We start from the raw sequence: 72,089 nt of genomic DNA on the forward strand, positions 1-72,089 counted from the left end.
TCAATAGACAGTCTAATTAAGACCAGCACTGTCTGCTCAAATAGTAAAGACACTGGCTAGGATTGTATGAAAATTCCCTGTCAGTAAACCTAAACCTGGAGCTTCTGCAGATTAACTGTGACTCTCACTGTATTTGACTGTGGCCTCAGACTATGGTTGCCCTTGCCTGTGATAGGAGGGAGTTAGCTTGGCACTGAAGGAGGCCATCTGTTCAGCCTAGAGTGAAATGTATTGGATCGCTGTGAGGTTGCTTGCACAATAGTGAGACAGGATTGGGTTAGAACTCTTTAAAATTGGAGCTATCCATTGGACCATGGATCATCTGCCATTTAAAACAATTAGAGAGAGGATACATCTGTGTAGACTGGACTTAAGCCGATGGATGGGACAGGCAGCAAAACCTGCTCCCTCTCTCAGAGAGGCACAGCAAAGAAGGGCCAGCATTTCTCAAAGTCATGGGCCCCCTTGAGTCCGGCTACCCCCATGTTCAATGGTGATCAAGTCTGGCTGGAGGAGCTGATAGACCCTGCTTCTAACCAGTCCTCTCCCAGTCAGCCATCTAGCCCCAGCGATCCAAGCAGCAGTCCAGGAGGCAGTAGGAGTAGCAGTGACGGCACTGACAGCCTGCACAGCTGGAACTCTGGGGTGACCTGCATCCTGCACAAGTCTATCAAGAAGCAGAGCCAGGAAGCTTTTCAGACTCGGCTCAGAGGAGACAGAGATTGGGAGAAGCTTGCAGCAGTTCCTTCTAGCAGGCCTCATGGCAGAGGACATCCACAGGCAGAGCAGGGAGGAGACAGCCACAGCAGAAATCTGCATCAAGGGAGGGGCTCTGTACTTTCACACACCAGCTCTAAGAGCGGAAAACCACAGTGTGTACTGGAGGAAAAGATTGAAGCCAAACTGAAGTTTTCACAGTTCCTGGATGAGGTGACCTCTAATGTGCTTGACCCAAACAGCCTGCAGGCATTTGGAAAACCAGCATCTCCCTCTGGCTTCACCAATACAAATGCTGATCAGCCTCAAGCAGAGATCCACGTGGTGAGCCCCAGGCTACCCTGCTCAATGGCCCAGCAGCAAGGCCCTTTAGCCGAGCAGAAGACTCCGGAAGAGCGGACTTCTCCTGACCTGGTAGAAAAAAAGTATCTGGAGACGGACATCGACACTGTAAGGAAGGGCGATGAGCTGCACGACCTGGAGATAAAAGCAGACACACCAGAACAAATAGATGAGAAATATGTGATTCCACCTCCTCCAGAGTTCCGTCAAGGATTTAAGATGAAGAGTCACTTTCCTGAGTTTCACTATGACTTCCCCAGATACCCCTACAGATCTATTTCTCTGCCCAGGGGCATCAACATGGTGAGTGATGAAAGTCTTCCCAGTCTTTAATCAAAGCCAGGCCTCTGAACATATGTTGTGATTGGAACGGAAATTGTTCCTCTCAGTTTTTGAAGAGATGTCTGAGTAAATCAAGCCTTTGTATGATTTGAGTGAGCCATTCCTGATTTTTCTGCTCTATTATTAAGAGCGTAAAGAGCTCAAGTAAGCACGGGCATGTCAAAGAGTTACAATGTCTTTGTCTAGTGCAGTCTGTGGGGTTTTGTTTGAATAATCCAAGAAGCAGTTGCATATAAAATGAATGCTAGAAAAATAAATAAAACAATAAATTATTAAAGCCAGAGTTATGGGGAGAAAATTTAAAAAGAAACTTTTGTAGCCCCACTACAGATCTTTGTTATCGCTATCTGAACCAGAAAAACATTCATATACTTGACATTCCTGCCTTTATGCCATTTTACAGTCTGTATGTTATATAGAGGCCTACTTGCATACACATATAAGATAAAACGAAAGATACAAAACATAATAGTCATTCCAGCATTTTGCCCACTTGAGGGCAGTAGAAATGAACTGCAAACACCACACAGACACCTTAAATGTTGTTGAGTTTCTGACCTCCAACCTATGCGCTAATTTTAGCTCTGATTTGCTCTCCACCATCTGTTCAATGTGATGATTTGACTCATATGCAGTTTTTTTTTCGGGCTTTTTATTATTTTGCTGAAAAGAACACTGGGATAAAAGCAAAACATTTAAAGTTATGACCACTGAAACACCTCTAGGTCTAAAAGAAGTTCGAGCTTTGGGCGATGATTCTCTCAGAGTCTTACACAGAGTCATTCAGTTTACTGCTAATTATAAAAATATGGCTTGCAATTGACTTGGGTTCGCCCAAGTCAAGCTCTTTAAAGTTGTCACCTCTCTGGTGATTATTGAACCTAGAATATGTAGTCAGAAAGCAGACAAACCATGTCATCCTGGTGATGACATTATGAGTGTTCCATGCAGTTCTGCTGAGCTAAAGCTTCCAATTAATAGTAAATCATTTGGAGCAAGAATGAGCTGTGGGTGTACGATTTCTCCTGCTGACCCACATAGACATCCTCAGCTGATTCAATAGACTGGGTATACTGATGTGTCTGTAAGTTTGCACAGGAGCGCTGCTTCATGCTGACCAATAAGCAGACTTTTATGGGACTCCTCATTAGCATTCTACCCATTAGCAACTCCTCCACACAAACAATTTGAACTGAACAATGCTGTCATTTACTGACTCAGCCCACTCGCATTTATTTTGTGACATCCATCATTTACTCAGTTTGAAACATAACCTTGCTAAAATGGCTGTGAAAGCAGCGAACCTTGTTGCACAACTGTTTCCTTCTCGAGTAGCAACCAGTGTTTCCACTGGCTTACACCACTAGAGTGCATTACACGGGAGGACAAGCCTGAGGGCTCAATCAGCAATTACTACAACCAGCGAGGGTATTTTTGCAGTCTCAGCATGACATCCATGTCAGTGGTGGATGATGAGGATGATGAAGCACTTGGCTAAGGTTACCTAGTTGCTAAATGTGCACCGCTTTACTGACTAGGATGCGTGCAAGCTTATTGTTTTACATCTCCGGGTTTGGGGTCTGTTTTTTTTAGCATTTCTCACCCCCCAAAAAACAAAACATACTTGACAGATCTTCAAACTCTGTGTCGCTCCCATTTAATAATAAAGGAGAAGATCACATTGCCTTAATTTATTGTCTGATTAAAATTCAGCCTTTGCCGTCACCTTAGCAACTGCTTGAAAAAAGGTGGGTGGTGTGTGGGGGCTGAGAGGCAGGCATGTGAGCCTGTTGGCGTTCATCTCAGTGTGAGTGTCTGTGTGTCGCTGCAAAGTTTCATCTCCTCACACAAGTCCTTGTACTTGTAACGAAACATTCTTTGCACTTGACCTTCTGCTGTGCACACACACACACACACACACACACACACACACACACACACACACACTCACACACTGAACACGCATTCCCCCCACCCCCCGCTTTAAGATGCGTTTTGTTGGTAATCTGACTCAAATAATCTCTTCGCAACGACTGCTTCCTTCATTAATTACAGGAGATAAATATGGATGAACGTCTCCCCTAAGTGCAGATGGTAAAATCTGCTTTCTAGCATTCGTCAAATTATGAAACATGATAACATAACAGCGTGGATACCACCCTCGATCGGGCCTAAATTTGAATGGAGATGGGGGAATATTCTCAAATCGATGCATAATTCATCGCTTTCGGAAAAAAAGAAAAATGAAAAAAAAGCAGCCGATTCATATAAAACCTATTCTCCTTAACAGCCAAGGACTTGAGATGTAAGATTCAACAGATTGAACCACCTGTTCCCCCCACTCTCCACCCCCCCCCCACCTCCCCCTTGTTTCCCCTTCTTTCTATGTCTCTCTCCACATCCTCCTCCCTCTCTTTCCCTCTGTGCTCCTTCTCTCCGATTCAGCACCTCGACAGAGATACTGAGTCGCTGCCAGTATCCCTCATGGGGGGGCTTGCCATGTATCTGCAGTCTGGCTGCAATGGAGGTTTTCACTCTCCCTCCCTCCCTTTCTTCCCCCTTTCCTTCGCCTCGCTTTCTCACTCTCTCCCCTCGCACTCCTGGTATGGTACGATTGTTCTCTTCTCACCTCAAGTGAGCGCAGATGTACACATCCGGGCGCAGTTTGATGAGCGTTGCATGGGGTTTCTCACTAGTAAGGGAAAAAGGGAAGAGGAGCAGATGAGGGAGCACGGATGTGAGTGGGGGGGGGGAGTGTGGGGACATAAACAAACACATAGGGAAACACAGAGTGTGCTTGCTGAATATGTATGTTTCTTTTCTCGTTCTTTCTTTTTCTTTTCTTTTTTTTGTGGAGGGTGTTTGTGCTGCAACGGTGCTCCACTTGGAAGCTTCTGGGCCAGTTTGATGGGTCCGCTCCACTAACATGCTGTCATTTCCTTTAGATGCCTGACGAAGTGATGAACAACATAGACACCATCAGGTAAGCTTCACCCTCTCCCTCTCTCACTCTCCCTCCTTTTCTGCACATATCTTTCAGCACTCCATCATCACGCCCCCACGTTCTCCCTGTCTTCTTCCTTTAAGCTCCTTCCCTCCCACTCTTCCTGTCTCTCTCTCTCTGTCTTTCTACTCTTGCACAGTCTCTCCCTCACTCCCTCTTGTCTCTCCTCCTGGCTCAGCTGCTGCCGCTGCCGCTGCTGCTGCTGGAGTGGCGTGGTGCTAGTGGCGGCGACAGTTTTAGTGGTGGAGGAGGAGGTGGTGGGGTGGGTGCATGTGTTGGGGGTTTTCTCCGAGCTTTAAGGGAAAGCTGGGTAAACCAATCCAGATAGCATATAGAGAGGGGGTTTTCTCCATCCCCGGCGAGGCTCCGGCAGCAGGATTTTTATCTCTCGGTCTTCAGGATGAAGCTCTGCGCGAGTGGAAGGTACTGCTTCACTGTTTGCATCTTTGATTTGGATTACAAAGCTGCTTTTGGTTGCGTGTGAATATGTGTGTTTATGTGCTCATCTGTACATGATGTGGCTGCACTTGCCATGTCAGTTCGTGCTCTCTGTTTACTGATGCAGTGCTGTTAGGAATGATGTCTCTTCTCTGATACTTTGTCAAAGATAAAAGGGTGTATTTTGCAGAAGAAGGCTGACACGGTTCCATGCGGGGAACCTCTTGGCTGGAAATTCGCTGCAGTGACTATGGCGTTACTGTAAAAGCTTTTTTCCCAACAGATCAATCAGGAGGTTTTGTTTTTTTTTTAATTTGAAATAATCTCAAATCTTTTAAGGTTCCCAAAATGTCCATCCACGACTGTTACACATTGGTTTCTGTGTGATTTTTGGGCTGTCACCTGTCGGAATGCACCTGTAACACTGATTAATTACTCTGCATGATAACGCTGTTTTGCCACCACGAATACTTAAGCAAGAGCAGCTCTGATCTGTATGTGTTTAAACATGACAGTCAAAAAAACACAAACGTGAGCGTGTGCTGGTGTAGACAGATTTTAATGAGCTCATTACAAAATTGCAGGTGCTCGCCCACTTTTCTGATTTAAGTATTTCAGAGAAATTAGAGCAGCAGAGGAAACATGACGAGATGCAGCCCCCCCCCCCCCCCCCCCCCCCCCCCCCCCCCCCCCCCCCCCCCACCTCCCACTCTCTGTTTTGCACCTCACTGGCCTACAGTAGACATGTTTTAATTAATACCAGTACTAATGAACCATTATTAATCCGGCTCAGATGAAAACAGATCCCAAGCTTTCCCTTTTGTGTTAGATTACCGATGGTGTTATTACGATTTCAGGAAGATTACAGTTTAAAAGCCATTTAACCAGGCGACGAGGGGTAATTAATCTTGACGGGGTGTTTCTTTAATAGGAGGCATCAATTGTCCTCACCTCTGTGTCACAGCTTTAATTGAATTATAGCAGCTGTGCCGTAATAAGAGGGGGATAGCCCCGTGTCTATTCTGCTCGCTTTTTGGATAGGAAACCAGGTCACCTGTAGCCTATAAGCAAGCTGTGATGGGGTTAAAGAGAAATCAGGACCCACCTGAGAGTCTGACCCTACCTCTTCATCTCTCCTCCCCCCCCTCCACCATATCTGCGAGATGCCTTCGAGTCTAAATGATGAAATGTCCTGAAATCTCTCACACTCCGTTGCTCCTGCTCTCTCGCTCACTCTCTCTTCCTCTTTCGCAATCCCTGTCCCTCTCTTGTCCGGGCTCATGTGTCGGGGCCCTGGAGATGGAGATGTAAATTTTGCATAGCGACACATTGGAGCTCCAACGCAGAGGAGACCTCGGGTGGATTAAACAGATTTAAAGTTTCAAGGAGTTTAAAAAAATCGTTGTCAGAATACTCTAGCGGATGAATAACAGTGTGAAGGGTTTTATTTTAAATATAAGATTGATACCGCTTTTTAAAAAGCATGATTGACAGCCAAAGATTGAGCAAAATTATTATGCCGCTGTCTTGGTGAGTGGTGATGGAAGTGACGTCCTTGAGAGGCAGTAAAACAAAAGTCTGGGTTAGTTTTTAGATTTTTAGGACGCTGATTGATGACATTTTTTTTCTTCCATCAAACCCACTGCGACTGGATATAATTTCAGAATAATGTATGCACATTAAGTACCCTCATTATACAGGAAGAGAAGGCGATTAAAAGGTGCTTCACACTGTTAAGTTTCAGAATGTATCCTACACTTTATATCTTGGTCTTTTTAAGCCTGTTTTTAAGTAGATCGTTTTAGATATATACAGATTAAAGAAAGAACAACAAAGTGTCATGAAGAGGCCAGATAAGAGCGTAAATGCTCACTGGGATATGAGCTATAAATAGGCACTCACTCATTTGATGTGTTAATGATGGTGGTGGAGAGAGTTATCCAACACGTGACCTGCCAGGTGTTCACTTGGCTTGAGCTCTGGTGACTTTGAAGACCACAGATCTTTTTTTTTAAGTCATTAAGTCATTCAGTGACCCTTTATGCCTTAAAGGGAAGGATCTGTATTCATTATGTTTCTGCTTTTGTTTTTTTTTTCTTTTAAAAGAGCATTTTGGCATTATGGGGAAGCACCCTTAATCACTGCCTCAGTTAGTCCGCTATAATGTCTTGGCCTCGATCTGAAGGTAAACCAAATCTTCCTACTCCTCTGAAGCTCACTAATTAAAATGTCCCGTCTTGTTCGTTTAATATGTACAAAAGCCAAATGTGAAACAGCAGCTTGTAGTTTTTATAGCTTGGTTATTCCACAGCTCAAACAAACACGATACATGTCAATTATTGAGCTTCATTCGTGCTGCTTTGTGGATTTTGTTCCTTGCGACAGAGCCACGCTGCCTGTTTCCTAATCCAAACTGGCTGCCAGTGGTATGAGAGTGATATCAGTTTTCTCATCTAATTCTTGGCAAGAACACAAATAAAAGGCTCTCCCGAAGTCTTGAACTGCCGTTTAATTTTAACTTAAATTTGCCAACTGGAAGGTTTTTCTCTGCTCGTTCACGTGGTAGTCGCTGTTTGTGCTGTGTTTCAGTTAATATTGTTTCTATTTGATGCTAATAATACATATAGAATACTGGGCAGCTGCTCTATTGTAAATGAGTCAACCGGCCATGTTTATGTTATAGCAAAGGCACCTGTCAGCGTCTGGGATGTGGTCGCAGGTTAGTGAACAGTTTTCAAAGTCAACATGGTGGATAAATGGTGCAGAAATGGGGAAAGGTGAACACCAGAGTGACTCCGACAAGGGCGCGATTGTTTGCGTTGAAACATTTCCAGAACAGTGTGGCAGGTTGTGGGAGTCAGAGGAGTGACAAAAAGATCTGCTGCTTGTGGTCATATTCATATGTGTATTCATAATTTTCACACAGTATTACATCGCTATAGGAACGCCTACCTAGAGGACAAATAGGGGCGTTTGTTCTGCCAGCTGTTAACTTGGATGCACCATTTGTGAATGAATGGGTTTCATTTGTGAAAGAGCTCACTGAATTCTGTAATAGGATGCCACCACCATTGTGGCATATTCCATGATCAACTCTCAGTAGTATTAATGCAAAGTTGAACCACAAACCAGTAGACCACGATCATTATCAAACTCCTTAGGTAGCTCCTTTAGGTATAATGTGTATGTGTACTTTTTTCCATATAGTGTTCCTCCTCCCCCTCCAAACAGCAACATTATTGACCCATCCAGCTCCAAAATAAACAGAACTGTCTGTACTTTTGTGCACTTCCATCCTGTTGGCAGTCTGAGGAATTCTCCACAATAAACACATGTAAAATGCTGCCAAAATAAAGCTCTGGCTGGGACCTCACTGTGGTGGGTGCTGTTTATTGATTGCAGATACATAAAACTTGCAGTATATTTACATAACTTTGTTTTTCTCCTTCTGAGAAATGACTATTTGTGGCTTGAAACAGCTGGAAAATTAACAGGCTTTTGTTGCAATTCTATGGAGTGTCCCTTAAGTCAGAATGGTGAAAACTATGAAGACCTTAGGGCACCTTCAGATTCCCTGAGCTGTTCCGAAAGGGGAGTTTTGGCTGATCATTATAGATAGAGAGATGTTAGAGCAACAAAGAGGACGTGTTTGAAAGCGGCGTGGGAGAGAGGCTGCTCTGAAGAGGCGAGAACTTAGTTTTGACCTGCTGAAGTGGACAGTGTTGCTCTGACAGACTGATGCTCTCCACTGTCCTCTGTGGTCTGACCAGTCAGCCTCTCTCTCCCACACTGTCTGTAGGTCTCTCTATCCTGAAGCTCTGAGAGCTCCCCCGGGGGGCCATTAAGCCTATCTTATTATCTTAACCCCATTATTTCTCCTCCCCTTTGCCTTCTTCAGCACCAGCGGTCAGGTTGTGCTGGTCAGATTTATTCCTCATTGTGATGAAGCCTGCCTAATATGACAGCGGCTATAACTCAATTTTTTTGTAATTTGACTTGAATTGGACATTTACATAGTAATCTGCATTGTAGGTCAGTTTGTGGTCAATGGAAGTGACACCATTTTAATGAATTTTAAAGTGAGAGTTAGATTTTTTCTGAACAGAAGCCACTGTGAAAGCCAATGACAAAGAATGGTAATGCTAAAATATAGCTGGTAAGTGAGCTAAAATAGTGTTTAGCACAGAACTATAATGCTAAACTTGTGTATTATTAGTAAAAGTGAGGTAAAGCATCTATAAGCATATATATAAACATGGATATAGCCACTGTGGTAAAGCATACTCTACTTTATGGTAACTTGAACCCTTATTCTGAGCTTACTTGTATTCAGTAAAGTGTGGAACTGGAGATTAAGGGCACAAACCCATCAGTGAAGTGTTTACTGAGGTTATAGAGCAACAGAGCTGGAAATGTTTTTTGTAACTAGAGGGGTCGTGTCCTGCTGGCCATTAGAAAGAATGCTTCCTTAAGTTAATTTTCAGACCCAGAAATCTGTCTTTTATATACAGTCTATAAAAATACAGCAGTATTCACTAAATCAGCGGTCACCGACCTTTTTAGCGCCACAGACCGGTTTGTGCCCGACAATATTTTCACGGACTGGCCTTTAAGGTGTCGCGGATAAATACAACAAAATAAAACTAGTACCGGTACCGAAAAAAAGAAGATTTATTCATAACACATGTGAAAAGACCCACGAAAAAAACGATAACAAAATAACGCTAAAAACCGATAAAAACCCTGAAAACCATACATTTCACACCCGAGTCTCAACTCTCGTGGCCTGTTACCAAATGACTCACGCCCGGGAGTTGGGGACCGCTGCACTAAATGGTTGCTAACCTTTGCATAACCCCTGCATAAGAGTGGTTTGTAATGCTTTTTATTTGCAAGGGGAGGAGTTTTGGATAAAATTCTCAAACATGTGTTTTTAGAAGTTGCTGGTGTCACATAGATAAGTACAAGGTTTCTGCTCTTACTATAACAAAATTCAACAACACAAGCAGCTCTGAAGCTTAATATCAAATAGGCTAATTTGAAGGATTTCTAAAAAAGGTGCATGTAAAATGAATTGCCAGGCTAAAAATGACACCAGTCATCGGGACATTGCACTGGATCTTTTGGTTCCTCTGGGTTGTGATTTTGGGCTCTATGGCTTGTTCTGTCAGATGTTTCTGGCATCACAGAGATACGTGCAAGCTTACCTTTCTTTAAACTAGATGTAAGATGTAAAACCCGGCAGTGAGCACAAGTCATCAAGACGCTGAGGCAAAACAAATTATAAATCCCTTTTTTTTTTGTTTTTTACCCTTTCCATAAAAATAGGGCAAGCGTACTTTACACTACATGAATACGTGACACCACTCTGAGACCTGTAGGGGTTTTCTGTCATGCCGGGCATCAGGATATTGGACCAGACCTTTTGATTCCTGTGCGCTGAAAGGGTGGCTTGTTGGCTTGTTGGGTGATCAAATTGGATTAGGTTCTGGATCTGTTCCTGTCCCTTCTAGAGCAGTTTTTTGCAACTTGATGGGGTATCTTATCTGTCATCGTTCACTTAACCTCTCTGTGCTTAAAATGATGTTGCTGATTGGCATATAAAATGAACGCAACATATAAAAAATATGTTTTTGTACTAATTGTAGGAATCATGCAAGATTTTAAGATACACAGCTCAGTTCAGTGGCTGTGGGCTAAATATCTAGTTAGCATGCCTGTGAAAATAGCAGACGCCATGTAAAATCCCAATCTGTTAAAAGTCTGACACAAACTCATGCCTGCACAAGAGGTTACATTGCTGTTGGACAGATACAATTGTAGAACCCATCTTCTCAAATCAAATAAATGCATTTCTTAAAATGTTGAACTGTTATTCGAAACCAAAACAGTTCACCAAGCCATAAAGCACTTAAAAACCAAACTGCAGGGACCTTTGTAATAAAGAGTATCAACCTGTGAGAGTTTAGGAGAAAATTAAACAGATAAATTAAAGCTTTTCAAGCAAATGTCTGCAGCTTGTTTGCCTCGGTCAAGCCGGAGGTCACAGATTACCCTTGTTTTCTTTCCAAGCCACTACATTAATGGGGCTATGCTGGAAAGTTATTAGTGCTATATTGCGTCTTCCCAATATAGTGCCTCTCTGTTTTTTTTAAAGATCCATTCATGCATCCCTGAGTTGAGGCTTTTTAGGCAGCCTCTTGAGAGTTATGGATGGACCAGTAAGTACATCTGAGCCACTTTCTATATGTGTATAAGTGCACGAGGTAAATGCTGAGGAAACACACACACACACACACACACATACACGCACAGAAACACAGAGCACTACACTGCAGGCTAGATATGCAGAGGTTGTTCCTTTGTTGCATCTAATCACTACCTGTCCATTCGAGCTCCACTCGTAAACAGCATGCTGCGATGGTGGGTGGCGTGCTGTGCGTGCGAGTGTGTGTGTGTATATACACATGTGTGCACGTGCATCCATGTGTGTTTGTGTCTGTTCTATTTTTAATGAGCTGAACCCGTTTGAAAGCCGCTTGTGTTTTTCCATCCCGTCTGCTTTTGGTTGTGGTTGCAAACGTGGCAAACACTGGCCTTGTTTTTTGCACCACAACAGCATTTTCACAGCTGTATTTTTTTTCTCTTTCCAACCAGCAAAATAAATAAATAAATGGATAAAAATGAAAAGACTGTGGACAGAAATGCTTTTATTTATTTATTTATTTCCTGCTCTCATCCTTTCTGGGAAAATTTAAATTGTGAAAGTAATTCAGAACCACTGAGATGGAACAAAGTAATCAGCGGGAAAACTTTGGTTTCAACTTGTGAAAGAGTTCAAAAGTTGTTTTTTTGGTGAGAGGGTGTATTCTGGGTCGAGAAAGACGTGATCTCAGCGTCTTTGCTAGGACAGCTCTCGGTAGGATTCACTGGCGCTATGAATATCTTGTCTGAAGGATGAGCTCATTTTTTTTTGTAGAGCAGCATGTTTTTATGTTTTTAATGCGCTCAGTGTGTGGGTTTGTTTTTTAGGAACGTGCAGGTCATTGTTTTTGCCACTCTGAGGCTCCTAGCTCGAATTTTATCTTTGTTTTTTTTTTTATTTCTATTTGCAAATTTGAAAACTATTTCTGTAGTTCCTCAAGTGAAAAATGGCCGTGGCCAAGGATGTGGCTTCTGATTTTTTTTTAAAATTTATTTTACATTCAAATATCAAATTTTTGATTCGGACATGGAAAACAAATTTCTTCCAGGGACTGCCCAAATGCACTCAGTCAAAAGCACAATAAGCCTCCATAAACCCAACATACCTACCTGACCACTTCATTAGGTACACCATTCAACTGCTCATTAACAGCCAATCACATGGCAGCAGCTCAAAGCATTTTTACGTTTGCAGGAATGGGGTGAAGCTGAAGTTCAGAGGGTAAATGGCCTGTATTTGTATAGCGCTTTACTAGTCCCTAAGGACCCCAAAGCGCTTTACACATCCAGTCATTCATCCATTCACACACTGGTGATGGCAAGCTACATTGTAGCCACAGCCGCCCTGGGGCGCACTGACAGAGGCGAGGCTGCCGGCGCCACCAGGCCCTCTGACCACCACTAGTAGGCAATGGGTGAAGTGTCTTGCCCGAGGACACAACGACTGAGACTGTCTGAGCCGGGGCTCGAGCCGGCAACCTTCCGATTACAAGACGAACTGCCAACTCTTGAGCCACGATCGCCCATGTCAATGTGACATGGTTGTTCGTATCAGCTAGACTTATAGTATATCAGAAGCTGCTGATCTACTAGGATCTACTGAGAATGGTCCAAAAATGAGAAACACAATCACCATTCCACCACCAGCAGCCTAAACCTGTTGATACAAGGCAGGATGGATCCATGCTTTCATGGTGTTTACAACAAATTCTGACCCTACCATCATACAACAATTCCTAATCTTCTAATGGCCATGTCTACATGAATACATGCATTGAGTTTCTGCCAAATGAGTGGCTGACAAGATACTTGCATTAACAAACAGCTGAACAGGTATACATAATGAAGTGACAGCCGAGGGTATTATGTGTTTATATATTCCCTGAACAAAAATGCCGTGGGGAGGCTTGAATAATTAGGGAATCACAAATGAGTGGTATGCTGAAAACAATACTCTGGTAGGGAAAGTGTTAATGTATTAAGTGGTAGAGGAACTCTTGGAAGATAAATAAACAGATAACATTCAAACCAGTTCTCTAGCTTTGCATTTCATCATTATACCGGTGCCTGTATCAAACCCTCTTTTTAACGCGGTGCCATTTTCTACGTCTAAATGTCTGCCTGCAGCTTATTCTGTGGTTGATGTTGGACTCTGTTCTCTGTGTTCACTCCTTCAGTTTTGGCAGAACAGAACTGTTTGTATTTGGGATCGGCGAGCCTCCATCACCTCTTCCGCTCATTCTAAAATCCTCTCGGGATGTTGTCGTGATTTCACACTCCCCTGTGCCGGGTGCCATCAGCAGCACATGAAATCCGTTCAGCGGGTCATTATCCCCTGCTGCCGCTAATGATGTTGGTAGTTGCTGTGAAACTACTTAGGTGTCTGCTCCCGAGTTAATCAATGCAGGACCGAGAAACAGCTAAGACATAAACCCACACACACACTGACAGAATAGCACCCTAATTTGAAAGCTGATTTTTGTCTGTGAGGTGGTTGAGTCATACTGTACATGCCATTGGACTGAGTGACTACTGCAGGTTGTTAATCCGAAGGCACAGGGGCCAGAAAGAGCATCATCTCTTTCCCTGCTGCTGGATGAGTCAGCCACTCGGGTTCCCCCGCTCTAATGCTGAGGTCTGGGCCTGTGATAAGGGTTTTTCCTGAGAGCCAATCTTGCTGAAAGGTAGACGCAATCAGGAAGCCAGGAAGGAAGAAAGAGATCGACGGAAGAGGCAAGGAAAAGGAGAGGAAGGAGGTAAAGAAATGATGACTTTTCAGCAGAGACTTCACACCCGCTCTCTTTGCTTTTCCTTTGTAATTTGGCAAAGCTCACTTCCTCTTTAATGTCTTTGGCTTTATTGTAAATACTCTGGCTAGCAACCCCCCCCTACAAGCACACACACACACACACACACCCCTCTACTTTTCCATCTCCCTCATTCCACAACTTTAATGCCCTCCTCCTCTTTTACCACCTCCCTCTTCCTCTTCTTTTCAATGCTCTCGAATGTCAGCGTGGCACGAGTGGGTGGCAGGCACCGCCATCCGAACGAGCCCCTTGTAAGGTTTTGCTGCAGTGTGAGGATGGGCACAAGGAAGACGAAGAAGCAAGCAAGCGAGTGAATGAGCGAGGGTGTTGTGCGTTGGCGTTTTGACAGCGGACGCCTGATGGGGCCTGAGACGTGTCGCTAACAGCTGTCCTTTTTCACTTTTATGGCAGACAGTGTTGCTTTAATTCAAGCCTGGGAGAAGGAGGTTGAATAGGCAGAGCTTGTGCCGCAGAGTAAACACAGGCACGCACACATACGAACGCACAAGCAGGAACACACCTAGACTTATAGATGCAAACAAATGTGTACATATGCGTACGGACAATCAAGCGTACACCTGCATGGATAAACTCACACATTTCTGCCACTTTAATGCTCTCAAATACATGCCAAAATACCTGCCAAATCTTAAACACACACGCGCGCGCGCACACACATATTCGAAGCTGGTATGACTCAGAGGGGAGCAGCTGGAGTGAAGGCTCCAGTGGCGGTAGTGAGCTGTCACCATCTGGAGGAGTACATGTCTCCCTGCCTTCTCAGCCAGTAGCAGAAGTCACCTCCCAACAACTGGGCATTAGTAGATCAACATGTTTCTTTATTTCATAATACGTGCGTGTGTGTACACAGTATCAGTGGGTACAACACCCCAAACATTAGCTGTAACCCGCTGCAGTCCCAGCCACAGTCGGTCATTGCTTCCTTCCCGGATGGTCAGCCCACTGCTCGGATCAGAGGAGCTTTGATCAAGCTTTGACAGCCTGTCTCATTCAATAACATGCGCCATTTGTCTGTGTGCTGAAGGCTGCACCTGTGCTGCGGACGCCACCAAGACGCAGAGGACTGGAGGGATGGAGGAAATATTTATACAAAAGACTTTCAGTCTTTCAGGCTTGTCAAACTCCTTCATTCACACTGCCTGGATGTGTCAGCTCCTCTTCTTTGTGTTTGGACATATACGAGATGAAGACACTGAGTCTGCAAGGGATGTTTGTTTTTACTGATAAGTCTGATATCCGCCTGTCACAGGAGACTTTCCTCCACAACTAGTGACATGAAACAAGTCTATGTCTTGCCAGGACCCAGAAGCAGTTTTTTTTAACCTCCAGTAGATTTTGTCTAATGGCTCCTGACCACAAGCAAAGGGATTCAGCATTAAATACAATATTTAGGAATGTAGAAAAGGTTTGTGAATATTTATGTTTTTTAAATAGATATAGACAAATGTTTCAAATATTTCATTTTTTGTATGAAGGCAGTTGTGGGGGTTGTTTGCTTATGTTCCAGAGTGCTTTCAAAATTTCATCAAACCACACTCACACAGTATGTGAGTGATGAGGCAGCTTAGTGCTTCTTTGTGTGTTTTTCCATGTCAAACTGCTAACATTTTTTCTTTTAATATACAGCATTTGTGGTCACAAAAGAATACTTTTCATTCAAAATCAGGTTTTCAGTTCCCCAAATGTTCCCTAAACTGAGTGGGGGGAACCTAGATTTAAGAAGAAAATGCAGACAAGCTGTTTGTGGGAGCCTTTAATTTAAGAAATAAAAATATACACAGAATGTACTCACCAGACGCTTTATTAGGTACATCTTAATATTAATTGGTTGGACGCTCTTAAATCTTTGTGGCACAGATTCAACAAGGTGCTGGAAACATTCCTTCACTGGTTCTAAGGGGCCCAAAGTGTGCCAAGAAAACATTGTCTACACCATTACACCACCAGCCTGAATCATGCAAGGCGGGATGGTTCCATGCTGTACGCCAAAATCTGATCCTACCATCTGAATGTCACTTTAGTAATCGAGATTCATAGACCATGGAATGTTTTTCCAAGCTTCTGTTGTCCAGTTTTAATGAGCATGTATGAATTGTGAGCCTCAGTTTCCTGTTCTTAGTTGGCAGGAGTGGCACCCAGTATGGTCTTCTGCTACTGTAGCACATCTGTTTAAAGGTTTGATCAGTAGCTTGTTTAGAGATGCTCTTCTGCATACCTTTGTTTCATGAGTGATTGTTGCTTTTGTTTCACAGTCAACAAATGTTGTCAAATGCTTTCTCTTTAAACCCTCGAGATGGGTTTGTGGGAAAATCCCAGCAGATCAGCAGTTTCTGAAGTACTTTAACCCAGTATCCCGGCAAAGCGTGTAATAGACCCACTAGTCCATCCTATGAATGTCACGCTTTGCTTCTCCTAGGCATGAAATGGACAGGCATGCTTAAGTTGCAGTACTTTTCAGTGCCAGCAGAGTGCGATAATGTATTTAAAGGCAACATAAAACAGTCATGGACAAACTTTTAATGAAACACATTCACATGTAAACACATATCAGCCATGTAGCTTAATATTACGTGGAATAGAAGGAGCCTGGATTGTACTTCATACCTTCATTGGTCAGTTTAACTTGTTGGCTTTAAATAAACTATCGCCCTCTGCTGGTACTACAATTTAATTCCATTTCACACATAGGAGAGGCAAAGTGTGGCATCCACACGATGGTCCAGCCGGTCTATTACATGCTTTGCTGTGATATTGGGTTGATGACTCAGAAAACCCTGCCACGACAACAACTGTCTCATGTTCATAGTCCCTTAAATTACCTTTCTTCCTCATTCCGATGCTCAATTTGAACATCAGCAGGTCATCTTGACTGTGTCTACATGCGTAACTACAATGATCTGCTTCCATGTGATTGATTAGATATTTGAGTTAATGAGTGTTCAAACCAATGCAACTAACAAAGTGGCCGGTGAGCGTATATATTCCCTCTCCTTTAATGGATTCCCCTCATATGGTAGCTGAACTTTGCTGGAAAGCTGAAAGGAATCCCTTGCTCTTTATGTCTGAAGGACTGAGTCCAAAGCTTGACATTTACGGCTGATGTCTCAGACAGTTTTACTTCTCATTTTCGCTTCCGCTGTTTCTTTGCAGGAAACACTGTGCACCGTCAGTGGAAGAAGTAAGACAAAAATGGTCTTTACTCTGAATTTAGTGCCTTGAATTTAAGGAAACAGGACAAAACTCGTGGGATATTTGCCATTAAAGTGTCCATATTATGCTTAATGGGATTTCCATGTCATTTAGTCTTCTACACAGGGGTTTGCACAGTTAAAAAGACAAAAGTCAACACCAAATAGAGTAATTCTCACCCACAAAGAAAAGCTATTGAAGTCCTTCTTATGCCTCATTTGTAGTACAGACTTTTCCAGACTTTCTGTTACTCATCTACATAACAGTGGTATAAGAGTGGCTAGTTTTGGCACATATTCTCCAAAATATCTCAGCCATGAGCAAAGCACACCAAATGTTCTGGTGTCGGGTACAAAGAGTGAACGCATGAATCTTCACGGCATCTGAAGACCCAGTGAATTATTTTCATTTTGATGCAATATCCGGAGGGGAAAGTTGCAAACATTGCTATGTGTGCTCTGTGCTCAAAAGGGGTTTTATGTAGAATGAGAGAAAGTTGGATCATAGCAAATTCGGCTTTTCAGGGGGAGAGGCCTCAAATAGACTGGAGCTAAAGAGCATTTCAGACAGAAGGTGAGAAGAGGAGGTGCAGCATGTGAGAAAAATTATGAGAAAAGTAATGCATTTATTTTATTTGTTATTTTTAGCAGCAGATCCCCTATATACAACTACAGGCCCTTTAAAAAAGAATATGGGTTCTTTCATATGAATATGACCGACAGAATCTGTCCATGGATCTTAACATCAGTTTTGTCCTGCTTGACTTGTCCTTACTAAAAGTTGCCATCCTGTCTGTTTGCTTTGTTTGGCAGGGTCAACACAGATAGATCACTCACTAATTCCAGAGTTAGCTGGTCTCCTTTGGAAAACTAACATAAATGCTGTCTCCCTGTGGTCAAGCCCTTTAAACACATGAGAGGGAAGGAACACAGACAAACCATGAAAAAGATATACATTGGCAAAACTGCCTTAAAAGTCCCCCGAAATGGCGGCAAACATCCGAAAAAGAGGTAAGAGTGAACGTCTCAGACGCCATCTTTCCATCCATCCTCGTTTTTTATCTGTTTGTCCGTTCATCCGCCCACGAGGTGTCTCCTCTCGCCATCCAGAGGTGCTAAAGCAGCCTCATCCCGCCTCTCCAAGCCCAGAAGTCACGCTGCCTCGTCATCTCATCTTGCTGGAATGAAAACACTCATTATGTCTGACTCAGCTCCTGTTCACCGAGGAGGTCACTAATGGGGGATTTAACATCCCTGGAGCTACTTCACATTAACTCATCCTCTACCAAACAACAAACACCTGTTTTCCCCTGATGATTCCAACCAATCACAGGGAGGCATGAGGCGAGGAGGTGGGGGCTGCTTGGATAATGCGGCACTCAAATGTCACTCAGTCATTTGAGACATTCATTGAATCACTCTGTGGGCAGGTTTTCTCTACTCACTGACACAGTTCCATAAAACATAAACACTATCCCACATTCAGTCTGAAGTTAGACTGAAGCTAGAAGTTATTTAGTATTTAGCATTTTTGTATTTACAGTTGAGTAAATGGAGACTAGAGCTGTGCTTGAGGCAGGATAGTCAAAGGAGTTTGCAAAGAAAAGCGTCTGGATTTCTTTAAGTTGCTTGAAGACGTTTCACCTCTCATCCGAGAAGCTTCTTCAGTTCTAAGGTCAAATGGCCGAGAGTCCCAGATTTAAACCCAGTGGGAGTATCCCCCCAAAGAGGGACAAAGGACCCCCTGGGTCAAAACTCCAAAACACAGACTTAACAACGTGGTGTATGCTGTACAGTGGAACGAGGAATGCCCAGACCTCTACATTGGAGAGACCAAACAGCCACTTCACAAGCGCATGGCACAACATAGAAGAGCCACCTCCACAGGACAAGACTCAGCAGTCCACCTGCATGTTAAGGATAAAGGACACTCTTTCGAGGATGCCAGTGTTCACATTTTGGACAGAGAGGACAGATGGTTTGAAAGAGGAGTGAAAGAGGCCATCTATGTCCACTGTGAGCAACCATCTTTGAACAGAGACGGTGGTTTACGACACCAACTGTCTGCCATCTATAATCCAGTTTTGAGTTCCCTCCCCAGACGCCTTAATGCCCACTCACATCCTGGGCCATCTGACCTCAGGAATTCACATGACAAGGTGGGGCCAGGTTTCACAATGAGCTCACCCGAAACCCTGGCTGATTAGGTCCCACACCCGCTTTCACACCTTGGCTCATGTGATTAGAGGATCACCAGGGGGTCCTTTGTCCCTCTTTGGGGGGAAACTCCCACTGGGTTTAAATCTGGGACTCTCGGCCATTTGACCTTAGAACTGAAGAAGCTTCTCGGATGAGAGGTGAAACGTCTTCAAGCAACTTAAAGAAGTCCAGACGTTTTTCTTTGCAAACTCCTTTGACTACGATGACCTGGATGACTGAGAACCTTCACAGACATCTTGAGGCAGGATACTCAATCTGAGTGCATAAAAAAAGGCTTTAAAAGAGAACGTAAACTACTTTTACAGAAGCACAACTTACCTAACACGAGAAAAAATAAGTTCTAAATTTGATAAGATATTATGTTGCTTTGCTAAAAAAAAGTGGAAATGAATAATTCAGATGCTCAGTTTTTCATAAAATAAAACTTAATTGGTTTAAAAATAGAAGCAATCCATATCTGATACAGAGTCAGTCTGAGAGAATATGAGCACTGCATTATGTATCTTTTTGTTATTCTTTAAGAAAAACAAAACATTGCGAGTTTGTGCAAGGATCTAGCTGCATTTATTTGTGGCAGAGAAGACAAGAAAAGGTAGAAGTGAGGTGATATTTACAGAGCCACAAAGTCTACATGCAGAGAATATAGGGTGGATGGATGGGTTGACAAAACACTGGACTTTAAGACAGTAAACTGTATTCAGCTTTTATTATTGTAACATTGGACAGTGTTGGTATTTAGTTTTAATCCACCAATACTTCACTGACACAGGCCTTGAGCTCCTGGCAACCTCTGGTTACTAGGGCAAAGTTAATATTCTCCAGCCAGTTGCTGAGTGCTTGTTGACCAGATGAAAGCTGCACCAAAGAGAGTGCTGCACCACAAACCTTGCTGTGATTGCTGTGTTGACCACATGTAACATGCTGACTTGTCTGCAAACACCCTCCGAATACTCGCTAAGTGGTAGTGAAGCTAAAAAAATTATACACAAACCAGAAAAAGACACCATTCCCCATCAAAATAAAACCACCACCTTACTGCTCCAACCAACACATTTCAAAAAGTGCAACTTTGAGCAGCTTTTGAAAGCAAACGCAAGGAGGTTTTTGGTACAGCTGACTAAGAATTACACATTTTTTTCTAGCGACCTGTAGTTGCCAGGGGTTACCAACTGGTCTATAGTACTGTGTGTCTGGGTTCTTATTTAGCATCCTTATCCTTATTCCCCTAAACCGAACAGCTGTTGTAACACTTCTATCTAGGTCAGAGGACAGGAACACAATATGGTCATTCAACCCTTTGAAATGAGGTAGCTGCTAAAAAAAAAACCCCACTAATGCACAAATAATGGTCTTTAACCATAAAAAACACTTTTCAGTACACAAATAGTGGTCCATAATAACAGGTGTAATAATAGTGGTCTATAGTGGCCTATAATAGTGCGCATGAGTCACCTTTTTTAGTTCAGCTCAATTTTGTTTTTCTAAGCTTAGTGTGGATATACCAAACATAGCTACTTTAACCAAAGTCGTCCTCTGCGTCCATGTCTCCTGCACATATCTGGTGCATCTGTGTTGTAATTTGCCTTTAATGGGGAAATGAAAAGAGACATTTGGACAAAACCACTGAGAAATGATAGAGCGGAAATATTCATTTATACCCAATGAGGTTCTGTATGAAGTCTGGTTTGACCCGTTCTACTTTTCATCTTATCGATTGCAGAAAGATTATCATGCATGCTAATTAGATTAAACTGGGTGATACCTCTTTTTAGTGTCCTGAAAAAACAAAATCCCTCAAAGGAACCTGTTCCTGTTCATTTTTTTTTTGATGTCCCTCAGCCCTCGACTCCCTGAATCTATGATTTCGTTAAATAGTGAGAAAAAGAGACAAAGAGAGGAAGTGACAAGAACGTCGTGACCACATCTCCATCCACTCTGCTATCTGTTATCCGGTCTCAGATAGAGTCATTACCCTCCTTCCTCCATCTGTCCGTCAATATGAGGTCCATTAAGCCCCACCGTGCACATTCAGATCCATCAAGGCAACAGACATTTCCTCCTTTCCCACTCACACTTGCCCTTTTATTAGATTGTAGCTCAGGTAATGCACATACTCTAAAAATACTCATCATTGTGCTGTCTTCCTGTATTACATGTGGGGAATATTGTCGTTTTGTAAATCTGAGCCTTCGGGGTCTATTCGCATGACATATTAGATTTCATTGTCTCATGTTTCATCACTGATTAAAACCTCTTTTTTTCTCCATTGGGCCTGTATTACTTTCTGGTGAGGTTTCTGTGATGTGCTGCAGAGCTTTAATACTGAAAAAGATTGACTAATGCTCTAATGTCTTAAAAAGCTCTGTATCCTTACTTACCCCAGCCTGGATTCTTAATTAGAGATCTGTGTTTTGATCCCATGTTTTCCTCGCACCACGCACTTTTGCAAACAAGTTTTCTACTTTTATCACCCTCTCATGATGCTCCCATCATAACTGCACAGCCATTCAGGGGTGCATTAAAAAGATCTGTAGACTACTTAGATAAGCATGCACTCAAGTTAGGAGCCTGTTTCCTCCATCATGTGCTCTGAACCCGTGTGTGTGTGTGTGTGTGTGTGTGTGTGTGTGTGTGTGTGTGTGTGTGTGTGTGTGTGTGTGTGTGTGTGTGTGTGTGTGTGTGTAGCTCATTGCTGGAGCAGAAGGAGGACTTACGGAAAAGACTTAACTACACAACACACAAGCTGGAGCTACTGCAGAGCGAATTTGACTCCACACGGCAGTACCTGGAGACGGAGCTGCGCAGAGCACAGGAGGAGTTGGACAAGTTTACTGATAAACTGCGCAGGTAGGCCCCTCAGTACAAACTGTACAACACCCAGGGGGCAAAGATGGTGGCAATGTGGCACAGACGGTTTCACAAATTGTTTGTGGACTCTATTTGCAGTCAACATTTCTCATTTTCAGAAAATTAAGATTCTCTTTTTTTTCTCCACTTGTGAGAGCAAACATGAGCAGCTAGAGTAAAAGACAATAACAACACAGCTCTGTCACAGGAATGTAAACAGCAACAGCAAATGTTTTATATCCCATCTTTTTCACAAATGCTCTGTGGTGGATAGTGCTTGCACTGGACTTTCCACATTCAGAACTTACCCATGGGTATCCGCAGTTAGCCAGGCTGGAGTTCTGGTCCACTGAACACAAGCTTAAAACTGAGGAAAGATAAAATATACTGAGGGAGCTGTAGGAGAAGCCCATTATAGCCCAAACAACACAAGAAGTACGTAGCAGTTGTTTTAGTGGACTTTTTATGACGTGTAAGATCAAACTTTTTATTTTATTTATTGAGCAGGAAAAAGTTAGGCCTGTTGACATTAAACTGGCCTGACTAAAACAGGGTTAGCACAGGTTTCTGTTCTGTAGAACAATAATAGGAACGATAATAATAACATACAAATGTATTCTTCAATCAAATACTGTTTATAAGTCTGTATAAATCAAGGATGTCAAACTCATTTTACATCGGTGGCCCACTTTGATCTTAAGTTGGCCTCCCTTTTTTGTCAGTGTAGGGAAGTTAAACTGTAATCTCTTTAATCCCTGCAATATCTCAATACAAGAAAAAGAAGCAGAATTTCTATAATACATTTTAGTTTTACTACATGATAATAAATGCTGCTCTATTTAATTAAAGAAATCTATCAGCATGACTCTTTGGGTTTAAACTGTGAAAGATAAATATTAAATTTCAGAAGAAGCTCTGGATGCTCATGGTCTAGACCAGGGGTGTCAAACTCAAATACACAGTGGGCCAAAATTCAAAACTGGAACAAAGTCGCAGGTTAACATTAATATTTATTGAAAAAAAAATCTTCCTCCAGATATAAGAATGAATCTTTTCTTATGGACTCAAACAAGTTTTGCTGAAAAACTGAATATGGAACAAGCAAAACTTAATACTAAACAATATATATATTAGCTGTATAATACCAGTAGGCCAGCTCTAATAGTAATTTGATATGGCTTCGCGGGCCAAATGTAATTAGGCTGCAGGCCAAATTTGGCACCTATGGTCTAGACTGTCCTGTAGTAATAAAGAGGAAAGTTGTTATTAATTCCCAGAAAATTCCCTATTTTTTATTTATTCTTTTTATTGTGGAAACATTGTAAAAAAATGAAATTGAAACTGAATAGTAGGTAGTAAAAAAACTGGGATTTTTTTCTGTTGTTTAATTGTGTAATTATTACTTTATTACACTGTTGTATGTGAATTGCTATGGGGGAGGTCTTTATCAGTAGGACAACTTGTAAAATGTGAAAATACAGTTAGAAGTCCAAAATCTATGCCCTCATCCACATTTTCCAAAGACATGTAGTGAGCTGGATTGGTGTCTTTGGCGGGTCGATTCTGGCCCCCGAGCCTTATGTTTGACACCCCTGATAAAGCATAATACAGGACATAATGATAAACTGAATGCTAAACAAATAATATATCAGTTTTAAGCAGAGCATGGTTATTCTGTCACCTAAAGGGAAATACACAAAATAAAGAGATCAAATTAGACGTTGGCAGCAGATTATTAAACTCTTTCCAGAAAAGTGTCACCAAACTCACTGCTTCCTTTCCAAATTCAGTTTCATTTCTCTTTCAAGAAGAGAAAGAGGAAATGGTGATACTTGGACATTTGGGTTCTTAAACATTTTGAGCTTATGTCAGCATTTGACAGATGCATTTAACGCCGCATCATTGGTGCTGTAACACAGTGCTACACAAAACAATGCTACTTTTGAAGATTAGTCATATTGAAATAGTCAGGGCCCAAGAATGGCACACTGCAGTGTGCCTTTAAGTACTGCTCAGCTCAAATGTGTTTTGCTTGGATGTTTGACATTTACTGTACATGATGATGAACAATCAAACTACGTGTCAGAAGTCTACAATATCACTTTAAAATTCCACTTCAGGGTGATTGCTTATACAAAAATATGGATGGGTGGACGAGCCTATGTTCAGCATCAGACTTCTAAACTGAAACACAGCTGTACCAGGTGTTAGGAGTAATTGGAAGAGCCACCCTATGAATAACAGAAGGTGCAGTGGCCCCCCTCAGAAAATGGCGCCGCTTGCGCTTCGTCGTTTCCAACTTGGCGCCAGGATAATAATATATGTTGCCAAAGAACATGAAAAGAAGCCTGATGAATATTGGCAGCACATTCTTTGGTCAGAAGAGACCAAAATAAATTTGTTTGGATCAGACGGGGTCCGGATTGTTTGGTGTGGACCTGGCCAAAACCAGTGACTGCACACAGTGCAGATCACGAGAAAGAGAAGTGGGAGGGTACTAATACGAGGCTACGAGACAGAAAGACTTCCAGGCAAGATGACCTGTATAGATGGTACTATAAATTTCTCAAAAATCTAAGAATGTGAGGATAGTTCCAGAAATAGCTACAAAAGGCTTTTAATGTAAAAAGCTGAAAATGATTGAATACAAATCTCCAAAAAGTTGATTCTGTTCATCTGGATGTAGCGTTTTGTGGGAGAAACGTTTCGTCACTCATCCAAGTGACTTCTTCAGTCTCAGCTGACTGCAGGTTTCCCCAAATCTTATAAACAGTACATTTGCATAATGACTGAAACCAGCCCACTGAAGGAACAACGGGCTGGGAGGTCAGTTCCTTAATCTTAATTATGCATATTCTCATGACCATTGATCAACAACCACTGACCAAAACCCACTGATTAAAGACCACTGATCAATGGCCATGAGTACCATTCACAGAGAGTTGGGGAATGGCTGCAATCACAGCATTGTAAGATGGCGAAAGCTGTACCCTTAGGCCCCCTCCTCGATTCAGAGATGGTCTTTCCCTTTTCACGTAAATGGCCTCCTTGACTCTGCGCTCAAACCAGCGTTCCTCCCTGTCCAGGATGTGTACATCCTCATCCTTGAAAGAGTGTCCACTGGCCTGTAGGTGTGAATAGACTGCAGAGTCCTGGCCTGACGAGGTAGCTCTTCTGTGTTGTGCCATCCGCTTCGCCAGAGGTTGTTTGGTTTCCCGATGTATAAATCCTGACAATCCTCCTGGCACTTAACAGCGTACACTATGTTACTCTGTTTGTGTCGGGGGACCCGATCCTTGGGGTGGACCAGTTTTTGGTGCAGTGTGTTTTGTTCCTTCAGTGGGCTCGTTTCAGTCATTATGCAAATGTACTGTTTATAAGATTGGGGAAACCTGCAGTCAGCTGAGACTGAAGAAGTCACTTGGATAAGTGACGAAACGTTTCTCCCACAAAACGCTACGTTCAGATGAACAGAATCAACTTTTTGGAGATTTACTTTCCTGGATGATTGAGAATGCATCAAGACGATTGAATACAAAGATTGACAAAATTCCTCTTTACACTTGTCTAAAACTACTAAAAAACAATCTGAACTCTGCTTTTGTTTTACCTAAAACATGTGTAGGATTCGTCTCATCTTGACTGCTCTAAATATAGCACTTCATTCATGTGCCTAAGGAAAAATATTTAATACTGCATCACTGTTTAAGGAGTAGACATATGAGGTGATTTTCTGAAACCACTTATGATCCACTACAGAAAGTATACCAATGTGATGTAAACAGAAAATACCTGGAGACTCAAACATAGTGAAATAATAAAGATTATATGTCTACCACGAGCGTTCTAGATTTTATGTGAGAACCAAAGCAGGCTGTAACTGTTATTAATCCCTTTTCAATATCGTAAAGCACGTATTGAGGGGGTCTTTAAGTCATTATATTAGAGATCATCCTCCAATTAAGATCTAAGAATTTAATTGCACAAGTCAATTGTACCATAAGTGTTTGAGAGATCAGCAAATTATGCAGTGCTGCAGTGCAATGTTTCTTATCTGGGTAACTCACAATAGTTTATCATTTTAAATTACCTCCTGGAAGGTATTTTTTTCTATTATCTTCACCTGCTGTTTACACGAGTGTGGTATCTTTACTAATCAAAAACAAATGCCAGTTTGTGTTTTAAATAGATTTCATAGATTTTATAGTCCGACACTTTAGTGTGTGTTTATACAAGATAGAGTGCATGGTTTCCTCTGGACATGATGTAAGTGTGAAAGGCCACACAAGTGTCTGAGTCTGCTGTTGAGGAATTGTTGTCCAATTCCTGGATGGGTGAAGGCTGCTGTTGTGCAGTGGCCATTGGCTGTAGCTGCCTCTGATGATCACGTCAACACAGCGTGTCTCAGGCATCCTCAACAGGAGCCATACTGGGACTAAATGCTGGCCAAAGAAGTGTCTGGATATACTACTGATACAGAAAGCACTACTCTGTGCAGTGTACAGGTTAGAGCACCTCATCTCAGTACATTTGTCCAGTTAGATTTCCACCAAGAACCATCAGATTGGTGACGGTGCTGATATCACTCAATAAAAAACAAAAACAACAAAAAGCAATTATGGCGCTGACACAAAACCAATTCCCAAAACTAATCACAGTATCTGCTTTGGTGGTGATTAGACAGATTTAAAACAAAGATTGTAAAATTTGTTTCATGACATAAACCTTGCTTTTATGCTAGTATTAAAATGAAACAGGGAGTTGCATTTTTATATTTGAGGTACTTTTTAGAACCCCGAGAGGTGTAATTATAAAATATAATCAAAACGTCACCTTTTCCCCTTCATTTTAATTACGTTGACATCCTCAGGCTGGGGTCCTCTGTCAGTCATAGTGGAGCTGCGGCAAGTGCCCAAAATCTTTCCATATATGTTACCATGCCTTGTGGGGAAAAAAATCCCTCTATTACGAGACATATGACGTGTTATTCAGCTTTGAATTATGCAGTGCACTGCTGAGCCTGCCAATCTGCTTATTTCCAGTTTGCAGAAGTCTTCGGCTGCTACTGTTTATGTTCAATCTATTACCTGCAAGTGAGCGCTGTTGTTTATTGTGTCACTTAGAATACAAAGTAGCTACTCAGCACTGCAGAGGATCAACCAGGATCTGGAGGAGAAGATCCACAGAAATGTGAGTATCTTAACAGGTGTCTGTGTGTTTTAAACCCTGTGTACATGCTGTACAATAAGCTCTCAGGTTTGCGGTCAACTATTTGCAGTATTTGTAGACAGAAAAGAAGCAAGTAGGCAAGCCATGAGATTTAGAGATGATACAGAGCACTTGGTGAGCTAGTTTGAATATGAATGCCCTTCTGTTGGTACCACTGACGTTAATTATGGCTTATTACAATTGGCTGTCCTCCTTCCAACAGCAGAGTGATAGCAAACCCATTGTTCCTCAGTGCTCTGCACCTCACTTCATTTGTCAGACATTGCTTTTTTTTTGCTGGTGGAAAGATACAATTAACTAGTCTGCCGGAGAACACTGTATGACCATCAGGTGTCTTCGCTGTTGAATAGACAGCTGAAAATGCTCGTCGAATGGGTTTGTTACAGCACAAGATAATAATCATTGCTGTCGCCATCATTTTGATGACAATGTGAGATACCAAGTACAGGTAATAAAGAGCTGAAGGTCACCCAGCTTTTTGTGTAAAGAAAATTGGTGATTTTTAAAATAAAGGCTGGCAGCCTTTTTTTTTTTTTTTTTTTTTGAAGTGTTCTCATCAGCTGTTATTGATTCATTTCACGTACACCCTCCTCAAGGGTGAGAGAGGTGCTGAGTAAGTCTCTCTGTAATAGTAAAGCTTGTTTACTCCTGAGGTGCCGCAAACCCATCTGACCCCTTGGCCCTGCACAACTACAGAGAACGTAATTACAAGACTGATAAACACTGTGATATAGTTTGAGTCTGTTAAACTTTTCAAAGAGGCGGAACTACTGTACGCTCAGGCATTTTAATTACAGCTTCCACAAAGCCAAAGCCCTTGGCCAAAATACATTTTACTGACAGGTGATGAAGCTAATGGAAACTTTGCTTTTAAAAAAATGCAATAAAAAAATGAAGATTTAACTATATGGAAGCTCAGTTTACTGACATTAAAGTTTCCCATTCATCAACAGTAGCTAAGAAATAAGTATGTAATAGGCTGCTGTCATATTCAGCTGTAAGAAATATGGATTAGGTGTGACAGCCCAAAAATAGGATGCAGGAGACAGAAGTAGAAACCAAAGCAAGCATTTAATCTAAGTATCCAGAAATGCTTAGGTTGGGAAACCCAAAGAAAAGCTACTGAGTTACATGGACAACACAACAAAAGACAAAGGAACACTCTGGGAGTATATACATGTGAGGTGGAAATAGAAGGGGAACAAAAGACAGCTGAAGACAATCAAGACAGCAACCATGAAAAGTAAAACTAAACAAGATAAAGTAGAGCAACAGACAAGCAAAAGGGAATTAAAACAGCAACACTCAGAACAGAAAACACTTACAATGGGCACCAAAATCCAAAAGAGTTAAGTGAAAGGCTAACTATATATACAATTGCCAATATAAACAGTACTGACGACCTAGATCTCAAAAGAAAATTAGAAAGATCTATCAAAAATTTTCTATTTATGTTTACCGGGTTCATATTTGAATTAAAAACATGCAAGAATCAATTTTTAAAGTTTGTCTGAAAGGTCTCTTATAAACAATCTATTCTATAAATTCTATACATTTAATTCCTAAAAAACACACAAAAAAGAATTACACAGAGAAAAGTACTTTAAAGCAGCGGTCCCCAACCCCCGGGCCTCGGACCGGTACCGGTCCGTGAGTCGTTTGGTACCGGGCCGCGAGAGTTGAGGCTCAGGTGTGAAATGTATGGTTTTCAGGGTTTTTATCGGTTTTCAGCGTTATTTTGTTATCGTTTTTATCGTTAACTCGGTTTTCCTGGGTCTTTTCACGTGTGTTATGAATAAATCTTCTTTTTTTCGGTACCGGTACTAGTTTTATTTTGTTGTATTTATCCGCGACACCTTAAAGACCGGTCCGTGAAAATATTGTCGGGCATAAACCGGTCCGTGGCGCAAAAAAGGTTGGGGACCGCTGCTTTAAAGTAATCTTTAAATCCCTGTTCTGTCATTGTCAGTCACAGCACCACGATGATGAAAAGCGTGCTCTGAGCAGAGAGATCATCGTCCTCAACAACCACCTGATGGAGGCAAAGCTCACCATCGAGAAGCTTCAAGAAGACAATGTGAGTAAAGCAGTGCCCAGCATTCAACTCTGCAGAACCAGACGATGAGTATGAAGTTATTGTTTGAGGCAAATAAAAAATAGGTGCTTCCATACATTCTATTCATTACATTGTTTTTTAATTTTAGTATTACAAGCTATGGGGGAGGGGGGGGCAGTTTGGGGTTTTCATAGTCTTGCCCAGTGACACTATGATATGCAAACTGGAGCACCAGAAAGGAGCTGCAAATTCTCAGATTATTGGACGAACTCGTGAGTAAGACATGCAAGCTCAGTAGTAAGATGACCTTGTTGCATTAAAGTTCAAAATGGACTCATGATTTTACTGTTCCATTACACTGTTGTTGTTATAAAATGAAAAAAAATATGACCGGTAGGATCTAACTTTGATTTATAGGCAGCGGGAACATAAATGGATAAGTTAAAAGTTGTTGTTTTTTTTTAAAATTTTGTTTGTATTATTATACATTTGGTCACTAGGGGTAGTTACCTCTTGAATTATGGCATTTGTAGAGGAAGTGATTCATTCATTCAGGTATCCCATTGCGGAAACTCAACACTTTTTACCCTGTTCTCTGTAGCAGAGACATTGTTAGGCTACATAAGTTATGCTCAACTGGGACAAGAACTACAAGTTGTGTCTGACAAATAATAAAGAAGAAAAATGTTTGGTGTGTTACTGGGTGTGTTACTGTAAATACATAAACTTGTCGACAGATATTAGCATATCAGCAAATAAGATGGCAGTGTGAGTGATGCAACTTTGCACTGGCTAAAGGATAAAAGAAACAGCAATAAAGAGCTGAAGACTAAGTTCAGTGAAGTTATATAATGAAGATTTCTTTGTCTCCAGGAACAAATGGCAGATAAACTACCAAAAACTAACATGCAAAATTAAAGCTACAAGGAGTGATGATAGGGCCCTAACACCTTTGGGGACACGGAGATGTGCTGCTATTGCTGCAGTTGACACTTTTTTTGCAGTCGTGACAGTATTAATCCCTTGACAAGCTAGTTGCTTACAACAGCCTGTGCCCTCTAGTTGGTGTTAGATTACATCCACTAATAATATTTGACATTACATGTGTGGAATGCACAATGAAAACGTGATCATCCGATAATGCTTTCAAACAATGCTGATTTCCTATTGCCATAAGGTGGTGTACAGTGTACATTAGAGTTGTGAGAATTTCTTGTGCTGTGGCGAATGATCAGAATTTTCCACATATGCTTAAATGTAAACTCAAAAGCTTTGTAATTTAGCATGACCAAGATCTTTGGACTGAACTTTGGCTACCAAGGGCTTTGATTGCTAGCATTTTGCTATGGTTGCCTGTAGTTGCATGGAAGATGCTGACTTGTTTGCAAACACTTGCTCATTACATACCAGGCAGTAGTAAGACTTGAAAAATGAACTGCAAACCAGAAAAGGTGAACATTCACCTTTTAAGTAAAAGTTGTACCTTTTCAAACATCTTGGCTGCAGCACTATGGAACAACTTTGACTTTAAAAATGAAGGTTCGCCTTTTCTGGTTTGCTGGTCTGGTCAGCAACAGCTAGTCACTTCAAGCAAAACAGTTTTTTTTCTGGTCACCGGTTGGCCATTCTTTAGGCCTTTGTGACTGGAACTTTAGAAACTGATTTCACAATTAAACTACTCACCAGCTGTGGTTAATGAACATTTCACCTTTGCAACCGGTGGTCACAAACTAGTCTTTAGGCGATTGTCACTGAGGACTTAAAACCAAAATTTTCTACGTCTTGTTATGCGTGTGCACAATTTAATGTTGTAATTTCAAAGGGGGGAGGGGCTCCGGAGTCATTTTGTACCCCCCATACGCAAGATCCATATAATTTGTACATTTACACCAGTACAAATGTGTTTGCAAATTGTAGTTTTTTCCCCGAGCATGTTTAGTACTTCAAATAAGCAGTTAAATAAGAAGTTTTGTGTTTCTGAAGAAGGAGAGTAGGTAGGTTTTGGGAGAACAGAGTTTAAGCAGTATTAATCCAAAGGAGACCAGAAATTTAGCTGGCAATGAAAGTTTTAATATTCATTCTCTGTTCTTTCCTTTGATTGTGGCCATTTTGTGCCTCTGCAGGAAATGTACAGAAAGGACTGTAACCTGGCTGCTCAGCTTCTTCAGTGCAACAAGTCTCTTTACAGGGCCCAACTCTCAGAGGTGAGCAGTGCACTCACTTTTACAGGCTTGAAACCCGAGTTTTCCAGTGCTCTTTATCCTTTGTAAAAACGCATTTTGCATATGTTCCTCAGTTTTAGTGAGGCCTCAGTCTAATCCCTGGTAGTTTGGATAGAATGTATTTAAATTCTTTCTTCAAAAAAGTCGCATACAACCAAGCTTAAGAACTGTATGAGCTGCAGGCTTTTTTGCGCTGACATTTGATGTGAACCCAGAAAGACAGAAAAATCTGTAATTTTTCAGTTCAGCGGTAGCCAGGTAAAAGAAAAAGCTTTGGTAAAAGCTAAGGGGGAGGAGAGGTCTGAATGAGGTGTATCTTGAGCAGCACTAAGCTGAATTTTCAGCTGATGACATGAGATGAGCGAAGAAAAATTTGCTGTCTTGACTGTAACATGAAGGTCATCTTGCCCTTTGTGAGCCAGAAAAGATAAGTCTTCCTGAAGCGATGAGTACTGTAGGTCACTGGAGAAAGGACAGAAAGTGAAGAATTAAAGCTTCATGGGTTTTTTTCTTTAAATAACCTTCACCTGAGAGAGATAAAAGAGGCAAGTTTTCAAAAAGTTGATGGCTCTGAGTTTAAAAGACTTTTTTTAGCTAGATGCAATCTGGATATATACTATAGAATTATCTATACTATACACAGTGCCTATGTGTTGAAGGACATGAACCACAGCTTGATTTACTAATTTTTCTTTTAAGTATAGCAAATCAGCATTAACATCTTCCTTTATAACAAATCAGATTTTTACCTTATTTCTATCCAAATGACAATGATGTGCATTTACCATATATCATGCGAGAAATATTTAGTTTAGTAAACATAACTGACTTCTACTTTTTCTCAAATGGAGTCCATTTGGCAGATCATTTGAAGGCCTGACAATAAAAAGTTGCAATAACATATACAATCAGATCCATAAGTATTTGGACAATGACAATGAATTCTTGTAATTTTGCCTCTGTACAGCACCACAGTGGAAGCTAAATCAAACAAGCAAGATGTGAATAAAGTGCAGAATTTCAGCTTTAATTCAAGGGCTTTAACAAAAGTATTGCATTAGCTTTTTTAGGAATTATACTAATTTTATGGATAATGGTCCAGTTTTATATGCTCATAAGTATTTTGACAATTAACTGCATCTAGTTTTATGTCTAGATGAAGCCTATTTTCTTGTTCATTCATGACAATTAAGTAGATAAAAGGTCTGGAGTTGATTCCAGGTGTTATTTTATCTGAACTTGCTTTTTACTCAATATGAGCCCCAAAAATGTGTCAATTCAAGTGACAGAGGCCATCATTAGGCTGAAGAATTGAACTTGACCTATTGGAGAGTCAGCAATAACTTAAGAGAATGAAGGCTCTTTCCAGCCTAAAAGACCTAAAAGGCCTAAAAGACCACTGAAGACAACTAAAGTGCATGATGACAGAATTATTTCCATGATTAGGAAAAAGAAAACCTTTACAACAGCTGATCAAAAACCCTTTTGAGGTGGTAGACATATCATGAGAAAGACCTAGAATCAAACCTGTGTCTATGGAACTGGGCCACTAGTGCGTACTGATGACGTGACTGCTGATAGAAACAGCAGGATAAATTCTGCAGTGTGCAGGGTTGTACTCTCTGCTCAGATTCAGCCAAATGCTCCAAAACTGACTGGACAGTGCTTCACAGTGCAAATGGATAATGGCCCAAAGCATGCTGGAAAAGCAACCAAAGCATTTGTCACATTAAATAAAAGAGATATTCTTCAGTGGCCAAGTCACTTATCTGATCTCAACCCAACAGGACATGCTTTTCAATTATTTATTATGAAACTGAATGCAGAAAGACGTACAAACAAGCAGTGACTGAAGATGGCTGCAGTAAAGGCTTAATAGAGCATCTCAAAAGAGGACACAGAGTACTTGGTGATGTCCATGGGTTCTAGACTTCAGGCAGCCAGTGTCCGGAAAGGATTTTCACCAAAGTGTTAAAAGCTATCATCTTATTTAAAATTGTGTTAATTTGTTAGGGATAATAGAGGGATAATAAGACACAGCTGAAGTCAACAAGAAGCGTCGAAAAAGGCAGAAAGATGGAAGTAAACAGAAATGGGGACACAAAGCAACCCACACAAAAAGGGAAACATAGACTGGGGAAATGCAGAAAGCAGCCAGAAAGGAGAGGGCAACAGTCTTTGTTCTCTTAGTTTTAATAGTTGTGGTTTGTGTTGGATGCAATGTTTTAAGGTTTTGGTGATGACTGTTTGCCTCCATAATTTGAAACTGTGACAATAACACCCACACCTCTAGTCCATGCACACAGACTGGAGTCTTTCTGCTCCGGTCACTCAGTGTGCAGTTTAGTCAGAGTGCGGTCACACTGCACCGGTTTTGTTAATCACGTAAAAACACAAAGCAGCATGGGAACTACTTCAAGGCACATTGTGAGCAATTCTGAAGGACACTCAACAGAGGAGGTAAAACTACTGTATGTGGCAAAATGTAAATGGAGAGCACGGAGCAGCCTCATCATAGTGTCCTGCTGCTCCTTGTGAAAAGAATGCACGCGGGTATTGATGAGTGTTTTAACACTAGCCCAGCTTGGCGCCACTTTCCGCTGCATCAGCCGTGGGCCTTGTGCCTCGCCCATGTGACAAGGGTAGATTTGAAACTGGCAAGCGTCCACGAGGTTAAAGAACGCCTGTCCACGTGTTTTACGCATATGGCTGAATGGAAATATCAATGCAAACTGCATTTGGTTGCATAAGACTCATAAAATATCCCCCAACACTTGCACGGTACACACATTAACACACGCACGTAGGCACCGTTAACAGTATAGGGTCTATCATAAAGTGAAAAACTGTTCTGCAGGCACATTGCCAAACATAATAGGGGTCAGAGGCTATACATGCACTCACTGTATGTCCACCCGTCTGCTGGTCCTGTGGGTGGGAGCTAATCGAAAGTGTATTGATGAATGGCGCTGCAGCATTTTGAGAGGTGCAGTGGCTCTTCAGCGCCTACAGAAGCGCTTTAGTCGTTTGTTCTGCTGCAAAACAATCACAGAGAGGGTGTAAAATGATCACGCTTGGATTTCTGAACGCCACATAAAAGCTAATTGAGATCTTGTTCAAAACAAGCCCAAATGAAAAAAGTGTGTGGACAGTAATTAAGTGGCATTTAGTTTTGTCCGAGATGCAATAAAAGTGCTATGATAAACCGTCTCTTTCATGTTCTCTGTAGTGTTTGTCTTTTCTCTATCTACAAAGTTATAATTAGCTTCCTTCTCATTGCCAATTAGGAACAACTGACTAGATTCCTGTTGATGATGTGCTGCAGTTAGCTTAATGCTTGTTGCTATGGAGAGGTACAGATAGTGGATGGAGGCTTTTTTTTTATTAAGAAATGCTTGAAATAGAACAGCTTTTTCTTTCTAAGGAAAGCGACATTCTCACTTCAAAATCAGGTATATTGTTCTCTTTGGTTGAGGTTCATGACACTGAAAATTATGCTTTTTTCCATGCAGCTGTGAACACAATTTATGCAGTGAAGGCAGGTAAATGTGAACGTGTAGGTTGCTGTATCATATTCAGAAACCACCTAAAGTACAACCTAACATACTGACACACATACTGCATTGTGCAGGGATAACAGAACCTGTGGGAAGCTTGGATAAAACACTACAGTGCTGTGAAAAGTGTTTGATTCTTCTTTCTTTTTTGTAAAAAACATGTTTGTCACATTTAAATGTTTCAGATCATTAAACAAGTAAAAATACAAAATGCAGTGTTTAAATTATGATTTCATTTATTAATGGAAAAATAAATGCATCATGTATCATATTAAATTAAACTGTAAATTTAATTTGACACAAAAACAAGACTTTACACCAGGGATGTCAAACTCCTTTTATGTCGGAGGCCACATACATCCCGACTGCACATTTAATCTCTGAGACATCTTATTTAAGAAATGAAGTGCCATGTCACCAGAAAGAAATCAATCAGCATGACTCTTTGGGCTTAAATTCTAAGAAATAATATTTGACGAAATACTATACTAAAGATAGGACATTTCATTAGCCTTGTTTTTAAAGCCTTGCTTTTTAGGAACCGTTCCATGACTATGTTTAGATGAGAGGGAGCTAAGTTATCAGCTAACACTAGATAGCTTGGTAGCCACCAAACCTACAAGAGGTGGTCTTGGTGCCTACCAAGGTGGAAAAAGGTGGGAACAATTCAGACATTCATTATGTAAGTTGGAGTACAGATACAGATAGTACAGAAAAATAAGTATAGACAGGGGTTAAAGTAAGATTCAGCAGGTAGGGGGACCCTAAGATTAGCTGTGGTGGCTCATCGTGGAGAAAAGCACCACATCAATTTCTATCGTGAGCTCCAGTAAATTGTCTTTGTGTCCATGCCGTGATCAGCTAACCTATACTGCTGCTACTGCTCTGAGGTTTACTGCTCTTTGTAGATTAACACAGCTGAATTTAACAAGATCATAGCAAATGTTTCACAAGTTATCTTGGCGGATTTCAACGCCTGAGCTATCCGGTCGTTAAGTGATGATGTGACGAATCCTACTTCCGGGCCTAAAGTAGTTGCGTTTAATATGGCTTTTGTGTTGTTAACATGTTTAATGTTTTGTATTTTCTTCTATTTAATCTCAAAAAGCTCCTAAAAACAGTCAGTGATCACTGTTGACCTCCCTCGGCTTTTATTACCGCTAATCATTTATTTAAGCTCAGTTTTTAAAACCTTACGATGTAACTACAGCACAGCCCATGCAGCAGCACTTATGCAAATATGTGATGTCTTGATAAATCGAGCAGATATTTGAAGTTTACACAGCTACATTATCGCATGAAAATATCTTAAAAGTTTATTTTGTGACACAGAAAGACTAATATTTCAAACTCCACCACTCTGTGTTCCTCCGCCACTGCCTCGTTTGAGTTTTGGACGAAATGGATTCTGGGATATTGCATTTTATCATTTCGAGCTGATTGGAGACCAAAACAGCCAATCAGATTTTTTTGCATCCAAGTCTGTGATTGGCTGGTTTTGTGGCACAAATATAACGGTGTACAGAAAGAGTTGAGCGCGCACGGGCAGAAATGTTGAGAGCGCAAGCAACACATCGCGAGCAAGCGCAAATGCAAACACTGAGCGAGAGGGGCTGCTATTGTGTGTGTGTATGGATAATAGCAAACACTGAAATACATTTTTTGCACGCAGCAATGAATTTTGTTCACTCAAATTTAGCTTTTCTTCGCTCAAAATAAATTTCTCCTCAAAATGCAACACTTGCACCTGCAAATTTTTTTTACGTGCGCTCAGAATAGTGGCACAAAAATAACGCCATAGGGGGGCGCGAACATTTTACTTGTAAAACAAAGGGGGGGGCCAGCAAAAAAAGTTTGGGAACCACTGATGTAACCTAACCTAGCTCATAAAAAGTGTTGCATTTGAAATTACCCAAAGAGACACATTACTTGTTTAATGCTAGCTCCCCTTCTGTAGCACTAGCTAGATGCTAAAGTACCACAACCATAACGAATGTAGATATGCACCAAAGATACAGTTTTGGCTCACTTTAACCTCTGAGTAAATCATCTCTTTGTATGTGAAAAGTCTGGTGATGGATACACCAATAAGATTATCTTTATGCGTTAGCATTCCCTCCATTTGGGCTGAAATTGGTTTGGTGTTTGAGGGGGCGCAGTGATGTTTTACTATCGCTTAATGAATTAGAATAAAACTAAGTAAACAAAGCATTCTCAGTAGAAAGAATGAGGACAAAAAACCCTAAATGATTACTCAAACTATTGATTTCTTTTCTTTTTCATTTAGTCCATTTAGGAACCACCCTATGGAAAAGAAATAGAAAAAATCAGATTTGGCTTGCTTCATATAGTGAATCGTATAAGGCTTATATGATTTACTCATGAAAGTGGCCACTTTCTCATTACTTTCATATATTGTTTTAGGAAGTATCCAAAACATACAAGTTTCATTTATATAATTTTTCAAGGGATCTTATATCTGTTTTCACTCTTGTATGCTTTTCATACAAGTTTCACATAAGACAGATACAAACTTTATAAGATTTATATATATCTTTTCCATATGGGCAGATTAATATTCTGTTTTTAAAAACACCCAATACAAAACAAAGATGGATTCACTGCAATAATCTGATCTAATGTCTGTTGTTTGTGGAAGCAGTGTCAACATCCATCTGTGGTTCAGTTTTGGAGACAGCATCAGGGTGTCAATCATGCTTGCTGGTCTGTGTGTGCATCCACCTGCAAAATATTACTCTCAATAAAAATATAATGGACGAATAATAAAGACATTCACTTGTGTTCTGTTTTCATATAGAAAAAAGTAGCTATAGAACCAAACAAATTACCACGCATTAAAAAAAACTAAATTAATTTTACAGTCTGACACAGATGCCTCAAAACCCAATGCTCAGTGTGACATGTGATATACTTAAATTATTGCTGCTGCTGCACAGTTTAAAGGTGCCTTTAATGTCAACACCCTGATTTACCTAGTAATTACTCAAGAGAGAGTTTGACAGTGCAGTGGAGTGTACAGCAGTTCCTACACTGCATAGAATAAGGTCTTTGCTATAATTTATAACTAACATTCACCGATTTTCCCTGCCTTACCCTTGTTTCTCTGATACTTTTAGCTGCCTGCTGACTTCCAGGAACGCCTGACCATGCACCTGGAGGAGTCTCCCCTCTGTCACACCTACTCTGACTCTGTCCCGACCTCTCTCATTGCCAAAGTGCTTGAAAAGCCAGATGAGGCTTGCAGCAGCAGCCAGGCCTCCCGCTCCCCCAGCCCGCAAACACAGGAACATGCCTTTATTTTGGAGAGTTTGGGTCCCGGAGAGCGTTTGGGGCTACGCGGAGCCTATAAAACTGACCTGTACAGCAGTGACACAGCCCTGTATTGCCCTGATGACCGTCACCGTGAGCGGAGGCCCAGCATGGATATTCACGGCGAGAGGAAGCTGCTGTACGGGCCCCAGAACTCCACCGACAGTACTCCAGAGGAAGGTTCGGTTGGGTTGAGAGCTGGCTTCTCCCAGGAGCACTTTGCTAAGTTCCCTCCCCCACTGGGTGCAGCCTCCAGTTCTTACTCGAGTTTTAGTGGAGGGGGGTCTGAGGACAAAGGCAATGGACCACCCAGCAGTGCAGCTTCTTCCCCCCACCATCACTCCCTCTACATGGAATGGAGGGATGCAGGGGACTATGAGAGAAAGAGTGATTCATCTTGGGAGAGGGACAGTCCACGGGGCTTTGCCAATGCTCATTCCTTCCAACAGACAGAGCTGAGCCACCATCAGAATGGCAGCTCTCCTGTCTACAGCCGTACCATGTCCTCCTGTTTCAGTGAGCCCTATGAGCCGCTCCCCCCGTCCTCCTCCCCAAGTGTCGCCTATGGAGACAGCCGTAGAGGCAGCACATTGGCCCCTGAGGAAGAGGAGCTGATTGGTCGGTGGAGACAACTTAGCGTGGAAGACTTAAGTGCTCACACCTACCGCAGCCCAGGACGGGCCTCACCTTACAGCTTCTCGGAGCAGCACTTCTCCGTCCGTCCCGCCAAGATTCGACTTGGGCCGCTCTACAGCAGTTTCCAGGAAGGGGCTGACTACTACCACCACGGAGTGGATGTCATGGACCCAGTGTGGGTAGCTGCCAGCCCCAGCCCCGAATGCAGCCCAGGGCTGCGCCAGGCTCACAGCCAAGCTCACCTGTACCGAGCTGAGGACAGTCAGGGGTCAGAGCACAGCTTGTACCACTCAGGGAGCTCTAAAGACAGGGAGGGAAATGTCGCATCTGGAGGCCAGAGCACTGATTATGTAGACCCCAGCCCCAACAGCTCCACCGAGTCTCTCCACCAGAGGTCTCTGGAGATGGCCGCAGAACTGCAACACTATCAAGTGGAGATGCACAGCGTGCCTGCACAGGTGGGCCAGTCGCCACCACCAGCCCCACCCCCTCCTCCTCCGTACAACCAAAAATTTGGCTCCCTGGGACTTTCCAGGAAGGACAGTCTGACTAAGGCGCAGCTTTATGGAACACTTCTGAACTGAAGGACTTTCCAATCAGGTTGCATCTTCAATAGTAGACACAGAGCCCTGGTTTGTTCAGCTACACCTTCTCGTAGTGCAGCCATTTTGATGGCTTGAATAGAAGCCAGGAGTTATTTAGTATCATGAACATGTAACTATTGCTGATCATTTATAAGCACTGATGGCGTGGCAGTGGATGGCAATTGTTTACATTATAAATTTCTCAAGGCAGTAAGTCAAGTTAGGGGTCAGATGTGGGGAAACAGACAAAGAGGAGCTCACAGAGTCCTTAAAACTTTTGAGAATGTGTATGTGTTAAACTACAAATGTACAAATATATACTAACTTAAAATTGAGTGATATATTTTGTATGTAGCTGTTAGCAAGAGATACATTTAAAAAACAGTGCAAAATCCTATTGGTAATTCTGGAACTTGTAAATAAATAAAAGAAAAAACTTCCACTGCTTTATTCTAAAAACCCTGAGAGAGGTATTTTAATTGCCCCTTGATGTGCACAGAGATTTGTTTCAGCCGTTATTTTTAATCTGCTGGAACAGCGATGGCCTTGTGATGATTTACATACAAGTGTTGAAAGGAAGCGAAAAAACAAAGACAAATTAGTACCTTAAACGAACCATGAGAAACATTTGTTTTGTTTTTCCTTCTGTTAAATGGATTTGACAGTATTGATGGGTGTGTTTTATTGTTATTGATGGAACGTTTGATCTGTTTTAGCAGTCAGTATTGCTTTCTTTTTTGCTCTTCTATATCCCCCAAGAGAGAGGTTTCCTGTCCCCTTTCTACCTCAGATTTGGATGCCCACACCCCACCAAACCACTGTAACCCCGTTTATTTCACAACGATGCATGTTTATATATTTTGGTTGTTTTGTTCGCCTAATAAAGCACAAATTATACATACAAGCTCCCAGCCTTTAATGTACACATTTAGGGATTTGAAATGCCGCTGAATAAAAGCGATATCATGTTTTAATATCGCTCTGCTTTCACGCAGTTGCATAGCGATCAGTTGTTGTTTCGAGATAATTACATGTCTGCTGATCCGCAGTGTTCAGCTGACTGACTGAACCGAGTGGAAGACCTTTCATTATTCAGACTCAGATTGCTGAGTCACTAAGTAGCTCTGCTTTTTCACTGTTGGGAAAAAAAATAATTGTAAAAAATAGGTTAGTAGAGAAGGATTTTTGCCAACAAATTCAGAACAGAGAGGAAGTTTATTTGTGTTGTCCCAGGAGTCATCATCAAGAAAATACTACAGAAAAGGAAATGGATAATATTCTGTGAGTGTGTCTGTGTCTGTGATATCTAACGCACTAATTTAGAGCTACTAAGGAAAAATATATCATGGTATACTCCCCTTTGATGTATTAAAAGTGCCATGCCAACCACTAAATAAATAGGGATTGGACAAAATACCCCAAAATAGAGAGTTTGACTGATATATTAATCAGCAGATATTGACCAATTGCCTGACAAACAGAAGAAAAAAGTCACGTTCTAATATTTTGCTGGACCACCTTTGGCTTTGGTGATAACACATAATCACCGTGGCGTTTTTTTTTCATTCAACTTACGCGATGTGATTTCATTTTTCGCCAGAGTCCTGTACTGATGATGGGAGTCTTCAAGAGATTCTCAGTGGGGTTAAAGTGTGGACTTTTTTGACCAATATATGTGTAAAAATTATGTTTCCTGCTCTCTGAGCCACTGTTTTTCAATTTGATCCCTATTAAACCTTGGCATTGTCACCTTGGAATTTACCGGCGTGGTCATGGAAGAAAAGTACTGATGGCCAAACCAGCTCATTCAGTGTATTCAGGTAGTCAGCTGACCTCCTTCTTTTGGGTACATAGCATTGCCTAACCTAAACCTGACCAACTGAAGCAACCCCACACACTACCCCCACAGACCTGTATGGTAAGTGCTTCATCCACGTCTGTTCTTGTCCTGATTTGTCAATCACCAGAGTATAACCACTCTCACCAGACTCATCACACCACATCACCTTTTTCCATATCTCCAAAGTCCAACTTTGGTGTTTCAATCTTGATTTCACAATCATTCAGGGTTTTTTCCTCGACCACATTTCTTCCTTGAAGACGATGGCTCACCTCTACTTCCTGGTTTTAATAATACACTGATTTTAGCAGTTTAATCACTCTCTTTAGTTGTATTCTTTGCCTGATGCAGGCCAATAATGTGTGCAAAAGTATATGTTTGACGCTCCCTCATAAGTGATGAAGCTTGAGATTATGGCATCAGCCTCTTTTAAATCTGAGGATTTGAGTTTTTTCTGTGACATCACTGTAGCCTTAAAATATTTGAATATTGAGTATATGCTGTTTGAGAAATGTTAATATCGTGAAGGATAGTTTTCATTTGATCGATTAACTGGGAAAAATTGATTATTCTTGTAGGAAAATGATTACTTGCAGTCCTTCTCTAAAATACCCTTTGGTATCATTTGAAAACTGTGGTTCATTTAGCACACTTAGCAATTGAGTAAATGGTCTGGAAATGCTCTTGAATTTATTCAAATGCCTTTGAACTTTAAATAATAAAAATGAGGTAAGAGGACTCTCAATCCATCAGCAGGAGGGAGTTGCAGCGCAGCAGGAGCTCACCGATCGGCATCGCTAACCTTACTGTCCTAGCAGAAAGCATTTACACTTCAAACACATCAAGATGAAGGGAACTGGATCAACTGCTATCACTCCACCACCTCTCCTTCCTCTGCACAGCAAAGCAGATGCTAAAGCATGCAGAAATTTAGCTTTCCAACACCACAGCTGAACCTGAAACAGATACGTGTTTCACTCCAGGAGCTGCAGAGCACAAGCACTGACGGGAAAATGTGACAACTCAGCGTGGCTTTGAAGAACTCTATGAGGCGATGTACCCGAGAGTTTGCTGCTTTTGATCCGAGGCTGCCTGTCTGACTCTAGGTCAAGACACAAAACTGTAATCTATGCATTAGATTCATTACAGAATATAGTAAATTAGCAAGTTTAGAGTTAATTTTCACATCTGTTTCTATGAAATTTTTTTGTCAAAGACAGGGAAATGTTTCTACCCCTACTGAGTCTTTCTAGGGAGTGAGGGTTTGTTTACATGCACTTATATAACCCTGCTACGGCTGTCTGCAAGCTGATTTCTTAAATGGTGTGGAAATTGGAAAGCTATTTAGCTTATTAAAAATTATGGGAGAAGCAAACCTGGAGGGCTATTGAGATGTAAGCAGATTATTTTACATAACACTGCTTCATTGTTTTTTAAACATCACTTTGATAGGCACACCTTAAAATTCAAATCTTTATACAATCTCTAAGCATTGTGGCACTCTTGCACACACACCACTATCGCACTTCACTCTACAATATGCTGTTCAATTAATGTTCTTATCCTCAAGATGGAAATAGTTCTTTTATTTATTGCAAGTGGACGCTTGTAGAATGGTGTCTGTGGGGCTGCAAGAGATTAGCTATCAAGTCCAAGAACACTTAAGTCCACTCCCCAAACTCCATCCACAGAGCTGGACTCTGCTCAGTCAGCGAGTCCAACCATCCTCCTGCTTATGTCCCACAGTTTCTTGGCTGCCTCCTCATCTGTAGCTTTGGGTAACAGCTCCTCCTCCTCGCAGTTAGCAAAGCACTTCCCCGACACTCCTTCCACCTCTGGGGAGCAGGCCAGATAGAGAGGAGTCTGGGCCCCCTCCAATGGACTCTTGAAAAAGACCAACGAGGCAAGGTAGAACAGCGGCTTTGCCAGGAGGGGGATTTGGATGTGTCTGCCTAGCCTGGTCCTCACGATCCCCGGAGTGAGAGCATTGACTGTGACCCCCGTCCCCTCGAGGCGACGGGCCAGCTCCAGCGTGAACAGAAGGTTGGCCAGTTTGCTCTGACTGTAGCAGAAGGCCTTATTGTAGTTATTTTCACTGTTCAAGTCATTGAAGTTGATGTGGCCATATTTGTAAAGTTTAGAGGAAACCACCACGATGCGGCTAGGGGCCGAAGCCTTCAGGAGGTCCAGCAGCAGGTGAGTGAGGAGGAAGTGACCCAAGTGATTCACACCGAGCTGCATCTCAAAACCTTCGTCTGTCTTTGTGTAGGGACACTGGTAGATACCGGCGTTGTTGATGAGCACATCAACCTGGGATTCCTCCTGACAACAAAGATACATTTGAAACATTTAAGACCCCAATTAAGGTTTTATTACAGCTTCTCCAGCATCCAGAGGCATTAATTGTCCATATGCATAACAAAAGATCAAATTTTAACCAAACAACTTAAATAAGTTTTGTCTTCCCTTAGAATGGGCAGTTATGGTGTGACAATGCACATGAGCAGGGCTGGTCTGAGTATAATGAAGGCAATCAGTCTGTATTATCTTATTTAACAAAAAGTATGCATTTTTCTGTCAATTTTCACACACTTGAGAAACACAAATGCAATTTATGCTTGAATAAATAACCCCATACTCAAAAAAAAAAGAAAAAAGTATTACAAAATATTTTTATTACAATCTTAGTGATTCTTCTTAGGGGAAAAGCCAAAAACTTTTCATCCCTTTGTTGACTACGATTTATACAGGCTAAATGACCTAATTTGTCATTTCAGCTGTAAAATGAAAATGAAAATAATTCAGATTTTTCAGAAACCATTTGAATTATGTCACGAACTCAAATGTTAACTGAGTTATGGTCATGGTTAACAATGCTTGTAAAATGGGCCCACCAGCGGGCCTGTGGTAAATAAAGGGTTAAGTTAATTAATATAATATCTATTTTAATAAAACTTAAAGTATAGCACATTCTGGGTTGCAGAGATCTCCCTGAGACACCCAGTGGTTATACGAGGTATCTGCCAAATTCCTGAATATATAAGTAATGTTTTACACCTAAACCACTTTGACTTAAACTATGATGTGTACTTATAAAGACATTATACCCGAATGCTAAAAGGAAGGACAAAAATAAAGCCCCAAAGCATCTCAATGTGTTATATAACAATACAGTTAATCCGTAACTTTAATTATAACTTCTGTAAGAAACATAGTTTAATATGAACTTTTAAATTAAAGAAAAAATTAGAAACGATAAAACATTCTAATAGCGGAGGCTATACTGAATTCTATTAGATTGTATGTCTTTATCATTTAATTATATTAATTATGGAATGGTATGCTATAATAGCCTGTGGTTACAATTTTTCTTCATCAAACTAATACAGCATTGTGAATTTACCATCTTGAATGTCTATTACAGTACTGTGCAAAAGTGTCAAGCCACCCTTTATTTCTTAAAAGTTTGCTCTGGTGAGGAGATTCATTGAAAAATGTGTATAACATATAGAAAAACACGGTTTGTAGAGCAAAAACGGAGTTTTCACAATCCTAAAAAGCTTGAAAGTCAATATTTGGTATGAGCACCTTTATTCTTAAACACAGCCTGAGCTCTCTTAGGCCAGTTTTCTTCTCATTTCTTTAGGTAGTCTTCAGGAATAGTTCTCCAAACTTCTTGATGCACATTCAAAGCTCTTCTTTGGATGTTTGCTGCCTTTTATTCTGTTCTTTGCAATAATGTTGAGGTCTGAACTCTGGGGAGGCCAGTCTGCACTGGCAGTGTGTCAGTTCTTTCCTGGATTTTTTTCTCCTATTTCTTAAGTACATTATTTTATCTGCTGTAGACAGTTTTTTGGGCCCACCGCTTTTCCCCTCCACTTGTCCAGTTCCCTCAAATTTCTTAAGGACACACTGCTGAGATATGCCAAGTTTTCAACAAACAGCTCTTTGGCAATCATCTTGTTGGTACAATAATATTATTTTATGCCTGTCAAACTGTGTTATTTTTGGCATTTTTATATATTCAGCTTAAGAAATGGGAAGAAATGTTACATTTTGTTATGAAAGACTGACAGTATGTGCCATTATGTGTAGAAATAACACTGGTTCATCTCTTGAGTTAGGTGCTTTTTTATGCTAGAATGAGTCATAGATCTGTGTTAAGTGACTAGAAAATACTGCTCTGAAAATGATCAGATACAAAAAGTGAACTGAAAATGAGTGAAAAGGCAAATCTCTAAGGAAAGACTTTCAAAGACCTTCAGAAAGCCTGGAGAATTATCAAGACCACTTTAAAAATGTCTGGCTCATTAGAAGCATAATATAAGAAAATGAGTGGTGGCTCAAAATTTGGCACAGTATTTAATGTATAGGAAGCTTTTTTGTGTTTGACCATCCTTTGTGGCTCCTCCTGTGTTTACTCTCATTTGTGACTCAGTAGTCTAAGCACACAGAATATTGTTTGTTTTATGAAATGTAAAGCCACCTGAGGAAAATCTGTGATATCGGACCACATAAACAAAATAGTTGAAGCCTTTCAAAGATAACTGCTACAGTTAAACAGTATCGTCTTTGCTGAAGCTTACAATAAAATAGGATATTAAATCTTAACATCTGCCAGGAGACCAACATTTCTAGACTGGCCCCTGTTGGACAATAGTTTATTTGCATCAGTAGTAAATGTGGGTTTGGGGTCCAATACTTAATTTCAGCACCAAGGACAGTCCCCTTGGAGCAATGCTCTGTTTTTTTCTGCTGAGTTGGGCTCAATAACAAACTGCACCACAGCTGGTAAATAAACTACAAACAGCTCCACTCTTGCTTTGTTTTGGTTCTCATTTACCTGAGTCACCTCCTCACAGAAATTTCGGACTGATCTAAGAGAAGCCAGGTCCAGGTGTTTGATGACCACCTCCCCATTTTCTGGTCCCGCTTGCTTCTTGATGTCCTGGGCTGCCTCCTCGGCGCTCCGCAGGTCCCGGCAAGCCATAATGACCCGGGCGCGGAGCTTCAGAAGCTCCCCGGCCAGGGCCTTCCCTATCCCGCTGTTTGCCCCGGTCACGATGACTGTCTTGCCTCGCATATTTTCTCCTGAATAACGGAGCAACTTAACGGCTTTCTGACGGGGGAATAAACGCCGCATAAGAAGCAGGACCCCACCGCCAACAACAGCGGCAATTAGCAGAGGAGCGGACATAAAAGCTGTGACGGGTGACAAGTCGGTGAGAGAAACTGTTATGTATCGACAATAAAAGTTGACCCCGGAAATGATTATAGTTTAAGATTTCACAGCCTGTCAGCCAACAACACATAATATAAATATTTGTTCTACATGTATATATATATATATATATATATATATATATATATATATATGCATGTGTATTTTTAAAGCAAGCACACGACTGAACGTATTGAGTAGGCTGAAACCGTTCACACGCTAACCAAGTTAGCAACATTAGCGACTTCAAATGGTCACATAAAATATCTTCCGGGTTATTTTCGTAACGGAACAATATAATCACGATATGCTAAACTAAACTGTACACCAGTTTGTTTTCACCGAAACAAATATAAAGTTTTTCCTAAAGATATTTTCTATCGGCTACTGCTTTTTAATTGAGCTTATAGAGGTCAGAAATATTACTTTACCTTTTTGTTTTTCATAATGTCATTTACCGCGATATCTGTATCAGCCACTAGATGGAGCTATATGAAAAGCCAAAAAATCTACACAGACGAGATGAGACCTATTTTATTTTTCCTATATTCCCATTATTATTATTATTATTAGTAGTAGTAGTAGTAGTAGTAGTAGTAGTAGTATTTGTTCCAGCAGTTGAAATGATTATGAAATAACAAGTAATAAAAAATAACATATCTGGCAGATGACTCTCCACCTCACATATATATTGCATTATAGTAGGTGATCATATGTGGTGTAAAAGATTTTCAACTTATGTCTTAGTGGAGGTGGAAAGAAACATTTTCCACCTGGGCCTGTTCAGTAAGAGGTGCAGTGGTGGTCAGGATTGTCCGTGATGGATAACTGATGACTGATGTTACTTCCTCTCCACCACAGCTTCGATGGGTGGGTCCAGTTTGCAGCCAATTACAATTTAAGAGCCAGGTCTCCTGCTCTGTTTATTCAGTTTCTTAGTGTCACCAGCTCCAATGCTGCACCCCAAGAAGACCACTGTCCTTGCCACAGCAGAGTGACAAAACATCTCCATAATTTTGCTGCACGCATGGAAGGATCTCAGCCTCCTTAGGAAAGCCCCCTTTTTTGTGCACTGGCTCTGTGTTGGCCTGTTGTTGGTGTGGGTGCCCAGGCCATTTTGTACAAATACAAACTTCTATAATGATACTGACAGGCTGGAGGTTTTTTCTTCATTCTTTACTTTCTCGCTCTTTCTGTTTGAGAAACCTATATCTTTAAGTCGCAGGTAGAAGGTTGTGGGCCAGAGTTTGTTACTGGCCTCCTTTGTCAGAGTCTCCTTTCCTGGACAGTAACTCCGTCTATCCGTCTGCAGGTTGAAAACCACTTTCCGAGCCTTTCTTCCTGGATCCAGACTCTCCTGAGGAGATTCATGAATACTGCCAGCAAAACGTACCTGAGACCCGTCAAACTCTGTCCCTGCACTGCTACACTAACAGCTGTTTCAGAATCTTGCCTGCCTGCCAGTAATCCCTCCAGAAACTGTCCAAGAAACAGAGAGATAACGCCTCAGAAGCCATTTAAAAATCTTACAAAATAACTTCGTTCACTGAAACCATACCAAGCAAGCATACTCTACCAGTTGACCAGCTTCTTAATATAACACAAATACACATTAGAGTATGAGTGCAGATTTTCAGTACATAAGTGGTAACAATGTTTCAATCCTTTACAAAAACACACACTACTCACCCAGAACTTCATCTTTTGGGCCCTGCACAGCTCAAAGCCAAAGTCATGGTTGGTACATTTATCATGCTTCCTACTCTCTTTTCTTTTTGGAGCTCCACATTTTTGCTCTGGCTCATTAAACACAGTTTATAATGCTGCTGTGCCGACAAACTGCTCTATAAGGACAATTACAGAAAAACAAAGTGTTGCATAGTTGACGTCAACACACACATTTTCCACAAATGACAGACAGCAAGGTCAGAAAATAAAAGTATACTGTTTTGCCTAGAAATTGCATGTATCATTAATATTCAGTGGAGTGGAAAATGACTGACTACTGAACTAACATTTTTTAAGTGATGGCTATTGGGAATGTTAATGTATTTTTCATTGAGCCTGTCAGTAAACAATGTCATAATTATTTTTTCCCCTCAGTTTTACTTGTTATAATTAAATTTTCTTGCCCTTTGACAGTTGGAATGAGCTCCTCTATAGCTAGGTCGCCCTACCCTGAATCGGTTAAGCATAAAAAAATGGATGGATTAAATTTTCAGCGAAATATGTTTCGACCATTAGATGGAACTATATGAGCACAAATCAAGAAAAAGTGACTGATAAGAGAGCTCGAGCTTCATATTTCTTGTTGGAAAATATGTCTTCTAATATTTCTTGTTGGTTTGAAGACATAAAAGAAGAGTCTAAATAACCTCAAACAGGAACAGACAATAACAAATAATCCTCCTGGGGCTTTAATTTGTTTGTTGAGGTGCTGACTCATAATCCATCCATGTATCGATCATATTCTGTTATACAAAAGGACTAGCTTCCTTTATAGCAGTTACAGTAATAGAGGAAATGACACCACAGTTGATTATTCACTTTCTCTGTAGATGATCTCATAGCACAGTGAGCGATAACTGTACCTGTTAATAGGTATTTTGTGTGTTATTTTTCTCTTGTAAGAGGTTTGCTTCTTGGAATGAATTTGTCATGTAACCGGTTGAGGTTGTCGGTAATAGCCCGAGTAACTTAGAATTTCTGATTGGTAGACTTACTGCATACTGTAACATATGCGGATAGAAATTTTAGCAGTAACATGTTAAGAAAATGCTTACGCTGTTTCTAGTACTCCATAATAAGGAGAGCAGTTTGTATCGAGGGAACAAGATTTAAATAGAAACATTTTTTGTTTATGGAGAAAGACAGAATGATTCAGCTTTCGTGACCTACAGGGTAATGGTCCAAACGGCTGAAGGCCAAAAAAAGTGAATCGTTTAAACTCAAGAAATCTGTCCTCTCTTTATTCTTCTATTACACTTGGGGCAATTGCTTCACTCTTTCTGGCTGCGTCTGAAACAAAGGCCCCTGAGTTTCACAGTGCTGAGTTCTGTAATGTGTTTTTAACAACTGCTCACAGCTAAACCATTCTTAACCTGTTATTAGTGATCTGTTCACCTTTTCTTTTGAAATAAATGTTTCGTAATAACCGACTAATTGTTGCCCTTGCTGTTTTGGAAAAAGACATGACTCACAGTGTGCATTAGTAGTCCTAGACAAAATAAATTAGCTGTTTGTTTGTTAGCTCGCTTAGAAACTAAACTTTTCCCTCCAGGCCTCCACCGTTTGTTGTTTTCATCTCACAACTCTCATTTAAAGTAATCTAAACACATTTCATAATATTCCTTTACCACATTAACTTAAAATATTATAGATAGCAGTTTTTTTGATGTCCCCAGAGTGTTATGTAAGTTTAACTTTTATCAAAGCATTCTTAAAATGACCAAGTAGAGATCACAAAGAACCTGGAGCTGATCCCAGATCACTTGTCGCACCCTGGACAGGTCGCCAGTCTCTCACAGCACTGACACAGAGAGAAAGACAAGAAATTTACATCCTATGGCCAATCTAGAATCACAAATTTACATGTATGTCATTGGGAGGAAGCAAGAATACCTGAAGAGAATCATAAGTACATGGAAAACAAACAACACACAGAAAAGTCTCAGCTGCCTGGAAGGTTCGAACAAGAACATTTTCTTGTGAAATATCCGATTTGAAACTCAAGTCCTAAAAAGCCCTTAATGCTCCCTGAGAATCTCCAGAATACTAAAGTCACTAAAAACTGACATTTTGTCGCGATGGCATTAGAAAAATTCATGAATTCAGTTTATCGACTGACACAACAAACAAAATTTAGTTGAGGAACTTAGTGACAACATCCTCTATTGTCTCTTGGGTCTACTTAAAGTTTCAAGTCATTTAACATTAACATAAAAGTGGCTGCCTCTGTCAATGTTGTGAATAAATTACATTCATGTTGTCACAGAATTGTTGTTGATAAAGTTATATTGAAAGAAAATTACCCCAACTTTGATATGATACATGTTAGTTTAAAAAACAAATGCGTATTACATAGTGTGACTGCAGAAAAGTCTATGTGTAGTCTGGTGTTTTTGCAGCCACAGAGCAATGTTGTCACAGTCCCACCACTTGGTGTCACTTGATGTGGCAACAGCATCAGAAATGTATTTGTTTGCAGGGCAGGACCGCAAATACTATCAACATGCTTCATGGTAATCTAACCAGCATATTTCAGGAGTGTAAGGATGAACAGAGTGACACGGTGAGGCCTAAAAACAACATTTTTCAGTGTGTTACCCAAATAACTCAGGGAGCAGGAAACATTGCCTACATGTCACTCCTGAATATTTGAGGTACTTTTATCATTTCAAATAACATGTTTAACTGAGGCTTAAGATATGTTGGGGACATTACAGATTATAAAAGGCCTTTCTTCAGAATGTCGATGTCAGTCTGTCCACACTTAAGCTCTTTGATGTTTCAGATTTGGTATTTTCACATGCAGTGGTGCACACGGTGGTGTAGTTGTTAGTATAAACTCATCTTAGCAAGAACCCAGACCTGCCTGTTAGTTTAAACTGTGATTCTAAATTAGCAATACCTGTGAATGGGTGTGTGACTTCCTGTATTAGGCCTGTGATAGACTTGCATTCTGTCTAAGGTGTACTCCCCCTCTTCACCTTGTGAACCTATTAAAACGATCATGAAACAGAAAAAAACAAAACGTTATTTGAGTGAATGTACCATATACATCAGAGTTAATGACTATGACTCAAATAACCACTCACTGTTACAAACGGATACAGATGTGCACATATGAACACACATACCATACCTTTACACAGATGTGCTACAGCAGCACAAGAGCAGGGTGCCACTCCTGTCACGTAAGAACAGGAAATTGAGGCTGCAGTTCACAAAGGTTCATCAAAAATGAACAGGGTTGAGAAAATGCTGCCCCGTTTGGCCTGCCTCAATTTCTTTCTTTCTTTCTTTTTTTGCCTGTCATGTTTGGTTCTTTAGCCGTCAGAATTGTTGTCTGAAGGCCGACAAAGATACCCAACGGATTTACTTTACCAAGTGGATCATCACGACTTTTGTTATTATTATTTTTATTATTTATTTATTTTTATTTTCAGTTGTTACAGACGGGACAGACATGGCTGGGGGATAGGAAAGGGAGAAAGAAAGATGAAGGAAAAGAAAAACAGAGGGGAAGAGGGACAGTGACAGAGGACACTTAAAAAGAAAAAAAAAATCTCCCGGATCACCTGTTGAGAGAAAAATAAGAGAAAACAAGCCAAAAAAAGAGAAAAGAGAGCAGCATAATAAACACAACGCCATCGCATTAATCCAGCTAAGTATAAATAACAGTAAATACTAAATGATGAATGTTGTTGTCCAGCACGCAGGACCAACAGCGCACAATGTGCTTTAAGGTAGCAGCCAAGAAAGGTGTGGTTTGTGTCTATGAACAGTGAACACCCGTGTGTACACCTGTGTGCACACCTTTGTGGATGAGCGCGCTTGTATTCAAAAGGTTTCTCCATGTAATGATCTGCTAGAGGGTGTAGGGAGCCATAGCCCTGTCCCCCAGGGCATGAAGCATGCTCGGAGAAGATCCAGGCCCCAGACATCCAGAGGCCCCAGAGTACGAGAGCCCTCTGTCTGCCTCAATTTCTACTACAACATTCAGGATTTAACATGACATGAAATCCTGGATCGATCAGTGGTTCAGGCTGCTGGTGGTCGTGTAATGGTGTGGGGGATATTTTCTTGGAGCATTTTGGAACCCTTAGTACCAACTGAGCGTCCTTTAAACACCACAGTCTGCCTGAGTGTTGCTGCTGACCATAATCATACCTTTATCACAAAATATCCATCTTCTAATGGTTTCTTTCAGAATAATGTGCCATCTAACAAAGAGTTCGCTGAACTCCTGAACCAATAGAGATTTTTGGGGGGATGCGGTGGAAGGTTCCCATCATCGATGAACAGCCAAAAAAATCTGTGAAGCAAAATCTCTGAGGAAGGTTTCCAGCACTATGGCACAAACAATAAAGGCAGAGGGCTATGGACAGCGTTGGCTATGGGAAAATTAATTTACTGTTCACTTAAATCAAAATCAAAACCAGACTTGATGTTGTAACATGCATTCTGAATGATTGAATTACTGACACACACCCTCCATATTGTAATACGGAGAAAAGCTGTAAGAGTCCAACTGTAATAGAAACTGAACACATTGAAACAGTAACAATTAAACTGAAACAGACAGACACAACCCTGGAAACTGAAACACAACCCAATAAAAACTAATGAGAGAAAAAAAAAAACTAATTAACTCCTGCTTTTGAGAATGTTGTTGATGTCCAGGTCATAAAATGCTCTGCTGCTATTGGTTGTGCGCCAGATTATACATTTACGGACTGATTTACCGGCAGTCACGTGTGGTTCGCGTGTCTCCGGAGCGGGGAGGTATTTAAATGAGCTCCCTTTCACGTCGCCGAGATAATAACAGACTGAAATAATCAAAGTTTGAAGGCGGTTGAGGAGTTACTTCACTTCCTCTTTATCTCTCTGTCTTTCCAGTTGGGTAATACCTCCTGTTCAGTTCAGGGTTTGCTTCAGTTCCTGTTACATGATGGCTGAAATAAAGCGTTAGTTAGGAAAATGTGGCGGAGGGTCGGGTGCCGTCTATCATAACAGCCTCGGTTGAAGCCGTTGGAGTGCTTCTGTGTTGCTCAGCGGAATAACTGTCAGCTCTAAATGCATTTGAACAGCGGATTTGTCTGAGGTCTGATTACAGGATAAAAGATGTACACTTTCCAACTTCTGTTTATCCTGGCTGGAATCTCAAACATTGCTGGTAAGTCAATTTTAGCATTTTATGTGTCGTATAGTTGAAAAAATTAATAAAGTATTAAAGGGATTTCCAGATATGCTGAGCGATAAAACTCAGTTCTGGGCTTTATGGGAAATGCCCATTTTTTGTTCTACTTTCAGTTAAGAAGGGTAACTACTCTTGCATGTGTACTTTATTTGAAATAAATAAAAACCCAAATTTACCTACAAATATTCTCACTTTGATAGAATAATAACCTGCAGCATTTTAAATAATTATTATCTGAAACAGGACCTAAATCCTAAACTTGTTAACTGTATCAGTGTTTTGCTTTGAATTGTGTTATTTCTGTTTAAGTATACATTACTAAGAATGACTAATTTTTCTTCTAAAAGCAAAGCTTCAGGCAGGTGGTAACCATATGTGGCTCCATTTATTTAATAAAACACATCATTTTTTAACCAAAGTGAACAGAACCTGATGAAATGTCTGACAATCCTTCTCCGATTACTGTAAATCAACAAATATTCTACATGGAAGTGTCCCTGCTTGTCTAAATATTTTCCATGAAGACTAGAAGAGAAAAAAAATAATAAAATTATGCAATAACAAATCTAATCAGATTGAAAAGTTACAGTGTTTTTTCTTTCTAACTTGTACAAGGTTACACCTATTCTGGGAACTCCTCTAATAGTCTATTGCTTTTCTTTATAACAGATGGTCGCATTGTCCTTTTTAGATAAGTTAAAGTAACAACACAACAATTACATATTGTAAAAGTAGACCATTCTTCTTCAGTGTAACAGTTTTATCAGGAAAAATGTGCTAAATAGTCTAAACTATCCAAACTACATTACAAACTACATTATTAACAAGTCTTTATACATGTTTTCCCAACTTGAGGGTGAGGTACCTCCAATGGGCCAGGGAGACCTCCGATAGTCTCATTGATTCATGGGACTCAAACACCATGAATCAAAGATAAAAATATGCATTAACTCTGGCATAATATTCTTCACCGGTTTTATAAAACTGCTATGAAATTATTTGTTAAATTTTCAATTCAATTCTATTCAATTTTATTTATATAGCGCCAAATCACAAAGTTGCCTCAAGGCGCTTTATATTGTACAGTAAGTAATGTTAAGGTTGTGTTTCTGTCATGCCACCACAGGGGGCCCTGATCTCTTTATGAGTGTTGCAGAAACTATTGGAAAACTCTTGGAAGTCAGGGAACAGGGTACATATGGTGCTACGCATGAGAAAAGCAGCTTGATTCAAACCAGATGCAGAACTCTGCAATGCATGTTTCAGACAAAATAGTTTTGCTTAACAAGCAGGAGGGCTAATAACAGATAATTCATACTCATAAAGACTTAACTTGAATCTGGTGGCATATGGATTTGTAAAAAAAATTAACGATTGCCAGACTGGATTCACTGTTGCTGTTGTAGCCTTCATCACACCTGAGGCGTTCAGAGGAATTTTGAAGATTTAGTTTGTTATTGTTCAGTCACTAAATGTGAGTCAGAGCGCCAGGGATCATAGTTTTCACAGAAATTTCTCAGAAATTTTTCTTTATAATTGATGATGGTGTAAGAGTGGCTGCTGTTTGGAGCATGTCTTCTTGTTTACATAGCAGACTCAGGGCCGTGTCAGATCGTCACGATGCTGTTGTTGTAATAATGAATCTCAAAGAGCTCATGTACCGTTAATGTGAACTGAAATCTTTCTGTGGCTGCTTCACATAATAAGCTTTAAACCTGAAACTGTTAGTGAGCACTTACAGAAAGTATTGTGAATTGATAGAATACTTTCCATGGATTCCCCCTGAGGCATTCTGCAGTGTGTTTCAGATGCAAGGATGAGGATCAGGCGTAGGAACTTGGAATGAGACATTGTGGGAATCTGACTAAACTGCTTTCTGATCTAAATAAAGGTTCACAGGCTTCTAGATTTACATTATTCAGGTCACTGATTGTGATTGGGCCCTGGACCACCCCAGACTCTGTCTATTCTCTACTCTCAGTGCCCAAACAATAATCTTTTTTTTTTTAAATAACTATAAGCTTCTCTAAGGATGTAAGGCTTAGTCTACACAAAAACAAGCAAAAATTCATTTTTCACAAACGTTTGTTGAGAAGTGGATCATGGGTAGGTTTTCAAAGCGTAAGCAATTGCATTCCAGTTAAGTGTTATTGTTTCCAGGGTTATGGCATTACTGGCCTGCTATGCTGCTTGTCTTACTGTAGCTAGGAACACCTGGGGTTTTCCTGCTATAACTCATCAGAATGCCTCCAGTTAACACAGACATGGAGGTAAAAAACTGTTTAAAATACTGAAGATATGTCCATCCTACTATGATGATTGAGCTTTTCAGGATGATCACAGTTAAGACTCATTAAAAAACAAAAACATAACAAAAACCACCTGATTCAATGCTGGCTGTCTAAAATTGAAACTTATGGTCATTAAAAAATAAGCTTCAAATGTCACATGGAATGAAACTGTTACAGCTAAAGCAACTTGCACAAGCATGCCAAATTAAGTAAAGTTGTGAGCAAGCTAAGTCATCGCATTAGAGGATGGAATAAGCATGATGAGTTTTTCCAGGTAAGAAAACTAACCTGGGCATGGACGGTGCTATGGTGTAGTATGCTTTGATGAAATTACAGAACAAGTCATCAAAGAAAGTCTTGTGTATCATATCGTATTCATTTTAGGCTGCTGACATACTTGACTGACTCATTCATCTCAGTTGTGAAATTCTACGTTGCAGCAAACAGTGCAAGAACAGCAAGAATAAGAACAAGATTTTTCTTAATAGCTTTGCATTATTCTGGATGTTACACTGGTTATTTTTGCATTTCGAATGCAATAGATTAATGTTTTAACATTTTTAGCGATCATAACTTTATTACTTTTAAATCTTTGCATAAGATGCGAAGCCTAATTAACAAAACTTTCTCTTGTATCACAGTCAGTCTCCAGTTTGCACAGATTTTTGTGCTGATTTAAAATTGTGTTGGACTAAGAAGTGGGATTAGATTACAGTTAGGTGAGCAAAAGTCTCAAGCCACTCCTCATTTATTTATATTTTCTTGAGAAAATGGGGAAATAACAAGCTTAAAAGTCAATATTTGGTATGACCACCTTTATTTTTCAGCACAGCCCAAACTTTTAGGAATAATTCTCCAGGCTCCTTGAAGAACATTCAAAGCTCTCCTTTGGATGTCGGCTGCCTTTAAGTTCTGTTCTCTGTCAAGATGATCCCACACTGCTCGATAAAGTTGAGGCCGAACCATGAATGATAGTGCTACATTGTGTGTTTTTATATCCTGGTATGCTTTCACTGCATTGGTGTATTTGGGATTATTGTCAGGTTAAATAATGAAGCCATTTCCAGTCAGGTGCTTTCCAGATGATACTTCATGGTGGATCAAAATTTAGTGGTACTTTTCTGTGTTTGGGTTCACATCTCAGGTCATTTTTCAGGTTTTTGTTAACTTTTTTCCTCTTTCTTGAGGACGCGTTCATGTGATCATGTGCTGCAGAGTATCTTTTTTACTGCTTGCCACTTCTTCTTTTTTCCTCCACTTGTCCAGTTTCCTCAGTTACTTTTAAGGACACACTGCACACCATGCTGACATATGCAGAGGTTTCGACTAATTCGCTCTTTGGGAATCAACTGGTTAATGCAAAATCCTATTTTATGCCTGTCAGACTGTGTTTTTAAGACTTTCCAAAAACCTAGAGAACTATTCACTTTTTTTAAAAAGAAAAATGACAAGAAAATCTGATTTCCTGGAAGCAAAATATGAAGAAATGAGAATTGGTTCAAGAAAAAGAAAGGAAGCTGGGTAAGAAGAACCTCGTATTCTCAGAGAAGCAGACTATGACCCAACCCAAGTGTAAAAAAACCCTCTGTACAAGAGGAAGTGTGGGCTAAATACAAAAAAAAGTGAAAAAGTGAACAAACAGTCAAGGCTGGTATTGTGGCAGTAAGGAGTCAGACCCAAATGTAGCACTCGGAAACAAGGGTTAAAACTAACAAGCAGCTTTATTGCTGAACTTCAACTAACCACAAAATAATGCAGGTTAAAAAAATAAAAAATACACTCCTTAAAGAGGGAAAAACAACAAGAAGCAAGGACACAGCCAAGGGGAAGAACTGAGACAATATATACACACAGAATAATGAAGGGAAGGGAAACAGGTGGGATCACAGCTGGGGCTCATTACAGCTGACAAAGGAAATAGAACTACACACAAGATACAAGTAAGAACAGACACCAAAATAAAACAGGAAAAAACAAAACACAAATGCACAGGCTTGACCCAACGACAGAAAGGTGAGCACACTTTGAGACCAGACAGACACGGGGACACAGGTGAGGAAAGGGGTAAGAAAAGATGATGAGTTAGATAAAACCAAGACACATGGACTCAATGAGACATAATCAGAGAAGAAGAACTTAGAAGTTGACTGCTGGAGGAAATAAAAAGAATAAAATGAAGTGGTCCTTATAGAGCGTTTTTCTACTCTACCTGAGCACTCTATGACATGCCTCAGTCACCCGTTCATCCATCCATCCATTTTCTTCTGCTTATCCGGGGCCGGGTCGTGGGGCCAGCAGCCCAAGCAGAGAAGCCCAGACCTCCCTCTCCCCAGCCACCTCCTCCAGCTTACCCAGGGGAACACCAAGGCGTTCCCAGGCCAGCCGAGAGATATAATCTCTCCAGCATGTCCTGGGTCTGCCCCAGGGGCCTCCTCCCGGTGGGACATGCCTGGAACACATCACCCAGGAGGCGCCCAGGAGGCATCCTTGCCAGATGCCCGAAACACCTCAACTGGTTCCTTTCGATGTGGAGGAGCAGTGGCTCTACTCTGAGCCCCTCCCGAATGGCCGAACTTCTTACCCAGCCACCCTTCGGAGGAAACCCATTTCCACCGCTTGTATTCGCGATCTCGTTCTTTTGGTCACTACCTACAGCTCGTGACCATAGGTGAGGGTAGGGGCGTAGATCAACCGGTAAATTGAGAGCTTCGCTTTTATACTCAGCTCTCTCTTCATCACAACAGACCGGTACAGCGTCCACATCACTGCAGCTGCTGCACCAATCTGTCTGTCGATCTCCCGCTCCCTTCTCCCATCACTCGTGAACAAGACCCTGAGATACTTAAACTCCTCCACTTGGGGCAGGGTCTGGTCCCTGACCCGGAGTGGGCACGGACGAGACCAAGACACCCATTCATGCAAGCGCTTTTTTCCTATGCTTTAGTGCTTTCTGTGAGCCAGCTGTTTTCCCTGTTTCTACGCATCTGATAACCTAAGCAATCCATCTGCCAGCTTCAGTTTTTGCTACAGAGACAAAAGAGTTTTTTCAATTACCTTAATTAAAATGATCATTTCCTCCAGGCCCCAACAGCAACACCTGCAGTGTTTACCCTAAAGATCCATACATCAAAGCGGGAGAGAACATCACGATAACATGTCAGAGCTCGTGTGTTGGCGCGAGCAAAATCTACTGGAAACTGAACAACGATCGCATTGATGATAGCCTGTCCAGCATGTTGAACCGCACACACACAGTCTTGTCACTCAGAAATTTCACTCACCCTCGTGCGACATTGCAGTGCTATACTGCAGATACTCAGCAAGTCATTGGAGGCACCATTATAGAAACGTACTGTAAGAAGTCATTTTCTTCCATTACCAACATAAATATGGTTGAGCATTCCTGCATTAAAGGGAAATGTAGGACATTAATAACTTGATTTCTCTTCAGCAGCAAAACCCAGAAATATTTCGTGCGTCCAGTATAGGCTTAATCAAGAGGAAAGCGGTGGCTTAGACAGCCTCACATGCACATGGGAGCATCACATGAATCCCCCAGTCAACTATACCGTAGAGAGGTAAGTTTTGTATTTTCTTTCTCTTGTGAATAACAACTAATGTAGATTTTTTTTCTTTGTTTTAATGCTTCTTAAATTATTTAATAGATTTTTCTTTCCTTCAGTGTTTTTTATAAACAAAAGGAAATTGTACAATGCCACTCAAAGAAAACAACATGCACACTCACACCACTATTCACACTTCGAGATGACAACATCACTGTTACCGTGAAAGCCACAACTCATCACTGGAATGTTTCCTCTGAGCCTCGTACATTTGCGCTACGTGACATAAGTAAGTGACATGGATTACATTGTATATAACTATAGTTATGAATGTTTTTGATGATGTTGAAATGTCTGCTACTCAGGTAAAAGTCTTCCCCCAAAGGACCTAGAGGTGACTGACTCTGCAGGTTCGCTCTCAGTTAAATGGCGACGACTTTCTCCTTTAGAGCCGGGTCACTGTGAAGTCAAATGCAGGAAGGTACGTTGCTCTTTCATTACACGCACAGCTGCTCACTTTGAAGCAATAACAAGAATTAGTTACGACACTGCCCTAAAAATGCTGAATGAAACACAACAGTTTTAATGACGATGACCACAAGTTACGTCATTTTCATACATTAAACAGCAAGTTACATAAACCGATTTCCAGGAAGACAAAATAAAAAGGAAGTCCGAAAAAATGTGTAATCTCGATCTACAGTCATGTCAAAAAAATATTCTCCCACTAGAATTAAGAGAGTAAGCAGCAGCCTGATGCTGCTATGCAAATGCACTAGATTAACTGATGAGCAAGTGTAACTAGCACTAACATAATCAGACAGTCTTTCTAGGAATTAATTTCCAAGTAAATTCACCTCCAGGTCAAACTTTGAAAGGACTCTTCAGGAGTCAGTTAGCATGTGAAATTTTAAACTTAATGACAGCAAAATTAGGAAAACAACTGAACAAGTAAGACTTGTTTGGAAGGGATGCCAAGAGAAAGCCTCTTCTCTCTAAAAGGAACATAGCAGCACAGAAATGTTTGGCCATAATGCACAGGACCACCAAACACAACATATCAGCACAAACAGCTCATAGCAGCTGTCACAGGACCTGGGCCCCTTGTAGTCATTGAGTCAACTATGAACTCCTCTGCAAGTATTCTAGAGTCAGATGGGACGAGTATATCTGATAGTTCAAGCTTTGCTGGAACTGGGCTTGTGCAACAGGGCAGTGATCCCAAGGACAGCAGCAGAGCTACACAAGAATGGCTGAATTTCTCTGAAAAAGAAATTAATAAAGCTGTTGCAATGACCCACTCAATGTCCAGTCCATCTGACTGAAATGCTGCGGCGGGACATTACGAGACAAATTCCCACAAACCTCAATGAAGCAATGTGAGAAGCATGTGAGAGACTGATGAAGTCAAACAGAAAATGACTTGTTGCTGTGAAAGTTCGTTCTACAAGCTATTAAATCTTGGGCTGTACTTATTTCATCTCATGTGTTGTGGAAGTTTAACTTAATAAAGCCTGCAGACAAATGGTGAGCGTAGCTAACATCCTTTAATCAAAAAGAACAAAAAACCCAAGCTTGGTGGGAGCACCCATCGCGGGGCAAATGACCAGCAGTCTCCCTTGAACCCAGAACAGCCCTGGGTTTAAATACCTTCTACAGAAACAAAAGGCATTGCACAGCTGTTTACACTCCCTTGCTACTTCATACAGTGGTTGAAAACAAAAGACTCTTCCTGTAGAATTGTCTGCTTCCCCCCAAACTTCCTGAAATAAAATCATGGTTCTTCAATGGCATGAATAAGGTGTGAGACATTGAGACCTGCTAAAACCCAGTGGCACTGAGGCATTGTAAATAAATAATGTGAATAATACATAAATAAAGGAAATTCTAATACACATGTTAATAGTTTTGCCTAGAGTCTTGTGAAAGTTAATTTAGTTGGTTAAGCATTAATGTTTTAAAATAGTGCCCAATATGTGCCTTGACTAAAGATTTCTGTCCAGAAAAAAGTTATATATCTAGTCATAAACAGTATTTGCTTCATCAGACACAAAAGTGCAGATGGTATAAACTGCTATAAAGCTGTGGAATGGGAAATAAAATACATTAATTTGTGTAGACACTATATAAGCTCTTTTTGTTTCTGCCATTATGCTTGCAATATTTAACCCTTCATGGCTAACTGGGGACTTTTTTCACTTCCAGGTTTTAGCTGGAGGAGAAATTGTCGAGGTAAGGAAACGCTGGCTTATCTCAAATCCCTAATCTCTGTGGTATTTGAGGAATGCAGAGATAAAACCACATTTGCTGCACAGTTAGTGAAGCTAAAACACAAATTAGATAACCTGTAATCACCTAAAAATCATATGCAGCGGTCCCTCACTATAATGCGGTTCACCTTTCGCAGCCTCGCTGTTTTGCAGCGCATTGTGTTCTGCGTCCTGATTGGCTGTAGACCATTATCAATCAATCTCGTGCCGTGTCTCCTCTACAGTACAGAATGCGTTCAGGTAGTCAAATTTACATAAATCTTCGATCAGTAGCAGTGTGACTCTGAAGAGCTGTACTGTATGTTTGTAAGTTTTCTCCCCAACAAACTCAACAATGTTGACGGAACGTTTTTGCACCGTCAAAGGCAACCATGAGTGCCTTTGGTTTCATTCTATAACACTGGGCTTATTTTTCTACGAAGGTTTGAACTTTGAGAGTGTTTAAACAAGAGATAAAAGTGTGAAAATGTCCATGCCTGTCTGAGAAAAGTGTATAAAGTGTGTAGTGAGGGGTTTTAGAACCTTAAAACATCTTTAATAATTGTAAAAAAACAAAACAAAGTCGGCTACTTTGCGGATTTCACCTATCGCGGGTTATTTTTTGAACGTAAATCCCGCGATAAACGAGGGACATAATGGACATACTGTGTTAGTTGGAAGAAACAAATAGAAAATAAATAAGCTGCATGTGATATTTCTATAGCTGAATATTTAGGCTGTATCCATAACTGACACTATTAATTTCTCAGTATATTCATTTTTAACTTGATTATAAAATATTTTCAGCATTCAATTTTGACAGCGATTTGATTCGAAAAGTTTCTAAGAATTAAAAAATATTCTAATACTAATATTATAATTTTCCTTTTAATTAAGTTACAATTAATTATCTTTAGATAAGATTAAACATTACTTTTAACAAATAAAAACATTCAGCTAAAGGATGACTTTTGGCAAATAGTGGTGACATTTGGCAAGAAAAGTATTTCACTTAATGTAATAATTTTTTTTTTTTTTTTTAAATCTAAAACTCCTCAACTTCAAAAAGTTCCTTGTTGCATGGATTTTTTTCCTGGATAATCAATTCAACAAAATAAAAAATAAACCTTTATAAATCTCGATTCTTTTTAAACATGCACCCTATAAATTTAGTGACTGTTGGTAAAAGCTTTAAGTATTTTTTAGAAGTGAAGTGATGTTCCTAAGAAGAAATGTATGTTTCTCCTAGTGTGACCACAGTGAGACCGGAAACAATACAAGACCATATTGTCTACTAAATGATGAAGCTAATGGGTACATCACGATCAACAATGTGGATTCCTGCACTACCTACAGCTTTTCAGTGCGCTGTGTTTTGGGGAAGGCCATCTGGAGTGACTGGAGCAAGGAAGTACTACATGTGACCAAACTAAACAGTAAGCATGGGCGTAACTTTGTGCTGAACATGGGGGGGTGTCAAGAGCTCTGTCTAAATAAATAAATAAATCTGGGTAAAATCCCAGATGATTAAACATGCAACTATTTTGCTGGGAATACCTGAAATGAGTAAAGAAAATCTATAGCCTATTTATGCAAGATAATTCAAAATTTTTTGGGGGGGTTATATTGGCTGGGTCTGATTATTGGGGGGGGGGTCATAACTCCCCTAACCCCCCTGGAAATTACGCCCCTGACAGTAAGAGCAACGTTCACTTAAAACTGCTTCGCAGATCTGAGTCAGTGTAGTCAAACGAGTGCAACTGAACGTACAGTTGACCTTAGCGATACAGAACAAAAACTATGACGCTGCAAGTGTAAACCAACGAAGACCACCAGCTGAGTTCTTTAATGCATCTTTTATATTTGTGATATGAATGAAAAGTCAGGCCAAATTAAACATTTTGTTTAGTTAGAGCTTAAGTTCAGAACCTATGTCCAAACCCTGGTTTCTCTTTTCTGTGTGGCTTAAGTGTGATTGGCTTAGGATTGAGGGATCTATACTGAAACAAAGAAAGATGCCTCTATTAAAAAATAGATAAATAAATAAAAAACGTCTGTTATGGTGACTGAAAATGATTACTTACAAGTGTAACACTAGTTTAAATTACAGGCGGGATCACACCTGAAACATTTGCTTTGGCCAGCTTTTTTGTCAGTTTACTTGTAAAAATACAAATCCTTTGTTTTCCTGCTTGAAAGGTTTTGTATTGAATTTAGATTTTAATGTGCATGTGTTCATGAAATTTAACCTTTAACATATGGTTGTAGTTTTATACGGTGATACAACAGTGATTGCGTTTGAGGCCCTGAGAGGGAACATAAACAAGGAATGTTAAAGGAATGAAGTCTGAAACATTTTGAGTTGCAGGTTTGGACTTGAATGTGAAGATACACCTAATACAAAGTCAAAAGTTTAGTCTGTTATGCTGTGTAATATGACTGTAATGTTTAAAAAAAATACCTCCAGAGAACCGATGGCATGTAACACGAAGGTGAGGGTCAGTCTACAACTTCTGCAGCAGAATTACTTAAAATAATGAACTGCGATGGACTTGCGGTCCTTGACGTACCCCGCAGCTCACATCGAGAGAGCTTGGATAGGCTCCAGCTCCCTCCGTGACCCTGAACTGGAGAGGCAGTTCACAAAGTGGATGGATGATTGAATTATTCGCTGTAAACACGTAGTTGTTTGCAGCGGTTACCATGAGCTCCAGGATATTATTTAACGTGCGAACAGTCACACTGCTTTCTCCTTTCTTGGCTTCAGACCAAAACCGTTGACAGTTTTCAAACATAATAATATTCCTGCCTGCGTAAAATAGTTTTTCTTATTTTGACCTTTTACAGAGAATCATGTCAACCTGCGCCTGTGGAGAAAAGTGTCTGAACTGGAAGAAAATGGGCTTAGAAAAGTCCGTGTCATGTGGAAGGTAAGGAAATATCTCATTGGTGTCTCTAAACAGCAGATTTCTGTATGTTCTGTCTATTTTTTATGTGACAAGCTTCAAATTATCCACACAGGGTATTCCTAAAGACTGTGGAGGCACATTTACCTACGCCATAAAACAAGCTCCTGACAGTGAACACATGACTGGAGGGAATTATACCTTCCATGGCAACACAACTTGTGATGTTGTTGTTAACCAAGATGCACACAGAATAAATCTCACAGTCTTCCAGAATGAAGATGTTCTTGTGGTGAAGTCAGTTTATGTTCCGGCCGTTGGAGAGAGTAAGTTTAAATGCTATTTACTGAGCATTTTTAATGGGCAATTATTATTGATGTACCAGATTGCTTCAGTTTAATGGACAAAGGCTTTGCTGTGTTGTCAAGCAATTTGCTTCTTTTTTCTTTCACTTTATCTAATCAGCAGGCCTTCCTCAAGTTACCAACATCCAGACCTTATCTGATGACAATGTTATTAAGGTCAGCTGGATGGCTCCTATGCAGCCAGTCAGTGGGTATAAAATTGACTGGACCCAGGATGGAAGTCAGTACCACTGGAAAGAGAGCGAGTACACGAATGTAACACTCAGCGGTACGTAGAGAGCAGTGTGATAACGGTAAATTGATGACAGACTGATAGATGGATGTTTAATAAATTCCAAGGGAGCCTTGTGGCTGGAATCTGAGTCATGCCGATTTATCGGCAAAGACATGATCCATTTGTGTCTTATCTTCCAGCATCATTGGTTCACGGGTGTAGCAAATTATGCATAGCCTGGGTGAGATAGATGTTAAAAGCTGCTCTGTAATCCATTATACATTCTACAGAAAAACAGTTAGTTCTTGAAAACTGTGTCCTAAGACGTGTTGCAGTTTGCGGTGTTTCTTTGGTTACACGGACCGGGTAAAATCTGTTTTGTTTTTTTAAAAGTATAGGAAAATACACTATTTTTCAAAGGTTAACAAACAGGGACAATCACCAAAATAGATCCTGTATTTGTATTCTTCATTTCCATTTAGTTTTTGTAGGTCTGCTTCAATAGCATCTGTGTTTACTTATGCTAGGAAGCTGTTTGTTGTGAAGCTTTTTCTTATTTTTTTCTTGTTTTTCACAGTTCTCACCCAAGTGCCTTTCATAGTGTCCCCACTTTTATTTCTTCTACATTCCTAACTCAGTAGTCATCTCAGGCCTTCTCAAATCTTCTCTCATAACTCTTTGGATGGCTTCAAACCCCAGATAAGGAAACAGATTAACTAAACTATTTAATTGTAAACATAACTGTTAAAACAAATAAATCATTCTTATCCATTGTTGCACGCATATTAAATCTGAAAAGTATACTAGATTATAATAGATACTAATCCCAGGAAGCATTTCATCATATAAACAGATCATACGAGCCACTTAACTTGGTGCACTTGGAGCTTTGGTATGTTTAGATTACACAGCTTTTGGTACTTTAGTTATACTCTTGATAGGCTTCCAGCTAAAATGGATACATATAAAATATTACCATAGCTAAAGGCTGTATCATATAAAGCATGGAACAAATTCAAATTTGGCACTAACAGCACAAAACTCCTCTAAGGGATGCACGTCATCACTGTTGAGCTGTGTGGCTAAAAAGCTAAACAAGTATGCTGTAACAGTCAGTTGCTAGTTCTCTGTCAAGAATTTTCAGACTAGTCTCCCCCCTCTCTTACAGGCCTCCAGGAAAAAAAGCTATATAATATCACAGTAACGCCCCTCTTTGGTGACAAGACAGGTCAGGGCACACAAGTCCTTCATGTTTGCTCCAGTTTTGGAGGTATGTAATTCAGATGTTTGGATATATACACTACCAGCCAAACGTTTGGACACACATTATCATTTAATGATTTTTCCTTATTTTTATGACTATTTACATTGTTCTCACTGAAGGCAACAAAACTATGAATAAACACATATGGAATTATGGAGAAAATAGTGCTGTCAGCATTAATCTCGTTATAAATGACGTTAACGCCATAACCGCAACCCATAACCGAGGGGCTACACGGGGCGAGACGCGTTAACTCACTAACAGAGATTTGCGTTAATGCGGTTATGCCGTTAACATCATTTTAACGAGATTAACGCTGACAGCACTAGTAGAAAACAAAAAAATGTGAAATAATTCAAAAAATGTTTTATATTTTAGATTCTTCAATTTAGCCACCCTTTGTTTTGATTACTGCTTCGCACACTCTTGGCATTCTCTCGATGAGCTTCTTGAGGTAGTCTCCTGAAATGGTTTTCCAACAGTCTTGAAGGAGTTCCCAGAGATGCTGAGCACTTGTTGGCCCTTTTGCCTTCACTGTGCGGCCCATCTCATCCCAAACCATCTCGACTGGGTTTAAGTCAGGTGACTGTGGAGGCAGGCCATTGGGCGGAGCACTCCATCACTCACCTTCTTGGTCAAATAGCCTTTACACAGCCTGGAGGTGTGTTTTGGTGTCACTGTCCTTTTGAAAAATAAATGATGGTCCAACTAAACGCGAACTAGATGGGATGGCAAGTCGCTGCAGGATGCTGTGGTAGCCATGCTGGTTCAGTGTGCCTTCTATTTAAAATAAATTCCTAACAGTGTCACCAGTAAAGCACCCCCGCACCATCACACCTCCTCCTCCTCCATGCTTCATGGTGGAAACCATGTATGTAGAGACCATCTGTCTCGAAGACATGGCGGGTAGAACCAAATATCTCAAATTTGGACTCATTAGATAAAAGCACAGATTTCCACTGGTCTAATGTCCATTCCTTGTGTTTTTTGGCCCAAACAAATCTCTTTTGCATGTTGCTTTTCCTTAGTCGTGGTTTCTTAGCAGCTATTTGACCACAAAGGCCTGATTCGAACAGTCTCCTCTGAACACTTGATGTAGAGATGTGTCTGCTACTGGAACTCTGTGTCGCATTTATCTGGGTTCTAATCTGAGGTGCTGTGAACTTGCGATTTCTGAGGCTGGTGACTCGGATGAATTTATCCTCAGCAGCAGAGTTGACTCTTGGTCTTCCTTTCCTGGGCCAGTTTCATCATAGCGCTTGATGGTTTAAGGCGACTGCACTTGGGGGACATGTCTATTTTTTGTTTCTCTTTACTTAGCTGGTTCGTTCTTGCACAACTGCAGGAACCAACCAACTGATGGTCCCAACCCCATTAAGAAAGCAAGAAATTCCACAAATATACCCTGACAAGGCACACCTGTGAAGTGAAAACCATTTGAGGTGACTACATCATGCAGCTCATCGAGAGAAGGCCAAGGGTTTGCAGCACTGTCAACAAAGCAAAGGGTGGCTACTTTCAAGAATCTAAAATATAAGACATATTTATTTATCAATTTTTCTTTGCTACATAATTCCATATATGCTTACTTCATATATTTGATGTATTCAGTATGTATAAGGGTAGGCAACTCCAAGCCTCGAGGCCCGGTGTCCTGCAGGTTTTAGATCTCACCTTGGGTCAACACACCTGAATCAAATGATTAGTTCATTACCAGGCCTCTGGAGAACTACAAGTCATGTTGAGGAGGTAATATAGGCTTTTAAATCAGCTGTGTTGGATCAAGTACACATCCAAAACCTGCAGGACACCAGCTCTCAAGGCCTGGAGTTGGACACCCCTGATGTAGAAAGTAGTAAATATAAAGAAAACTCATTAAATTAGAAGGTGTGTCCAAACTTTTGACTCATTCTGAAACAGTACTTTTTTAAATGCTGTGCCACGCTGATGTTGCCCATGTCGCTCCTACAGATCCAGACAGCATTGCTATCACAGTTGTACCTGGCCACCGACATGCCTTTGTGAGCTGGAATACGACATCGCAGAAGGAATGCAGCGGTGCTGTTCAAAGCTATACAGTCAACTACTACAAGGCGCAGGATGGACCGCATCTCAGTGAGTATGCAGCGCACTTGTGCGAAGTTTGCACACTTTCATTTAACACAACATTCATGGCATTTCTTTAATGGGTTTCTTCCAGATGTTACTGTGGATAGCAAAATGAGGAACGTCTCTTTGAAAGATCTGAGTCCAGACACCCAGTACACCGTCAATGTCGATGCCAGGGCTCTGACCGGAATATCAACAAGCAGTGATGAGAAATTTACAACCAAAAAATTTGGTGAGGAATGATTCAGAATGAGCCTGCGAGCAGATTATTTTTGGTTTGGTGCACGCAATACCACTCTGATACTAAGTTGGTGAATAATCAACAGATGCATCAGCACAATAATCATGCTTTGGCATGTCAGGCCAGTAAAGATGGTTATTTCAGTTGATAGTGACACAGTTTTATTTTTTTGGTTTTGTTTTCTGGATTGAACAAAATACAGCAAAAAATGTTTTTTGCTTAGTTCAGTCCATTCAGTGTCGGTGTATTTTTATTTATTTTATGGTTTTTAGCAACCTTTATATATAAATCCACTCAAAACATTTGTGAGTTAAATAACTCAATGGCTGTTGTTACCAGTCATGAACCTGTGTTTTCCTACAGTCGAGCTTTAACCAAACACAGCTCAACTGACTCATAGCAGTAATAACAGCCTAATCCCGACATCAGTGCCAAATATTAAAATTTGATGAGCCTCAGAGAAAATCTGTTTATGGCCTCGATCCAAAGTCTTTGTGTTTTCCAGCAGTTACCTTGGCATGTATCTAAGGACCCAAACAAATAGAAACATTCCTGAAAGTCAGAAACAGGATGCTGCAGTTTTGCTGCTCTGAGACCCACAACAGCACTTATTTGCTGACGGCAGACTTGACAACTGCAGAAAAAGTTTAATAATTAATGACGGATCATTTATTTTCCATAAAATATTAATTGTTTTTACTGACAAAAAGGCGTGGCAGGATTTACTTTGCTGTTGTAATATTAGCTACAAGTCTATGACCACGGGCATTGCCATGGTCGAAATTGGTCACAGCACAACGGCAAAAACAAAACTAAAAACCTAAAACTCAACAACTACTCTGGTTACTAAGTGGTTGTGAATCTCCACATGCAGGCATGGTAAAAAGAAAGTACACCCTCTTTCAGCTCAGGTTTTTTTGTATCAGGATATAATACAAGTAACACAGTCGTTAGTAGGTCTTAAAATTAGGTAAATGCAACATTAAAGCAACTACAAAACATGACATATTATGCTGTGCCATTATTTATTTAACAAAAAATAATCCAAAATGCAGTGTACAATTAGACAGTGCAATTAGGAAAATGAACAAGTATGGCTTGTTTAGAAGAGTTGCACATGGCAGTTAGCTTAGGCATGCAAAGTTGCACCCGAACAAACCGAGACTTCCTGTCCTTTGGATGAAACCAAAGTGGTGTCATGAACATGTAAGGCAGGCAGGAATGGACCCTAGATGCAGACTCATGGAGGTGAAAATGAACTCAAAAAGTTTTATCGGTTTTATTGCTGGATGGCAGTACTACAAAACTAACTAAATTTGGAATATACATGAAACTAAACACGCAGGTAGGCAAAACACACGGCGAGGAATGAGGGAGAACACTGGACAGAGGCAATCAGAGGGCTTTAATATGCAAGGAATGACAAGGGAACAGGAAACACATGGGGAACACAGCTAAGACAAATTAGACATGATGAGACAGAGAAAGCAAAACTAAACACACTGAACAGGGAGTGGAAGATTTTCGCAATAAAACAGGAAACGATGGTGATGACAATGATGACAGGCTGGGGAACAAGGATAAACATGAAAGGCGGGGAGACATGAAATGAAACACAAGGTTAGGAAACCAGACACAAAGACACACACAATCCACATAAATACAGACACACAAAGAGGGACACAGACACAAGGGGAAATGTAATATTCAAGGAACTAAATGGGGAATATAAGAAACTCAAAACGGAATAACTAAGACTACTAATGAAAGTGACTCAGGTCTGTTGCCCCAAAGGATACAGGAAATGTGCTGATTTCCACGACATAGTCACGTCTGATTTTAATGCATTTTCCTCTAAACGCTTGATGATTACTGACGTCATGACTTTTAGCCTCATTGTTTCTGCAGAGAGATTTCTCTAGAACAAAACAGTAAAGCATTTACAGTATATAATTTAATGAAGAAAAAACAGTATATACCTCTCTGCAGAAACAACGAGGCTGTATCCTGTATCCTTTGGGGCTTTAAACCTGAGTCATTCTTTTAGAGAAGTACGTGGTGCAGCGGGTTGACGGGAACAATGAGGCGACTGCTGAATGTTACAGGTGCCATCAAAAAGCCACCACAGGCAGATTACAGTGTAAACAGTGTCTCCAGATAGAAAACAGGAGGAGTGATACACCATGTTTGTGGTTTTTACAGTAAAGAATATAACTTTTTCTACTCGGATTTTATGTTTTTTGTCTAATTTTAGATCTATTGTGTTACTACAGTATGACCAAATGAAAACATAACTGTAGATTCAGACATGTGAGGTTGTGCTGAAAATAATGATACCAAACAAGGCAAAGTAAATAGTTTTTAAAGGTGAAATGTAGCAGTAAAATTAAAAGTAGTCAAAAACGGCCAATTATACCCTGGACCCCAGAAGGTTAAACATTTTTTTAAAGTAACGCAATAGTTACTTTTCCTAGTAATTAATTACTTTTAGAATCTTATAACTCAGCTAGTAACTCAGTTACTTTTTTGAAGAAGTAACTGGTAACTATAATTAATTACTTTTTGCCCAACACTGGACATGAGAGACTGATAAATTCATACAGAAAACAATGACTTCACATTTGTGTTGCTAAATGTGTTCTACGAGCTACTGAGTCATGAGGTATACTTGGTTTTTCACACAGTGCTTCTTCATTTTCACTTTTGTTAGACCATTTCACAGTGTTATATGTCACGAGTTGCTGTTGATCTCGGGTTGTATTTACCTAATTTCGAGACCTTGTAAGGATTAGATATTTGCTTTATTATGTCCTGATATACTAAACCCTATAATTGCCTTTATTTTTTACATGGCTTCACACAAACTGGTATTACTGAAGCTTGATTTTGTTACTATAAACAACACTTTAAAGTCATTTATTTTTATGTACACTTAAATTTCAAACTTTGATGAACTTAAAATGGTACAAATGATCTATGTCTGCTGCTGATATCAGTAATTTAAACCGTGAGAAGCAAGTGTTTGAGTGTGAAGTTGATTGGCTCATTAGGGCAAGGAGGGCTAGAGGAAGAGGTTTGAGTCACCCTTGCGGTAAACACTTGTCTGTCTGGGTAGAACGTCACCCAGATAACAGTCAAGAAGTACCTGAAGCCGTCT

At 40.6% G+C, this 72,089-nt stretch overlaps 3 protein-coding genes across 5 annotated transcripts in view; 2 read left to right on the plus strand and 1 right to left on the minus strand.

Moving 5' to 3' along the window:
• The first annotated feature begins 357 nt into the window (after positions 1-357).
• On the plus strand, positions 358-40,862 carry si:dkey-174m14.3 (uncharacterized protein LOC563117 homolog). Its single transcript, XM_063494920.1, has 7 exons — positions 358-1,362; positions 4,347-4,384; positions 21,972-22,133; positions 27,257-27,323; positions 29,332-29,439; positions 31,542-31,622; positions 38,335-40,862. Exons 1-7 carry the CDS (start codon positions 379-381, stop codon positions 39,745-39,747), a joined length of 2,853 nt encoding a protein of 950 aa, XP_063350990.1. The 5' UTR covers positions 358-378; the 3' UTR covers positions 39,748-40,862.
• Positions 40,863-42,198: 1,336 nt separating this feature from the next.
• On the minus strand, positions 42,199-46,881 carry rdh14b (retinol dehydrogenase 14b). The gene is made up of 2 exons (XM_063494921.1): positions 46,431-46,881; positions 42,199-43,909 (listed from the first exon to the last, which is right to left on the minus strand). Exons 1-2 carry the CDS (start codon positions 46,782-46,784, stop codon positions 43,292-43,294), a joined length of 972 nt encoding a protein of 323 aa, XP_063350991.1. The 5' UTR covers positions 46,785-46,881; the 3' UTR covers positions 42,199-43,291.
• A 6,664-nt stretch (positions 46,882-53,545) lies between these two features.
• The window catches only part of LOC134643362 (interleukin-6 receptor subunit beta-like), a 22,403-nt gene continuing 3,859 nt past the window's right edge, over positions 53,546-72,089 (plus strand). Inside the window, exons 1-13 of one of the 3 annotated variants that reach the window (XM_063495685.1) lie at positions 53,546-53,706; positions 59,103-59,375; positions 59,473-59,599; positions 59,704-59,873; positions 59,950-60,065; positions 61,790-61,816; positions 63,083-63,269; positions 64,681-64,763; positions 64,855-65,065; positions 65,205-65,372; positions 66,487-66,588; positions 68,554-68,697; positions 68,783-68,923. In XM_063495685.1, coding sequence (XP_063351755.1) covers positions 53,655-53,706; positions 59,103-59,375; positions 59,473-59,599; positions 59,704-59,873; positions 59,950-60,065; positions 61,790-61,816; positions 63,083-63,269; positions 64,681-64,763; positions 64,855-65,065; positions 65,205-65,372; positions 66,487-66,588; positions 68,554-68,697; positions 68,783-68,923 — 1,801 coding nt within the window. In that variant the 5' untranslated portion in view covers positions 53,546-53,654. Of the gene's footprint in view, positions 53,707-59,102; positions 59,376-59,463; positions 59,600-59,703; positions 59,874-59,949; positions 60,066-61,789; positions 61,817-63,082; positions 63,270-64,680; positions 64,764-64,854; positions 65,066-65,204; positions 65,373-66,486; positions 66,589-68,553; positions 68,698-68,782; positions 68,924-72,089 lie in introns of those variants that run through there. The other 2 variants (XM_063495686.1, XM_063495687.1) reach the window with 2 other exon arrangements.

Source organism: Pelmatolapia mariae, linkage group LG15 (genome assembly GCF_036321145.2).
Source record: "Pelmatolapia mariae isolate MD_Pm_ZW linkage group LG15, Pm_UMD_F_2, whole genome shotgun sequence".
NCBI classification, from domain to species: Eukaryota; Metazoa; Chordata; class Actinopteri; order Cichliformes; family Cichlidae; genus Pelmatolapia; species Pelmatolapia mariae.

Bases quoted from the DNA above. Each gene is read 5' to 3' on its own strand.
- si:dkey-174m14.3 (XM_063494920.1), top strand. From the start codon at position 379: ATGGATGGGACAGGCAGCAAAACCTGCTCCCTCTCTCAGAGAGGCACA. The intron at 1,363-4,346 runs GTGAGTGATGAA...CATTTCCTTTAG, and splicing joins TGCCCAGGGGCATCAACATG to ATGCCTGACGAAGTGATGAA. The intron at 31,623-38,334 runs GTGAGCAGTGCA...TGATACTTTTAG, and splicing joins ACAGGGCCCAACTCTCAGAG to CTGCCTGCTGACTTCCAGGA.
- rdh14b (XM_063494921.1), bottom strand. From the start codon at position 46,784: ATGTCCGCTCCTCTGCTAATTGCCGCTGTTGTTGGCGGTGGGGTCCTG. The intron at 43,910-46,430 runs GTAAATGAGAAC...CTTTGTTGTCAG, and splicing joins TCTGTGAGGAGGTGACTCAG to GAGGAATCCCAGGTTGATGT.